This window comes from Doryrhamphus excisus, linkage group LG4, assembly GCF_037039965.1.
Source record: "Doryrhamphus excisus strain RoL-2023G ecotype Guam linkage group LG4, RoL_Dexc_Guam_v1.1, whole genome shotgun sequence".
NCBI lineage: Eukaryota > Metazoa > Chordata > Actinopteri > Syngnathiformes > Syngnathidae > Doryrhamphus > Doryrhamphus excisus.
In genome coordinates, this window is record NC_136360.1 from 13,079,429 (window position 1) to 13,140,376 (window position 60,948).

At 42.7% G+C, this 60,948-nt stretch overlaps 2 protein-coding genes across 7 annotated transcripts; one reads left to right on the top strand and one right to left on the bottom strand.

The window, feature by feature from the left end:
• Window positions 1-7,169: 7,169 nt before the first annotated feature.
• On the bottom strand, window positions 7,170-23,294 carry hdlbpa (high density lipoprotein binding protein a). Of its 4 annotated transcripts, none has more exons than XM_058072807.2 (28): window positions 23,131-23,294; window positions 19,906-19,977; window positions 18,212-18,327; window positions 17,970-18,136; window positions 16,878-17,093; window positions 16,582-16,788; window positions 16,273-16,488; window positions 14,417-14,623; window positions 14,234-14,341; window positions 14,056-14,160; window positions 13,865-13,943; window positions 13,037-13,176; window positions 12,858-12,962; window positions 12,672-12,785; window positions 12,492-12,578; window positions 12,279-12,410; window positions 11,988-12,206; window positions 11,646-11,867; window positions 11,353-11,571; window positions 11,125-11,263; window positions 9,935-10,068; window positions 9,767-9,871; window positions 9,502-9,636; window positions 9,271-9,414; window positions 9,014-9,193; window positions 8,546-8,662; window positions 8,339-8,476; window positions 7,170-8,258 (listed from the first exon to the last, which is right to left on the bottom strand). In XM_058072807.2, exons 3-28 carry the CDS (start codon window positions 18,285-18,287, stop codon window positions 8,169-8,171), a joined length of 3,801 nt encoding a protein of 1,266 aa, XP_057928790.2. In that variant the 5' UTR covers window positions 18,288-18,327; window positions 19,906-19,977; window positions 23,131-23,294; the 3' UTR covers window positions 7,170-8,168. The 4 variants fall into 4 exon arrangements, with proteins under 4 accessions (XP_057928790.2, XP_057928787.2, XP_057928789.2 ...); XM_058072804.2 differs by having other exon boundaries at window positions 9,935-10,074; XM_058072806.2 differs by lacking the exon at window positions 23,131-23,294 and adding an exon at window positions 23,029-23,084 and having other exon boundaries at window positions 9,935-10,074.
• A 4,165-nt stretch (window positions 23,295-27,459) lies between these two features.
• On the top strand, window positions 27,460-60,570 carry farp2 (FERM, RhoGEF and pleckstrin domain protein 2). 3 transcript variants are annotated; one of them, XM_078790222.1, is made up of 29 exons: window positions 27,460-27,607; window positions 28,033-28,251; window positions 38,356-38,460; window positions 39,007-39,049; window positions 39,148-39,226; window positions 39,720-39,817; window positions 40,348-40,462; window positions 41,627-41,774; window positions 41,852-41,947; window positions 42,023-42,186; window positions 42,270-42,338; window positions 43,502-43,559; window positions 43,706-43,961; window positions 49,661-49,845; window positions 52,953-53,042; window positions 53,909-54,042; window positions 54,109-54,190; window positions 54,256-54,493; window positions 55,034-55,164; window positions 55,234-55,302; window positions 55,384-55,473; window positions 56,218-56,238; window positions 56,498-56,580; window positions 56,675-56,793; window positions 57,062-57,250; window positions 58,435-58,574; window positions 58,810-58,917; window positions 59,638-59,789; window positions 59,868-60,570. In XM_078790222.1, the coding sequence occupies exons 2-29, from the start codon at window positions 28,051-28,053 to the stop codon at window positions 59,959-59,961; spliced, it is 3,357 nt and encodes a 1,118-aa protein (XP_078646348.1). In that variant the 5' UTR covers window positions 27,460-27,607; window positions 28,033-28,050; the 3' UTR covers window positions 59,962-60,570. The 3 variants fall into 3 exon arrangements, with proteins under 3 accessions (XP_078646348.1, XP_078646347.1, XP_057928791.2); XM_078790221.1 differs by lacking the exon at window positions 58,435-58,574 and having other exon boundaries at window positions 57,062-57,225; XM_058072808.2 differs by lacking the exons at window positions 56,218-56,238; window positions 58,435-58,574 and having other exon boundaries at window positions 57,062-57,225.
• Window positions 60,571-60,948: the final 378 nt, after the last annotated feature.

The window sequence follows — 60,948 nt, forward strand, 5'->3', positions numbered from 1 at the left end:
TTGGAATGTGGGAGGAAACCGGAGTACCCGGAGAAAACCCACGCATGCACGGGGAGAACATGCAAACTCCACACAGAGGTGCCCGAGGGTGGACTCAAACCCTGGTCTCCTAGCTGCGCCCTAACCACTCGACCACCGTGCCGCCCATGCAAAAAAAACAGATTGAAGTAAGTATTGAAAGGTTGCATTTCTTTTCAATTGTAGCAAGCGACACTGTCTGTAAGCATGCACCATTTTGCGCTGTTTTATTTTCTTTTCACTTTGCCAAACGCCTCAGAAAGTGTTGACCTTCGGGATGGTCGGGACCACCAGGCTATGGCATTCGGCCTTCATTCATATTCGCGTTTACTTGCGAACCGCTAGCACTGTGTCTGCGTAGCCACTCACCAGTAGCCCCCAGTTCATACTGGGAGACAAACAGGTTGACAGGGCTCACTCTCTCCGTTCAGTCCACTATAGAACCAATATGCAGAGTGAACCCTTGTCATCCATCCTGTGTGATACAGAGACCAGGAAAACAAACCGCCATATCTGCATATGTCAATTTATCAAGGCGGCAAAATTATCGACTTTAATCGTTTGATGAATCGATTTATCAATTATCGTGACTGGCCTACTCATGACCAATGGTGCAAATTAGCTCAACTTCAGTCCTGTGGAGAAACACTGGTATGAATCAGATTTTGTGTTAACTCCAGTAACCAGTCAAACTTGCTATCCAAATCTTTGAATTCAAACTTTTTTTTTCCATCTGTCAATTGACGCTCCTTTGTGGTCACACAATGAATTGAGCAGCCATAGATTGGGCTTTGTGTGATGGAAAATAAGGCGTTCTTCACAAAAGAATACAGTCATGCTTCTCATTCCAAATTCTAGATGCCTTTTCTTTGAATAAATCATCCACGTCTATTGAATCCTTTTCATTTCACAGAGTGTGAATGACTTGAAGCTGCAGAGTTAGCTGCCATTGAAGTGAATTAAGGACCATTTGCCAATATTGTGGATCAGGCACGATGAGAAGAAAAGCAGCATTCTTGTGTTACCTGGCCAGGGAATAACATCACAATGGACTTCAAACAAGGAGTGCCGCACAATTCACCGATTGATTTTTACTTGAGGGACCTTGCAGTGTTGATGACAACAACATATTGCAGCAATGACACGCATAAAAGGGATACGTTTGAATAGTGCTTGTATTAGCCTCTCAGCCTTTGCGGGGAACAATACCAGCTGTTCTTTGCACATCAATGCCTGACCTCAATCACATTATTCCTCATTGTGGTGCCGCTAAGTTAAAAGATCAAACATGTTCACTGAAGTTTTTTGCTGGTCAGACTTTGCGAGCTCCCACCTGACAGCGACGCGCCTGTCTCCATCACTGATGGGACGCCAGCAAGGACAAACATTATAGGAATATGTGACTCCCGCTACAGTCCAATAAAATGTCCACCAAAGTCAGAGTTGTCGGCTGTCAAGTGCATCCCAAAGCAACAGGTTGCACCTTACTGTAAAGCCATAACAGCTTGTTTATTGATTATTACTAATAGTATAATTTTCTTACTTTCATATCACATTTTTCATTAAAAAAACGGGAGGGGGGTGGGTGCAAACATAATTGCCATAAAAATAAAATATAAATACAAGTATTCCCTCATTTATTGCGGTTAACGCTGATAAGTGAATTTCCTTGAAGTAGGAATCCTTATTTCTAGATGGAATATTTTCATACTAAGAGCATTAAAAACAACATCTTTATACAGCAATTACCCAATATAGTACACATACAGTAAGACAAAATAAGACATATTCGCCATAATACAGACCCACACATTAGCATTGGGAGAGTTCCGTGCTGCTTCAGAGATTTAAACCTACATAGACATTTAGGGTTTTCATGTTAGGTGTTTGCATACTAACAGTTAGCATGTTAGCATCATTACCATGCTAAAGTTAGGAGTTAGCAATTTTCTTAGCTTTAAGCTTATGTGGAAATTTAATGCTATTATGCTAGGTGTTAGCGAGCTAACTTTTAAAATGTTAGTAATTAGTATTTTTAGCATGCTAATACTATTATGTTAACATTATACCCATTTTGGAGACAGAAACGTACACACTTCAGCAGGACTTACGTGTTATGCAATTTGGGGGAAATTTGTTGGTCATGGCCAGCACGTAGAGGAAGTAGGGTAGTCAGAGGGGTTGCATAGATATGGGGAAAGTGATTTTCGCCCTCCGTCGAAAATCGGTACTTTTGGATCGTGACCACGGCGTGCGTGTGCATGTAAGGCTGTTGCCAGTGTTGTGCAAGTTCATAGTTTTCCTACACTCGTTCAAAGTTCAGTTCACACATTATAAATATGAATAGCTCACATTCATAGTTCACCATTTAAGTTTTTAGGTGAGAAGTGAGAATGAAAGACTGACCGTAAAAGATAACTACGACATCCATCACCACCTAAAACTGTGGACGAATATTGAATATAAAGTGGTTTTCGTAAATTATGCTTTTCAGCTTATGCATTTTCATGTCTTCACACACTGCAAACAAAATAAACAAATCATCGTGTTGTTTCATCCGTATCCTTGGGAGCGCTTGGGAGTGTGACCAATCACAGTGGAGTGGGCGTACCTAAACAAGGGCCGGGAGTGGAGTAAATTCAACAGACCATTTGGGTCGGAAGCAGGAAGTCCACGGAAATACTGCAGAAAGAGGTGCAGATTCTGGAAGTTCTAGAAAGCTTTCTGTGCAGGTTATCGTGTGGATCTGCTCTATAGGAGTCCACAACTCAATACAAAGCGCCAAAAATGAGCAACATAGGTCCTCTTTGAATTGCTGGCTTGTTGCGCTAGTGTGCGCAATGCTTTGTGGGTAATGCAGTGTGAAGCAAATTGAGTACTGCATGTGTAGTGGCGCCCACTGGGCAGTGACAATAACATAATGCTGCAGCAAGAGTGCAAATATCTCACAGTGGCACTGATTCTCAACATAATCATAATCAACTCTACTAGAAAATTCACATGCAAAGTCTACTGACATTGCATCATCTCATTATTTAAAGGCATTTTTGTATTTCCTAATATACTGTATCTGCATATCATTTACTTAACATATTGAGGTAGGCATCTATGAAGGAAGGGATGAACATTTTTTCAATGACTATTAATCAATATCAAACACCAGCATTGCACGAACTGTGGTGATAGTTAGCATGTTAACTGTGGTGGTGTTGGCATGGCTCAGTAGGTGCTGCTGTTTTGGTTAGCGAAGGACAAGTTAACGAAGGTCAAGTTCGACATAAGCAGGTTCCACTATATTTGGACATCAGACGATAGCTGATGCTTGTGTATCACATGGGATATAACATGATATTATAATATTATATTTTGTCCCGCACTGGTAGCCATGTCCTGAATTATGAAGTGTACATAAAGCAAATGGGCCACAAGTGAATGTCTAGTGTGCATGTGTGTGTGTGTGTATGTGTGATGTGTACGCGAGTAAGGTGCCCACACTCTCACCTGAGTGACACTCACTTGAGCTGTGCTCCACTCTCCTCCTCCAACAGCAGATAAGACGCTTATCGCCGCCCACAGTGAAGATTTGGCCTCAATCCTGCAGAAGCGACGGAGCAGGAAAACCACTGTCTAGATTCTCGGGCTGAACTAAAAGTGACAATGCTCCGTCTGACAGCAAATACTAAAGGGCTGTCGGCCCGGGCGAGGAGGCTGGAGTTCGCACAATGTCGCCATGGAAGCGCCTCGCAAATCCCTGCTTGCTGCTGTCAGGGCTGCGCACCGTCCGCCATGATGCCAGCCTGCCAGCATCCACAGCACTCTGTCAATAATCTTTCTATTCATAAAGCTCTAATAGATACTTAAAAGTGTCCATACAGCAAGGTTTATCATATATTTTGTATATTTACTCAGAAACTGCATGCGTAGGTATGTTAGCTAGCTATACTAGCTTACAGCAAGGCAAGGCTTGGTAGGGTGGCAGGGTCTGTGCTCATTAACAAGTTTTCTACATTAACCTCATTATTAAACATTTTAAAAGTCAACCAAAACAACCCCCTTAGCAGCAAAGAGAAACATACTCTATCTAGATTTGAATCGATCTATTTTCTATCTTTATTCCCTGTCAATTCGTAGGACCCGTCTTCCGGTGTTGTCTACGCCCCGCCCCCAAAAGCATCCGATTGGCTAAGAGTATACAACCAACACTTGGCACCCAGATGTCGATTGACACCCGCTCGAGCCAATACGCTGAAGAAAAAGACTACATTCAAGGACTACTTAAGCGTATGAAAATTCATAGTCGATTTTACAGGTGATGTTTACAAGAATATTTTTTGTGAAAATTAATGGCAGTAATGTAACAAGTAAACAAACTTTTAGGGTACTCCAAAGTATATTATTTGGTGTCATGATGAGCCACAACAGTCGCCACATTTTCACTTGTTTTTCAATATGAATGCATGATTGTAGGCCATCCTTTTTGTAGTTGAACCTCTAAGGTCAAATACAATCTGTTCCAGGATACAGGTTACCTCAATTTATTTCTTTTTTTTAAGAATTTGTTCTCATTTTAATTACATTTATCTCACAGAATGATTGAATTAACCTATTAGGGGAATGCTACACACGTCATCACTGCTTGATGCTCGCTGATCTGAGGTCTGGCATGACCTCATGCACTGCAGCGCTTCCAACTGCGACTTCATACAAACGCTGACTGAATTAACTTCATTTTTTTAAACCATAAATGAATGTGGTTGCTGGATTTCAACTTGCATGCAGGACAAATCAGGAAGAAAATTGGATGTTTTTTTTTAAGGGAAGGCTGAAAGTTTTGTAACATTTCAACTAGCAAAGCCTTTTATGTGTGTGTATGTGTGTGTGTGTGTGTAGGCACATTGTGGTCATGTGAATGTGCTGCATCTCATCACATGATTGAGTCTTGACAGTCTCGTGGCGTAGGATTCCACAGTCTGGCAGCCTCCTCAAATCCAAATTGACCTACACACACACACACACACACACAGAATGGAATATGAAAATGCAATCCAAAAGAAACCCTTTTTCTGTGTCAAAAAATGAAGCAACTCAGTCAAACTCATGGATGAGACATCAAGTATAACTACTGCAGCACACTATTATATCTGCCTGATAAAGTGTATTTAATGGCAGTATAAATATATGATAAATATATATTGAGAGAGAAATATATACATTAATTTTGACCAAACATTTCACCTTTCAGTGGTCTGTTCTCTGCTTTTGACTTACATTTTTTTCAAATAGGTTTCTCAAGTGCCTCTTACAATGACAGAGCACGCATTGAATGTATTCATAGTGACACCCAGTGGTAAAAAGTAGAACTGCAGTAACATGACGTCACACGACGCTGTACGTAATCTTTTAATGAATGTTCAGTATATCGTGTTTTTTTCGGGTTAGCTTCATTTATGGCCGTTTTTTTTTAAATAATATCCAAATATTGTGTTGTTTTTGGAAAATATCCCAATGTCTGCATTTATCATTTAAAAAAGAAGTCTCTGTATTTGGGTTAAGTAAGTAAGAAGTCTTTTTCGTAATAATTCGTAAAGTAATAATCTTTTTCGACTCTCCCGTACATGTTTAGTACATATGCTGTATTGTGTGTTAGAAGGCGGTCATTGGACACGGATAACACACAGAATGGCCGCCAACAACATGCAACGCCTCAGAAGGATGACAAAAAAGCGCCCTAAGACACAAGCGCACCTCTTAAGTGTTGCTTTCATTTTGTAAAGTGTGAAAGTACTGTGGCGGCACCTGTAGGACCGCCCCTGGATGCTTCTCCAAAGACTAGCTGGCGGAAGCAGAGACAATTTAACTGCAATCACCTGTTATCTTCATCTGACAGACACACTCCATTACAAGGCGGAAAAATTGCTTTTCTCGCCACCAGCCATCACTGTTAAATTATCTTAATTGTGTCATGATTATGCCTCACAGCTCTGGTGAGAGCTTAATGCTGGAACACACACACACAGCCTATGAAGTGCACTTGTGCAGCGTTCAAGAGGAAGCCGGACATTTACAACATCAGCTACACAATCTAATGCAGGATTGTCACTGGTACCAATGTAGTAGTTAGCACTCATTGACAGCATTTCTAATACTGTGATCCTTTTCTTTCACCCAAAGGCCTTTGTTATAGTATTCTGTAGTATTTTTAAATGGGTCTCAAAAGTGTATTGTTCTAAATCTAGCTTTAATGCTAACACACTGTTTTGGTGTGTGTAGCTTTAATGCTAATGGGCAGTGTTTCTCTCCAAGAAGCGATTAGTCAGATTATAAACACTTCAACTTATACTAAAATACACTCCAACATGATAATGGCATATAATTTAACAAAGGGTGGGTCAGGAAAGTGCTAATGTTACACTTAGATTTGAACATCATGCTAGATTAGCATATACACTGAATAGAAACTTGATCAAACTTACAAGTCCCTTATGTGTAGCTGATGGATATATAGTTGGAACAGCTCAATTTATAAGATGTGCAGTGAAGCCTGTTTTTTTTTTTTTTAAACACACTAAAATGCTCACATTACACTCACATTTAACAGCATCGTCATGCTTAGTTAGCCTGTTCAATGTTGACTGCTTCCACGTCTGGAACTGACTGACTGACAGTTAGAAAAGCTACATTTTTAAGATTAGTGAAACCTGTTTTTTTTTTTTAAGCTAGTGTAAGTAAAAAATCCTGTAAAATAAAACTCCCCCCCCCAAAAAAAATAATATAAAATATACAAATATAAATAAGCACAGTGCTTATGTCAGTTCCAAAAAAATATTTTTATCCACTGAAACTTTTTTGCACAGATCCACGAGCGGTTAAGCAATTGTGTAAGAAATCTTGTTCAGGTTCAGCGATGAAAGAGCAAACGCATATCTTCAAATCAAAAAACGATCGGTCTGAACCAGAAACTACTAAAGTGTCATTGTCAACATGAACACCCCAAATCTGATAGTTTGAAGAGCTCAGTTTAAGATGTATAGCGAAACCTGTAGAGAAAAGAACGCTGCAGACGAGGGAGTTGTAAGTTAACGGCATCTTCAGCATCAGCATCTTCCCTGACCTCAAGCGGTGAGCATCACTCCCAAAAAGACACAGGTTGGTACACAAAGATTTTCCATTTTTATTGACATTTTTGGACGATTTCTTTTCCAGTGTCATCCTTAGTAACCGTTCACCGCAGTTGCATATCGTTGGATGAAAGCTAGGAGGATGTAAACAGCGGGGCCGGGCAGAAGCGCGACACGAGAGTGAGCATCTCGCCAAGCTAAATCTGCACGACTTTACTCTGCAGAGCAAGTAAAGACACCTTCCAGTTGTCCGTTTAAACGGCACCACCGCGTCACCTTGGCCTGATTTACATCCTCCTTGTTGTAAGGCTGATATTTCGAAACAAAAAAGGGGGGGTAGGGTCATTGCTATTCAAATAGAAAATGTGCCTACCAACTGGAAGACAAAGGGACTGGACACTGACCCCAAAGAGGATGAAGGACACCAGGCTTCAAGAGACGAGTTGGCACATGTCGTTTAAGCTCACATTTTCTTTTGTAACGTATTTCATTGTAAAAAAAAAAATTAACTTAGTGTGAGGTTTGAAGAGGTCTGGGACTAGTGTTTTTTGTCTTTATTTTTTTTTTTTGCATGATCTCCAAGCATCTGGCAGTTTCAGCGGGTGCTTGAAAGAACCTCCTTCCTAGTGATAACAATTATAAGGCGACAAGGTGAGCAGACCAAACCGCACTCCAGCAGCTACAAGCACTGTGCTTGACACGTGAAAGCACAATTTCCACTTTAAAAAGCAAGTGATGGGGCAGCAGGGTACTAATAGAGCGGCCCCTCCCCCCACCCCAAAGATTTCATAAGAAGGGCAGCTCTACAAAACACATGCTAACATTTAAATGCTTGTTCCTTTGAGCATTTAGATGTTTGTTTTTTTTAATGCCACTGACACTTTGAGGAAAAAAGGCATTTTCAAGTTGATGGATGAGTGACACTGAGAATTTTTAGGGTCAGTGGTCAGTCCGTAGGGAAGTGGGGGTGTCAAGAGGGGGCAAGGATGGGGAAGATTGTGTCGAGTTGAAGATGAAATGGAGCGCCGTCACTTAGAACCGCTTAGGTCCCCAAGGAGAGGCCTTGGCCGCCACCGGAGCCCCGAAGCTGGGGAAGTCCTCAGAGCTACTCATGTCCGGTGCCTGGCAGGGACATTTACAAACATGTTCACACCCAAGTGGGGAGGATGCTAAATGTTCAGTCCTGGATGGGGCGGTCTCACCTTCTCATTGCCCGTGGCCCAGGGAGCCTCCCTCACTACGAAGCCTTTGGATGGTCCACGCTGTTCATCCATGGATGAAGCACTGCCGCCGGAAGACCTCATGTATGCCTTTGCCTCGTTCTCCACAATGTCTGCCATCTAACAAGGGCAGCACGTTATCACACTTTTTTTTTTTTAAAGACCTGGTCTTACAAAAACAAAGCTTACGTATTCTTCTTCGAGGTTAAGCAGGTGGTCGATGGCTTCGTCCACAAGCTCAGGACGGCCCGTCACAGTCACAAGGTCAGGGTTTGCGGCTCCTGTCTGAGGAAACCTGAGATCAACCTGCAAACAAGACTGACTTTCAGCCATGTCTAAAAATGTCCGGTAAACTGAAAGCACAGTGAATGTAGAGGCTAAAAAAAGTCCATCAACATTGGCTGCATTCTGGTTCCAAGCAACTCAAAGGCCACGACCATCATGTAGGATAAGGATGGTATCCTTGAACATGTGAAAGGATCGGCTGTTATGAATGAGACAGTGATAAATAAACCGGTCGCTTCCTCCTCCCAATAAGGCTGGCTCTCCCACCCTTGCAACACCACTTCCAGTATGCCAGACAACCACAGGAATGTTAGAAAGTTGCACCCAAAACATTTTTTTGCATGCCCCCCTTCCTTAAACACCCACACATACCTTGAACTCATCCATGATCTTGCGGATGCCCTTGCCCTTAGCACCGATGATGCGCGCATGGACTCTGCTGTTCAAAGTGATGTCCTCGGAGATCATATCCTCCAGCTCGTCCACAAAGGCCTTGATGGCGTCACGTGCAGCTATGGCTTTGTGCTCATACCCTGTAATGGTAATCTGATCCTGTGGTGAGGGGAAAAAAAATCAATGCTAATCAACATTCCACAATAAGTGACACTGAGGAGAACAATGTATAATACCTGGTTTTCATCGTTCTTCTCTGGGAACTGGATGTTCACATCATGCTTGGTGCGGATGCCTGTAATAGTGGCGCCCTTGCGGCCGATGATTTTTGGGTGATATTTTGGGTCCACAGTGATGGTCAGTTTGAAGCTCCTGAGTGCCTGCAGAAGGGGAACCAGGCCACGCGGGGTTAAGATGTTTCTCACAGGCTTTGAGACCACCAACAATGAGCGTGTGGCGATACCAACCCTATCCTCCTGCTCGACCTGCAGCTCTTTGACGCGCTCCATCAGTCCTTCTCTGGCGCGCTCCAGATGATTGGCCAAGCCGGTGATGGCGATTTTATCAGACTGCTGCTCAGGAGCAGGCACTTGAATATTTACCTGGTGGAAAGGATGTCACAGATCAGTAGGCTTTAGAGGAGGAGGACTTTGTATTGTAAATTAAAAAACAAAAAAGGGGGTAAAAAAGTATATTTTCCCAATCCACAAGCAAACCTGCTGAGCAACATACCTCAAATTCATCCATCATCTTGCGAATTCCACTTCCTTTTTGTCCGATGATGTAACGATGAAGCTCAAAAGGCACTTCCACCTCTATAGTGACTGGAACCAAAGCCTGAGAAGGAGAGACTAAATTAGTGAAACTCAAAACACACACAAAGAGATTTTGGATTCAAACCTTCAGTGCTTCTGCAGCAGCCTCGCATCGCTCTTGGCGGCCAGAAATCACAATCACATCACACTTTTTCGGCGCGTTCGGATCAACGGCCTCCTTCACTTCACCGTTGGCTTCTCCGTTCTCCTGGATGACCTCTGCAGCTTCAAGAAGAAAGCAGAAAAAAAGCATCACATTTAAGCTCAATAGGCATCAATAGTCCAGTAGAACCTGCTTAGGTTCACATAGCTTATGTTGGCAACTTAAGTCCTAGTCCTGAAAAGTGCCAGCTTAAAGCCTAGGTCACAACTGGTTCTACAGGCTCCTACGGCCAGTCCACTTGCAAAAAAATGCATAGAGTATGTGAAGTGTTGATTTTCAAGCTGTAGAGGGTCTGCAGAGTGTCTTTGTCATGTCAAACTCAGGTGCTTACATTTTTTCAGATTGCAAGACAACGTTACGCCCTCTTAGTCTTTGTGCGTCGTCCATACAGCCAATGTGTGTCTTACAAAAATGTTAATTTCCCAGAATTCATGGTTCTGTATTTATCACAGCAAGTCTTTCGGGTCCTAAAGCAGCAAAACAGCCCAAGACCACCACCATATTTAACTGCTCCAAAAGGTCTTATGGATCATCAAGGTGTTTTCAGGCAAAATTGAGACAAGCCTTAAGGTTCTTTTTGTTCAGCAGTGGTTTTCCTCTTGCAACTCTGCCATGCAGATCTTTGCATGGCGTTTTGCCCAGTGTCTGTCTTTAGTGGAGTCATGAACACCGACCTGAACTGAGGCAAGTGAGGCCTGCAGTTCTTTAGATGGATCATTTTGTTTCGTTGGGCACTCCAGGGAAGGTTCACCACTGTTGCATGTTTTGGCCATTCTTGGAGTCGCTGGTGTCCCAAAGCTTTAGAAATGGCCTTATAACCTTTTCTTGACTAGTCATTTATTTATTTTTAAAGCTGCTAGACAAATTGAACTCTGGTGTGATAAAGCACTTTGACTAATATTTAAATTTGTTTGATGGTCTCAGCCATTTAAGTGTGACCAACATGCAAAAAAAGTAAGAAATCAGAAAGGAGGCAAATGCTTTCACACCACTGTACATGTACACTTCGTGAAAAATATGCATCTCTGCTTCATGATAGAGGTGAAAAAGCCTATTATGATGAACTGTGGTGAACAGTTTCAAGTCTTGTGAGCTCAAGCCAAGTCTTTTACCTTGAGGGTCCTCACGCTCTGGGAACTTTATATGTACATTGTGATCTCGGGTGATCTGCTGAATTTGCGAACCCTTGGGCCCCATGATGGAACGATGGAACTTCTGAGGAATTGTACACTCGATGGTCACTTGAGCATCCTAGAAAAACAAATACAGATGGAATTCTTTTAGCAATGTCTCAGGGAGGGGGAAGCACATTCCAAACCTACATGTGTGTATGCACTCACCAAGTCCTCAACAATCTCCTGCATGCGCTTCTTGGCTGCCTCCACACATTCTTTGGCTCCTTTGAGTGTGACCTTGTCGCTCTGCGTGCCCGTGCGAGGGAAGCTCACCATCACACCGGCGTACTCGTCTGCCAGGTCCCGCAGGACTTGGCCACGGCGAGCCACAAAGTGCCGATGGTGCTTGGGGTCCACGCTCATCGTGTCCTCGATGACGTTGTCCTGCAGGCGGGGAACAAACGTTAAACATCCGTACACAACACTTTTGTGTTGCCATGGCACGTGTGGACCCGTACCAAGCTCTTGATGAGCTCCTCCAGCTCCTTCTGAGCATCACGCACGGCCTCCTCGGTGCCGATGACAGTGATGAGCTCCTGATCTTTGTCCTCTGCCGTGGGGAAAATGATTCTGGCTCCAGTGCTGTCACGCACTTTACGGATGTTGCCGCCGCCTTTACCGATGAGGAACTTGTGATACTCTGGCTTGGCACGCAGCTCGGCTGTGTGGCTCTTAGTTTGCTAAGGAAATAATAAAAGGGATTTTAATAAAAATACAGCAGAACCCGTTTGAAGCGCCTGGAAAAATCGTGTCATATTGCAGGGGTCCACATTGTGGGGAATTTGAATCTGCATACAAACCTTCTCCTCTGCCAGGGCCAGAAGCTGCTGCTTGGCTTTCTCCACCTCCTCAACGGGGCCTCTTATAGTAACCTTATCGATTCCTGAGCCTTCGCTGGGGAAGTGGATGTGCACACCACCGCACTCCTCCATGATGGAGCGCACAAAGCGACCCTTTGACCCAATCAAGGAGTTGTGCAGCTTGGAAGGAATGGATACATCCAATTCTGTGATGTTTGCCTAAATACAAGAGATTCAACAAATAATGTTGGCGAGTGAGGCAATGATTGTGTGTGCACGCAAGAATCTTACCAGTTCTTTCTGGATCGCCAAAATTCTCACTCTTGCAGCCTCACAGTTTGCCTTCTTGCCTGTGATGATAATCATCTCAGAGTTGCTGTTCTCAGCAGGCAGGTCAATTTTAGTGTTGGTTTCCTCACGAATCTGCAAAGTTGTCAAAAGTGAGCATCGGTCCAAGCTGAATTTCAGTGCTTACATGTGGTTGATGTTTGCAGAATACACAACCTTCTTGATGTTTGAGCCACCTTTCCCAATGATGTTCCTGTGGAACTGCTTGAAGATGGGGACTGAGACGGAGTAGCTGTTCTCCACCTTTGCGGGGACACTCCAGGTTAGCGTGGCAACATGGAATCAGGACTAGTTTTTCCAATATGAGAGAGTGAACGTTGAGCTTGCAAGAGTTACCATCTCAGCCACAATCTTCTGCATGAACTTTGAACACTTTTCCACCTCAGTTCGCGGTCCCCTCAGCTGAACAATGTCACTCTTCTGAGCGGGGTCGGGGAAGTTAATGATGACCTAATAATACATATTTATAAAAGTGAGGAAAATGTACAAAGCAGAATTTTTTAATACGAGTGTCCAACTCACCTCTGGGAATTTGTCGCGTACTTCTTTAATCTTCTCCCCTTTTTGGCCAATGATGGCTCTATGAAAACGATGTTCGATGATCAGGTCCTTTGTACGCTCGTTCTCCTGCGAGGCGGTGTACATTAGAGTTACAGTCACGTTAGGGTCTTGTCAGGCAAAAAAATGGGATGTGCGCGAACCATGCGTGACGCAAGCTCAAGCAGCTCCTTCTTGGCCTCTTGGACGCCCTGGGGGTCCCCTTCGATGCGGATCAAGTTGCTCTTCTCGTGGTCAGGGGGGATGCGAACAGTCACCTTGTGCAGCTCCTTAATGCGGTTGACTAAACACCAAAATCAAATGACATGAATTAATATGAGTGAATTCCCAAAGTGGGATTCCTTATTTATAAATGCGAGATTTTCAGAGTCGGGGCATAGAAAACCTGTTCACGATCTTCTAAATGGGTATTTTCAACATTAGAACTCCCTAGATATGACATAACACCCCGTAGTCACCCTTACACTTGTTTTACCTAACATCGTAGGCACAATAAGTGAAAATTAAGATCTAAATAAGATTTGTGCTTGTGCACGTGGCTGAAATGTGTACCAGTGCCAAGTGACGTCGGTGGTTCAGAGAGTTTAACTTGCTCTGGGCTACGGCTAAAACAGTAGTTTGCGTTTATTGTGCCTGTTGTGAGATCATTCAAACACACGCTCTAACAGGCTGTGCTGGCGATCAAGTCTGGTGCTTGTGTGTCTCACCCAACATTAACATTACTGGCACCGGCACTGGTATTTGTGTTTTATTTATTTAATTTTGGCACTTTTATGATTGAAAAGGCTTCAATTAGGCAAACGTCACATTTGCTTAAAATATGCAAGTGTTTACCAATAGGCCGTATTCACCTTTGAAACCCTGATTTAATTACTGTATTTTTGAATGAGCATGATAGAGTAAAGCCACAAAATTGGAAGCATGAGGTGGTTAGGGATGAATGTATTTGCAGTGGACAGTAGAATACTTACTGTTAGCACCTGCCTTTCCTATCAGATGTCTGTGGAATTTGGGATCCACGCTGATCTCAGTGTAGTCCATGCGATTCGCCTGTTACGGCAAAGCAATATAAATACTGTCAATATAACTATTAGGTATAACTATAAATATAGAGCTGAGGTTCCACACTACTTTGGGGAACACGACTGACGGGTTTACTCACTAAATCTGTAACAATGGCTTCAATCTGACTGTGCACCATCTGCACATCTTTGGTGGGACCCTCCAGGGCGATTTTATCTTCTCCCTCTGTGAACTCAATGTGCACCTGGATACCAAACATATGACTTAACACAAAAATGTAAACACTTCTTCAAACCAGCATCCACTATTCAGCCTACCTTGGGCATTTGTTGTGTAATTTTGGCCAAGTTCTGCCCCTTCTTGCCAATGATGAATCGATGGAGCCAAGAAGGAGCTGTTACCGAGGAAACAGTGTAACTGTTTGCCTGCAAATACAAAACGTGCCTTTTGAGGAAAGAAAGAGAGTGACACACAAACACAAATTAGTCATGATTCGTTACCTTGGCATAAACTTCAGTGAGGGCCTGACCAAGGCGGTCAGGCTCCCCACGAAGGATGACAGTTTCTGAGCTGCTGTCAGAAGGTGGGATCTCAACTGAGACGCCAGTTCTATCCAGGATCTCCTGCAGGGTGTTTCCCTTGGGGCCAATCACATACTTATGCTGAGATTTCTTCACCTCCACGGCAATGGTGGTGGCGTTCTTCTTCTGCAAAGCACAAATAAAGCTGATCAGATGCTTTGCGCCACATCTGCACACATCCATGGGTAAGACTAGTGCCATAACATCTGCACACATTTGTGTGTAACAACAGCAGCAGGTTGTGCCAGTATTGTACCTGTAGTACTTTAAAACCTCTGTCCAAACGTTTACCATACTCCTGGAAAAATCAAGGGATGACGAACCACATGGATTTTACCAAAGATGTCAATTCAAGGGTTTTGTCATAACCTTACAATGTGTTCTACTAATTCCCAGCCTAATGTTCCTAAATTTGCAACTTCATTGTTTTGTTTCTCATAATTTAGAAAATAATAATAATAGTATTCATTAGTCTTAAAATTGAGGTTTTCCTAATATGACTTCATTCTCTTAAATTTATGACTAAAATGGCAATATTATGAATTCATTGTCCAAATACTTTGACCGTCATAAAATTTCAAATTTTTCTTAGTATTTACATTTTTTGCTTCTAAAAATTATGTTTTTCCCTAATACAATGATGTTCTTTGTTAAAATTATGCCCTCCACTGTACCATCCATCCATACATCCATCCCTCCACTGTACAATTACAACTTTTGCTGGAAAATTCTGACTATTATTGTAAAATTACTGCTGTTTTTTTCCCATTTTTGCTGGGGTATTTTTTTTTCTTTTCTCTTTCTCCTCTCTTTTTTTTCTTTAAAAACATTCAAGATTTATAGCCTGTCAGTACAAGTGTAGGCTAATAACACGGATCAGTGAAATCAGAACTTAAAGGTTTGTCTTACGTTGCAGATACATTTTTGAGCCAGTAGAACAATAGTCTTGTTGCCAGATGAAGGGCATTTCAACCACAAAACAAGCAATCATGAATCAGTCACTGGATGACATGTTCTCATCTATACACAATCATGCTTATTAACTAATGTACTTTATTGTAAGGTTAGAGTACATCACTGACATTAGGATATGTATACTGAAATGTTTTTTTTTTTTACACAGCCTCTGATATATGTGCATTGTAAGCTCAAAAGGTCTTTAAGATGACATCTCCGATGAGTGAACAGAATTAATGGTAGTACAGTAAAAATGCGGTTTGGTGTTTGTGACCCCTGTCTGCTTTAAATTGCATATGATTATTTTTAAAATGGTAGCTTAAATAGAAGCGGCTGCAGCTATAAAACCAGCAGAGGGGGCTGTGTCACAGATTCTCTTAATTTTCCCCCTTTCCTGACCTATAAATGTAGTTAGAATGTTGTTTTCTCATGTTAAACGATGCCAAAGTTTCAGATAATGAAGTTTGCGTATTTGGAAGTGAGCACTGAAAGAAGTTTGGGATGGCTCAAAACGCTCGGTTTTAGAAGGCGTGGTAAAACTGCCCTTTTGTGATGTCACAGAGGGCCTGGGGTGTATTTGTTGAATTGTATTTTTAGAATGTGCCAAAAAAAAAAAACAACAATATTGGACATAAAGCCTGCAAGCACTGCGTCGACCCAACCCATGTTTGTTGTTTTTAATTATGTACTTAATTACAAATATTATTGTTACGGTAATTAATTCGGGGACTAAAGATGGATATTAGCCACTCTTGTATACTGAACAAATCTACATCTTTAGTGGCGGCACACCAAAAATAAAAAATACAAATTCATACCTTGTCTTCGTAAACCTTCTTGATCATAGCCATAGCAAGGGCCACCTGCTCCTTCTCCCCAGTGATCACGATCTCGGTCTTGTTCACGCTTGGAGGGGGGATGTTAATGCGAGCGCCGGTCTCCTGCATCATCTCCCCAACTATTTTGTTGTAGGCACCGGTGATGAACGGGTGGTACACCTTGTCAATGTTCACCCTCTCAACGGCTCGCTTATCCTAAAATTAAAAAAATGTGCTCAATAATCTTGTCTGTGCAATAAAATAAACATAATACCTCTACTTCCTTGGAGATACTAGTATTCCAAGTACCTGCTCGGCAGAGATCAACAGGATCTCATGCTTTGCCTTCTCCAAGCCTTCCTTGGTTCCAGAGATCTTGATCTGGTTGCTGGGGTCATCGGGTCGGGGGATCTGGATTTTGGTGGCGGTCTTCAGCTCAAGCTCCTGCAGCTTCTCCCCATTTTTTCCTATGACAAAGCGATGGTGCTCCTTGGGGATGCCAACAGTAGCCGAGGCCTGGCAAGATATAAATATACATTAAAAAAATATATATTTGTTATCCACTGTAAAGACTGGAAATAGCTATTTCACAAATAGCTATTCACCTGAGTCTGCAGTCGGGACACAATCTCCTTGCGAGCCTTCATCACAGCGTCCAGCTTTCCAGACACCATGATGGAGAGGCCCTGATCTTTTGCCAAGGAGAGCTCCAGGTGGGCTCCGGTCTTGTGCATGATGTCCACACAAACCTTCGCTTGATCTCCTTCCCCAAACTGGTTGATGTCCTTGTACTTGCGCTCTTCCAGAGGAACATGGAAAACCTAGTTCCACAGGGAAGGAATTCCAGTTATAGAATATGATGACCACACAGGCTCTTTCATCATGTTGCCTAACTCCAAGTGCAACAGGGGCGGAGTCGGTCAAAATAAGTGAAAACATCTGCACAGGCGGACGTAGTGTTTCTTACGCAATCCTACCTACACTTGGTGGTCCCTGACGAGTGAGACGCCCATCCCCACATCAGATTTCAAAAACTGCCACAGTCCAAGCAGTCTAATCAGAAGCTGTAGTAATTCTAACCTTGATTAAATTTACTTGAGCTTTGTCAGATCAAAACACAATTACGGCAGAAGACCTTAAAATGTGATATTAGCTTCCACTTCACTACATCCTGAATCTGTACTCGAAGCATCATAGGAGGTGTACTTCTTCCAGCCAATAATAATCTGCAGGGTTCAAAGAGTGTATCGTCTTCAATATATTACTTAAAATCGTTTAAGTTTAAAAACACTTCTCATTTTTATAAAAAGGTGTGGTGGCTTTTATTGGAGTAATGCACCGCCACCATCAGTTACATGTAGCATAAACCCTGGTTTTATAATCCAGAAGTCACCATAATTTCAACTGTTTTCCTCTTTAAAGAAAGCACTTTTGAAATTTGGCAACGCTTAAATTCAAACAATGCCTCTTCACTGAGTCACTGCAATGTGCATGGCAGGCCTGTAGTTGGCGATGTCACTGTGTACCGTTTCGACATGTGCAAGTCATGCCACTCAGTAGCATGAACTTGTGTCTCAGAATTTACAGGCGCCGATTTTCTGTTTATACAGAAACAATAATACAGTTCCACTTTAAACCAGTTTTCCAAGGTTTCTGTTTTGGGACACAAATGGTAAATAGTCAAAAGGCGCTCATACCTGGGTGATGACAGAAGACTTCAGAGGACGAATTTTGGAAGCCCAGGCGCTAGCAGTCTCCTGGGTGCCTTCACTTGTGGCCGCCTTCTCAGGTAGAGGTGGGAAGGCATCCTTGTAGGTGGGAAGGGCATCCTCCTCCTCTCCTGCACTGGCTCCAGTCCCAGCAGCTGATTAAAAGACAAGGCAGGGCTCGGCCTAGTTCTTCAGTTTTGACATCACCTTTCCAAAAAACAAGTACTCACCACCACCCTGCTCGGGCAAGAGCCCAATGCGGTGCTCATTGAAGCTTTCCTGCGTAAGTACAGCGACTGAGCTCATGGTCAAAATCCCACGCTAAACACAGAGTCCGAGTGTGCCACTGAAAGGAAAACATGCATACAAACGCATTACCTGATTTGGCATGACTACTGCTATAAATTAGCGTTAGTCAAAGAGAGTGGGTGTTAAAGGGAACCGTGTTGTCCTTCACATGTCGAGCGTAGCAAAGACATATCGAGATTGGACTTTGTGATTTTTTTCCCTCCATTATCTAATCTGGCTTTATCAAATGTCACAAGGGACTCACAGCTCGGGAGTCGAAGGTTTCACGACCTTCGTGTTCACAATGTTAAAACACTGAGGATCCTTCACCTTCTTGGCATGCGTACACAATCACGTAATCACCGACACGCACACCAGCTGGTTGTACCGTTATCGCTACTCCAAACTAGTTACAGTTCAAACTTTCACAACAGCCAGCAATTGAAAGACTACCAAATATTCCACCAAGTTAAATAAAGACGTGCCATGCTTGTAAAATTACTGCAAATTTTTGGTGTTGATTTCTTTCCTTTAATGAAAAAACAGCCGTGGGCCACAAATGCCCCCCCAGGTCCCACTTTAGACACCACTGGTTTAATAAATGAAGAAGGTCCTTAACTTAGTTCTGTTGTGATTTGGCACTATATAAATACAAACCAAATGAACTTGACCTTCAGGGTGTGGGGGTGTGGATGGTTTTCTTCACCAGTGAAGCTCCAGTCTTTTGGGGGGATCTTTTTTGGTAAAGGAATTCAAACAGGAGCGAAGAAAGATGGTTTTAACCCCCAACAATTCTCCAAAAAGCATAGAAAGACTCCAAACCGGAATGTCATGAAGAACTGGTTGGTCAGAGACGTTTGCCTACTTCAGCTTTCAGTCATGGGTACATACGACTAATCACACCCACAATCCTAACCCCCGTATATATTTTAGAAACCCCTTTGGATGGCCTGTTCCACTCCATGAACAAAGGCGCTAGCCAACACTCATGACTTGAGTACAACCGACAGCACGTTTCATGAACTTAGCACATGTACGAAGATATGTTTGGATGTCATAAAGGACACACTAGAGGTAATCTCGATGTATATAGTCTTTGGATGTTTATACAAAACAGCATGGAAAGCTATGACGGCTCCAGTCCATGTCTGGCTTGACATTTTTGTGGTGACAGAAAGTGCAAAACATGTAGAAGAACCAGAAGAACAATTAGGTCATCATTATTTACTTCTAATGGGATGTCTGCCAGAGAATAAAATGTCATAGGAAGGATCACCGTTGCCAACTTAGCCGCTACAGATACTTCAGATTCAACATTTTTGAAAGCCTTATATTTGTATTTTGGTTCATTTAGCCATTTTTGTGCTTGGAAATGCTTAATTTAAGCAGGAAATGTGTAAAATTCACTTAATATGCATATCTTTGGCCAATAATAGGCCATATTCAACCACAATACAGCATGATTTATCAGATATTTCTGAAGAACTGAGTGAAGCCGCAAAATTTGAAGCACAAAGTAGTGAGGGATTACTGTAATGAAGGACAATGAAGGCAGGGAAAAAATCTATTTCTATACTTGGTCATGCAAGTGTAAAAACAAGTTAACCAATGGTAATAGTAAGTGGTAAAAACTCACCAGCTAAATGGTCAGTTACCAGATAATCCGTCCTGTAAAGTTGCAAGTTCCCGTCAGCCTGCCAGCTTTTGCCTTTGGAGCAAAGACAACAAGAGCAAACAGATTAGGATTGTCTACAAAGAGATTCAAGTCTGAAAAGTACTAATAAATCCATCAAAAAGTTAAAGGGGACCCATTTGTGCTCATTTTTTACCCTTTATCAAAAAATGTGATTTACTCAATTGTAACATGATGCATATTCAAATGAAATTAAACCATTGCCATTTGTATCAAGTTGTGGACTCCTGTAGAGCAACTACATGCAATAACCCGCACAGAAAACTTTCTAGATCTTCCAAAACCTGCACCTATTCCAGCTGTAAATCCTTGGATTTGTGCTTCCTGCCAAAACGGTCCGTTTTAATTTAATTCACCCATGGCCCACCTCCGGACACACCCACTCAACTGTGATTGGTCACACGGCAAAAAGTGCTTCCGAACTATGAACAAACCCCACTTTCTAATAGGGGGATAGGAGCTGATAAATTAATAAAGTCTTTGGAGAGCTAATTGAAAAGTGTTTAGGAGCTACTGGTAGCTTCTGATCTACTGGCTGGAGACCCCTGGCTGACCGTGTATAAACTCAGAGTGGTAACAGAGCACTGCTGGTGTGGCAGAGCTCAGGCAAAGCGGAGCGTATGGCAACCACGCCTGCCCGAACGATAGCACTCATTGTCGGACACACTTTGTCAGAGGCACTGTTGGTGCTGTGGAGCTCAAAAGCCGGACGTGAGGGCGCCACGTGGACGTACAGCATGTCAGACATTAATGCACCTTTCCCAGGGAGAGCGGGCTGCTTCTCGCTCCAACAACAGTTTGTCACGTTCATGTTCACAAAAACAGTCCTGTGTCAAATGCCGTTAACAGATTAAAATGTTTCTCTTGCTGGGAATCACCAAATACAAATTCTGCCTGAGCTTGTTTTGTAGCAGAGCAGCAGAGCTTGGGGAAGGGGGGGAAGAAGAGCTTAGGGGAGGGCAGATAGTTCATTCGGCTTACAGTCACGCTCATATAAGGAAATCCGCCCCTCTGTGACATCACAAAGGAGAAGTTTTACCACAAATGGTGAGAACATGAACAGTATTGACCCTTCCCAGGAGTGGCTGGCCTACCAAAATGATCAAGAGCGCAGCGCCGACTCATCCAATAGGTCACAAAAGACCTGCATCCAAAAGAATTACAGGCCTCGCTTGCCTCAGGTCAGTGTTCATGACTCCACCATAAGAAAGACACTGGGAATAAAATGGCCTGCATGGCAGGGTTCCAAGACCAAAACCATTGCTAAAGAAAAACATTAAGACCTTTGTGAATACTTGAACTTTTTGAAAGGTGTGTGTCCCATTACATCTGGTGTAAAAGTAACGCGGTTCAGAAAAAAGATCATATGAACAGTAAAATACGGTGGTGGTGGTGGTGTGATGGTCTGGGGCTGTTTTGCTGCTTCAAGACCTTGCTGTGATAAATGGAACCATGAATATTGCAGTCTACCAAAAAATCCTCAAGGAGAATGTCCGGCAATCTGTTGGTGACCTCATACTGAAACTAACTTGGGTTCTGAAGCAGGACAGTGATCCAAAACACACCAGGTCCACCTCTGAACAGCTGAAGAACAACAAAATGAAAACTTTGGAGTGGTCTAGTCCTATTAGATGCTGTGGCAAGAGCTTAAAAAGGTGCTTAACTGAAAAAACCTCCAATGTGGCTGAATGACAATAATTTTGCAAAGATGAGTGTGTCAAAATTCCTCCACAGCACTGTAAGAGACTCATTGCAAGTTATCACAAACGCTTGATTGCAGTTGCTGCTAAGGGTGGCCCAAGCAGTTATTAGCTTTAGGGGGCAATCACTTTTTCCTACCATTATTTTATAGGACTTAAAAATTATAGTTTTGATTGATCTTTGTTCTCTTTCCAATAAAGATATTTCAAAATAGTACATTATAGAACTGTAGTTATAATACTGTGAAACCATTATATTTTTGCCCAAAGTTATCCTACCATCAGTATCTCATGCCAGCCCATGCCTGGGTGGAATGTTGCGAGAATAATATGTATTATATGCGTTATACACAAAAAAAATTGTCATATTGCAAGGAAAAACATTGTATAATCAAGACAGGAAAAGTGCATCATGTTGAGAGAACAGCATAATTATTCCATCATTATGAATAGGGTATAATCGGAAACAAGTGTGTGCAATTACATCTTTATTCAAGTCTTTTTCCCCTTTATTGTCGTATTACAACACTATGAATATTACTGTAACATTTGTGTGGGGTTAAAGACAATAAATATGCAGCAGTATTTTATTTTGAGACATGACGTTGGTACCAAAAAAGTTTAGATTTTGAGTTGTGCTGGTAAGGGTTTGCTTAAAAAAAAAAGCTTGATGGTTTAGCCCCTCAACATGTATGGTTTGGTTAGCTGCACCGCGACTGCCTTTAGGATACAACACTATAAAGATTACTATAAAAGATCCTAATCCCAGATTAGGGATTTAAATAGACAGTCAGTGTGGACGCTAGCTAAAACTGACAGCTTCAATCCACACTCAATGCTAGTTAGCTAGCTAACAACGAGCTAGACACATCGTGACAAAACTACATACACGATTCTACTCACTAATGGGGACGTTGATATGTCAGCAGCTAACCATCAATTACTTAAAAGTGTGATTATATGATACGACCTTGGACGTCTTGTTCGCAAATCCGGTTAGCTCGTTAGCAAAGTTGCTACAAACTTTGTCTTGAGGAGCTCTGGAGTGACACGTAGCTGACTCGGCTAAAGCTAGCTCAGCCGCTGCGACACAACTTCAGAGAACATTAAAGACGCGGCATGACAACAGCCAGAAAATATGTCGTCATGTGAAATGTCAAAATAACTTCGTAGCATTTTATCAAACGAGGTTCATATTTTAAAAGTCTTACAAACGAGCCGCCTAGGTTGCCACGGTTGTTAAAAAAGTATAAGTTAACTTAGCATTAGCTCGTTAGCCGCTAGCTGGCTAAGTCCACGTAGGCATACATTTCCGTGCGGTACAGACACCAAGTCAGGCCAGAACACACGCCGACAAAAGTGTCACCTCAACACGTAACATTCCAGCCTGAATGCGTGACCTCAGCAAATGTCCAAAGACTGCCATGTTGTCACGACGCCAAAGAAACATATGTGCAACACGACTTACTTCTGTTTTATGTTCTCGTCTGCCCAGAAGGTGCAGAAGCAACGATGAAATTCCACTGGCGAGAAGGTGGGAGTGACGCCTGACGCGTATATACCAGCACCGTCCTCCAATCCTCGCCGCCGACGTCACGCCAGAGTCCGGTTACACGCCAGTCATCCTTCCAGCTCCTGGCTCCACTCTCCAGTCAAAAGTCCTGCTAACATTGCAAAAAAACACACACTAAATCCAAATTTAAAGTTCAAAACGTGTGCGGATGAAGAGGAGCAAAAATCAGCAAGGTTACGGCAGGTTTTGTTTCATATTTACATAAATACCTCAAAACTCAACATGGTTCATATCATTTTTGTAAGTACTTGAATCATTCATTCATTCAGTTTCTCCCGCTTATCCCCACGAGGGGGGTGCTGGAGCCTATCCCAGCTCTCTTCGGGCAAGAGGCAGGGTACACCCTGGACTGGTTGCCAGCCAATCACAGGTACTTGAATCATTCATTGCTTATTTTATTTTCTAATTATTTTTGCAAGGTGAATTAATGTTTAGAAATTAACTTAATATGAACAAGTACAGTATTACAGCCACAAAAGTAACCATTATGTTACATTAATACCTCCAAACTGAACATTATTATTGTAATTTTTGCAAGTTCTTGATTATTTTAAGACTTATTGTGTGTTAATCACAAGAATTGTATTACTTTATTTTCATTCACATTATACCCAGTGAATTTTTAACAAATACACATACTACAGTCCCTATCATAAACATTAATGACTAATACCATTAATTCCGCCAATGCCTCCAAACTGAACAGTATTGGAATCATTTATTACTTATTGTGTCTTTGTTTATTTTTTGTTCATTTGTATTTATATTTGATTCAGATACCATAACAAGGTAAATTATTTTTTTATTCATTTATTTTTAACTTTTTAGCTCCATAATATGAAATCCCGTAAACGCCAGCTTGAGAGACTGTACAAGAAATCTGGCCTAACTGTCCATCTCCAAGCTTACACAGACTTTCTACAGCAATATAAAGATGTCTTAAACACTGCCCGGTCACAATACTACTCCAATCTCATTACATCTAGTTCCAACAACCTTAAATCCCTTTTTTCAACAATCAACACACTGCTAAAGCCAAATGACAACTCTTCCTCATCCTTCACTGCCACCAAATGGAACAACTTCTTAACCTACTTCCAGTCCAAAATTACCAAAATATACAGCTCCCTAAATCCCATCTCGGCTCACTCGCTGCCCCCCGACCCTCCGCTATCTGGCTCCACCCAACGACTCTCCAAATTCACACCTATCTCACCCGTGCAACTCACTGAAATACTAACCGGTATAAAGACTCCAACATGCTCCCTGGATCCTATACCTTCTTCATTCATTAAACCCTGTCTCCACATCATCTCCCCGCTGATCACAAGTACCATTAACTCCTCCCTTATCACTGGATCCGTCCCACAGTCTCTCAAGCTGGCGGCAATCACCCCCACACTCAAAAAGTCTGGTCTCGATCCCAATAACCTCTCCAATTTCCGTCCCATATCCAACCTTCCCTTTCTGTCCAAAATCCTTGAACGTGTCATAGCTGCTCAACTTCAAACTCACCTCAACTTCAACAGCCTGTTTGAATCCTTCCAGTCCGGTTTCCGTCCCAAACACAGTACTGAAACAGCTCTTCTTAAAATCACCAATGATCTTCTTCTCTCCTCCGACTCCGGCCATCTTACCATCCTGATCCTCCTAGACCTCACCGCAGCCTTTGACACCATTAGCCATTCTATCCTCCTGTCCCGCCTCAAAATCAGCCTCAATATCACTGATTCTGCTCTGTCCTGGCTCCAATCATACCTCACCAATCGTCAACAGTTTGTGCACATAAATAGCTGCTCCTCCTCCATAGCCCCTTTACCTCAAGGTGTTCCCCAAGGTTTGGTGCTTGGTCCTCTTCTCTTCATCCTCTACATCCTTCCACTTGGCAATATCATCCGTCAACATGGCCTCAATTTCCACAGCTACGCCGATGATATTCAACTATACATTTTTACTACCTCCATCAACTCCAACATCTACTCCACCCTCACCAACTGCTAAGCTGATATCAAAACTTGAATGGAACAAAATTTTCTTAAACTTAATAGTGACAAAACAGATATTATCATCATCGGTCCCAAAATCATCACAACACCCACCCATAACTTCTATCTTCAATTTGACAGCGCCACCCTCACTCCAGCCCCGCTCATCCGCAACTTTGGTATCCTCCTGGACTCCACCCTTTCATTTGAACCCCAAATCAACAAATTAACCCAGACTGCATTCTTCCACCTTAAGAACATAGCCCGACTCTGTCCATCACTTACATTTTCTGCCGCTGAATCCCTGATCCATGCATTCATAACAACCAGAATTGACTACTGCAACAGTATTCTCTACGGTACACCTTCCAAAACCCTCAACAAACTACAATATATTCAGAACTCCACTGCCCGCCTCCTTACCTCCACCCGCTCCCATGAACACATTACCCCTGTCCTCCAAAACCTCCACTGGCTTCCCGTTCCCCAACGCATTCACTTCAAATTTTTTCTCATAACCTCCAAAGCCCTCCACAATCTGACCCCCCCCCCATATCTCACAGACCTCCTCCACACAATCCCCCGCGTCCCCTTTGTTCCTCAGACTCCAACCTCCTGGCACTCCCCTGTAAGACCAAGCTCCGAACCTGGTGAGATAGAGGCTTCTCCATCTCTGCCCCCACCCTCTGGAACTGTTTGCCCCATTCACTCCGTGCTTGCCCTGACCTTCCCAGTTTCAAAAAACAACTAAAAACCCACCTCTTTAAATCTGTTTTTAATGTCTAACTTTTTATATCTGACTGTTGTGCCCCGCTTTTACTCATGTTTTAACTGTGTATTTAACGAATGAATGTTGTATTTTGGTGTGTCTTCTACCGTTTACTTGCTTTTATTCAACTCCTCTTCTGTAAATTGTCTTTGAGTATTTTGAAAAGCGCTATACAAATAAAATGTATTATTATTATTATTAAAATATGCCAAAAAATAAAATAAAATATGCCATAGACATAACGTATTGTCATACAGGTCATACAGAGTAATGATGCGCATCACATTTACTTATTCAACCAGTGTTTTGTTTTACATTTTTGTGGAAAGTACCTCAAATATTTTAGCATGCTTTTCTTGTCTCCCAGACTGCAGGCGTCCTCTTTCTGACTCGCAGAGGGCAGCGGGAAGAGGCTGGCGGAGAGGGAAAAAAAGGTGAGATGCCTAAACCTCTGCCAAAAAGAATGCAGTAAAGGTCACAGAGTGTACTGTGAATGTACAACTTGGCTGTGTAAAGAGTAAGTGTGCCTATTTTAAATCACTGTGGAGAAAGCGTTGCTAATGTTATGGCTTAAATGATGCCATAGTAGTCATCTGATGCATCACCGCAAATAACATCTTTTTCACATTTACAAAAAACATGTCATTTTTTTCTGTTTTCCTTGTGTTCCATGTTGTTTTATTTTAAGAATATGCCGATAATAAACCAGCTCCTGGGGCAGACTTTGGACACCCCTGACCCATAGATAACGTCATCACTTACACATGAAGGCCTCATTAAGTATATAACTATAGTATCTATCTATATTGTTGCCTGTATAAATAGCTCACAAATAAATTCTGATTATAATAAATACATGAATAAACAAATTTAAAAATTAAGGGAAACGCAGTCAATGATCTCAGTGATATTTATTTAACTAATAAACGTATTTTATTTACTTGGATTAGAGCATTTGTCCACCCTCAGTTCATATAGTACATTCAACACCACTAGGGGGCGTTGCTTTACAAGGAGTGATCTTTTTCACGCTTGTCTTGAGCAGTTTAACTGCAGACTGAACTGTCATTTAGGTGCAGCATAATAACTGTGCGTATTCTAAAATTAAACTGGACGGGAGCCATAAAGCGTTAAAACAGAAGTTGTTTTCTGGGAATCGTGTCTAAATATGTCCTCGCGTGGTTACGGTAAAACCTGTTGCATGGCACCGGAGGGGGTCGAACTTTAACCCAGATTTTAACCCAGATAAATTAATAACGACATGACCGGTTTGTTTGCAGTGTCCAATCCAGGCGACCATGAATGTTTGACAAAAAAGTAAATTCCACCGTGTTAATAGTGAGCCACATGGTTTGGAAGGACAGCAACATGTAATCCTGTCATCATCCATCAGGGCTAATTTGAGCCGAGTGGGAGCTCAATTTTAGCTAGCCAGAGCTGCAACACGACGCCACATATGCAGCCAATCAGAAGCTGGCTTGGCGCGAAGCAGCCAATGAGAAAGCAGCGTCTATGCGCACTACTTTGGACGACTGCACGGCGGCCATGGACGGGACGAGTGGTGTTCTCTCTCATGTCCCAAACTTTTAGCAGTTTACCTTCGACACCAGCTTGAACGGTAAGTCTTTACTCTCTTCACCTTTGTTTTTGTTTTATTGTAAAACGTATTCGATAGTTTTGCAGGATTCATCGCCAAAGTTAGCAAAACTCGCCACGAGCGCAGTGAACGAAAAAACAACGCCACGTTAAAAGTTTTTCCGCTCCTTAATGACGTTTTGCTGTTGATAAAAATGACGAATGCAACAGTGACGTAATTGTGAGACATCTACGTCTCCCGAAACATGTTTCTATTTATGCACCATCTGGCTGACACTATCAAAGTTTCTCATTGAGCTTTGTCGTCTTAAACTATGAATACTGAACATTAGTGATGCCATACATACAGAGACCACAGTAACCCAAGAACATTACGGCATTTTCACTGGTATGTCACAAAAACATGTATTTCATATGTGTGTCATTTTGTGTTCCTTCTTTTCTAAGGAGCTGCTCTGAGTAGTCATGGGGGAAATAGCGGGGTCATACCGGGTCCTGCAGACCCCAGGCACGAGGCTGGGAGCCCAGTTCAATGCAGGTATCAGCACGTTGGAGCCGGGTCAGAGCCTCAGCGGCAACATGATCAGTGGGACCAATGGCCAGGGTCGAGGGCTCCAAGTCCGTGTACAGGGGCTGGACGAATCCCAGGAGTTCTTTGACTTGGATGTAAGTGTTTCCTCTATGTTCTGTTGCTCACACTGTGATAAGTCTGTTGTTGGTCACACAGCAGGCTACTTTTGACCCGGTTTGCGTGTTTCTGCCTGGCTCGGTGACAGCTGCAACATGGCTTTGGTGCTGAAATCCCTTCCTCTGTCTTATGGCGTCTTATTTGGCCAAGCAAGTGTAGATCACACCCTCACACTTTTAGGTTTCTGCTCTGTGAATTCTTCTGTAGGCCCGAGGAGGCCATGCTTGAAGGTGTTTACACTTCTAGATAAGACGGATGTCTTCACTGAGGACATCAACCCTATGAATGGGCATTGTCCCAATCTGAGGTGATGATTAAAAACCAGTAACTTAAAGGAGGTGGAGGGTTGCTTTCATGGATTTTACCTTGCAATGATTAGCTTAATCAGAGCGGACTCACATTACAACACAGTGTTCACTCGGATTGTGAGACTTACTGTTATTTACTTTTTGTTACAACAATCCAATTTAACTATTTGGATGAGATCATGCACGATGGCGAGAGGTATTGTTTTGATTGTTGTTGTTTTGGACGCATAATTAGTTTGTTAGTAGGGCTGTGCAGAAAGGTCTATATCAGGAGTTTTCAAGGGGAAGAAGTCATAATTTTTACGAGAATAACTAGAATATGAGGAAAAATGAGCAGAAAAATGCCTTTTCACCAGTATGACAAAGCTGAGATGCAGTTTTTTTTTCTTGAAATTTAAATAACATCTTAGCATATCTCAATGTTGCTTTACCAAATATCAAAGTGGCCCTTGCATCCTTTCATTTTTTTTACTATGTAGCCCTAGAATGAGGCTGCCACAAGTATTCACTTTTGTGCCATTTTGACCCCAGTTGGGACAGCAGAAAGTAGGGATATAAATGTAGTAGACGATTCGATGCGCATCTAGACCGGTTAAGGTTAAGAGAGGATTCAAAAACTATGTATTTTAATAACAGAAGAATTTTGATACCATTCAATACAGTACAAACGACATGATTTGTTGATGTAGACACAAGTTTTAGTAATAAAACTAAGTAGACAATTGTATAAAAGTGTGATTCTTACTGATTTTCAAATGTGTAATAGACCACACCCTATCCCCCCGTCCTGTAAGGCAGGGGTCCCCAAACAGGGGTCTTTTTCTGGTAGGGAATCAGGAACTCCAACCACTTCTGCCTGATGTTTGCCTCTTTTTGAATTGTAGACAAATTAGGTTTTAGCTTACACCTGAAGAAACACTTCCTGGGAAACATTGCTAACACAAAGAAGCACAACTTGCACAACAGAGAGCCAACTTTCTGAAACCGAGCGTTCAGGGCCATCCCAAACATGGCTCACTTCCAAATTTATAGGTTAGAAAAGAGGTCCCCTAAAATGTCCCCTAAATGTTTGTGTAGAAAAGCCTACTTATGAACATTCAAACGTGTATTAAATATTTGCCACAATGCACCATTCCTTAATGTTCAAATTAAAATACCTCAAAGGCAAACCTAGAACGCATCTTCTAACGTTGTCCCATGCACAGATGGACTACTATACTGCATTTTGCCCTTATTCTTTCCTCATATTTGGTGCCAAATGGCGATACTGTGTGGGATGCATAAAGGTAAGATTTGATGACCTTATTGAGTGCTAATGTGCATATTTGTTCGGTACACAACCTTTGGACCTAAGGATGGTGGCTCTGTATTCATTTAATTTCGTGCTTTTAATTTGATACTGTTCCTGTCATAGTTTTACACAATACATAATTGGATAAATCAGCCCTAATGTACTTGCGTTTGACTGAGGCGTTAAGTCATTCCCTAGCTAGTGCGATGCTAATGCTCGCACTAGCAAAGCCAATGCTTACTTACAGCCATTCTCAATTTCAGCCACGGTCGTCACATGGCTTGTATGTAAAAAAAAAACCAATTCGCCAATTAACCTGGGAGGAAACCAAAGAAAACCCACGCATGCACGGGGAGAACATGCAAACTCCACACAGAGAAGCCCGAGGGGGATTGAGCTCGGGTCTCCTAGCTGTGAGGCCTGCGTGCTAACCACTCGACTACCGTGCAGCTGTTCATTAATATATAAAAAAAACATGAGTGAATATTTAGAATGTGGATCCTCTCTATGTCCTTTGTACATTTTCATCACTTTCAAAAAAACAGGACAGGGCATGATAGCCTAACTTTTTTTTTGTAGCTCTATAAAAAAAATGACGTATCATGGCTAATTTTGTAAATGAATAGACCCCTCCCTCACTGTGGCCCACCCTCAGAAATTGCAGTCCTGTGTGAAATACTGCTGCAGTTGCATGCTTGCACCCGAACATAGCATAAAATGCTTTCAACAGTGGAACCTTGGTGCATTTTGGTTGTCGTTGATAGTGCTTATGTTGGATCTTATTACACTTTATTACCGTGAATCTTCATGAAACCCGACCTCCTTTTCAACTATTAACATCCCAAACTGTAGCATGTATTTTGCAAGCAGAGTTCTGCACTCACGGTCTTCACCTTCAAATTGTAAACTATCATTTTGCACAACGGAATCTATCCATAGACAAGACTGAAGGAAGTTGCTTTTCCTCCCTTTTCATTATAGCGACCGTAGAGGAAAGTTGCAGCAGTCAGTTTGCGTGTGCTGATGCGCTTTCCTGTCGGCGCCGTCTGGCCAACTTGCTGCAGGAGTCATTCAAAAGCCGCATAGGAAGCAATAAGGAAGTCGCTATAGAAGAGCAGGCTTCCTGTCAGGAATGGCGACGTCTCCACTATGAAAGAGCTTAATTGATGAGGCTTTAGCTTGAATAAGTAATGATTGTGTCAGGGTGGGCTATCAAGACTAACTGCTGTGCCCGAGTAAATCCTCAAGTAGCCACAACAATAAGTCTTGTGGCAGACACAGCCATGGCGCACTGCTGAGACCAACATTTCATAATCTAGCGTACCATATGTTGTCTCAAACTCTTGAGACCAACGCAAGGTGACAGTCGCGTGTTTAATTTGTGCGGAAGTGGCTTCATGGGGTGCTCAGTGTGAACAAAAACAACTTTCAAGATATTTTGGAGGGGAGGGGTGGCTTGAGGCAGATTTAAGATGGGGACGCCCGATACTGAACTTGAGCTGTGGGTTCTAAAAGTAAGTAGTAGGCATGGAAAAGAGAATGTACGGGAATGTATGCAGCTATGGCTGTGATCCTGCTGGCTTGTCTTTTGCCAAGAACAAAATGGGCCTCTGAGTGCCTTCCCTTCATTCAGTCCAAGGCATAGTGGGCCGGTTAGAGAACAGCATCTTTTTCTTTTGTACAGAAGCACTGTTGAGCGAATAACGTCAGCGTGTTTGACTTTATGACCAGCAGAACTTGTGCAAAATGGGGCAGTCTGAAGGAGGGCTGCATCATGATGAAAAAAAAAAAGTGTCAATCTGTGCAATATGATCAGGTCAGTGGCCACCATGTTTTTCAATATATTTTCAATTTGTCAAAAGCTTCATGTGTGTATGTTATTACAGTAATTCCTAATTTTTCATGGTGAATTAGTTCCAAACCCGACTTTGGTAAGTGTATTAAGTAGGATTCCTGCTTTATAAGTTGAATATTATATCATAGTTATGGCCTGTTTTATGATCTTATAAATACGGGTTTTAACATCTCTAGAAATGAAATAACACCCATGTAGTCACTTTTACACTCCTATACTTCAAGCTACTGCCTAATAACGCTACTGATACTGTGTTGCTAGTTTGTAAAAGTAAACGCTAGGTTATAAATTATGCCTCGCATGTGTATTGTTGAAGTTTGTGGCAATAAGCCGAATAGTTGGTCAACTTTGAGATTCCACACGCTACCAACAAAGCAACAGGACAAACTGAAGGATACCAGCGCTTAGCTTGCAACTGACAACATTGCTACAAAGACTCCGCAAGATGCTCGTTTGTTCTGAGAGTTTTTTATTTTTAAAACTGAGGGTTATTTATAACTTACCAGCTCAACATAGAGCACGTCTTTTGTGCTGAAAGACAAATCTTTTACTTTGTTGACAGAAGTAGAAAGATGGGTCGTTTTACCTTGTTGACAGAAAGAAGTAGTGATGAAGTGATGCCAGCGACAATGCAAGTGAAATGGCAGTTTTTGTGATGCAGCACTTGAAGTAACATTTGGATCACATTTTATGTGAATCGATGACAGTTTTTGTGTGTGTGTGTGCGAAGACAACTGGAGTGAAGCAGCTGCAGTACTTTTTTTTTTCCGAGCTGTGTCCTTTCTTTGCCGACTGCATACAGGAATAGACACCAAATTGCAGTGGTGAATGTTTGAAATGGTTGTGGCCTTCCAGTGACCAAATGCTCTCTCGTGCTCGGGCAGCTCAGCGACTGCACAAATGTTGCCGCTTTTTGGCACGCAATTCATGGGAACCAATGAACACTTGCTGCAGTAAAAGTAGCGCAGCGTTGTCTGTCGTGTGAATGCCGGGGAGTCACCGCGTTCACACTGTTGCCAAGATCATCGGGAAGTTGGGAATTTCGGTGTCAACTGCCAATGCAAAGTAAACACGCAGTTAACAACTATGGTGGCAAGATTATAACGTAACCTCTATTGCTTGTACTGTTGTTTGTGTGGTAGTACGCAGCTCAGATTAGAACATTACACACAACAAAAACTGGAAAAATGTCTTGCAGCTTTGAATATCATCCAATATTGATTAAATCATACATATTTTGGACTATTTGTGGAGTATTAGAAAAGGCTTGATCAAGTGATATCCCTCAGAACAATTTACTTATTTATGCATCTTATAGGTTTACGGACATTGTACTGGCAGCTAGGGATAATATAGTGGGGTTCCAGGTGCTGAATTAAGCTTTTAAGCTCGATAAAAGCTGCCTGTTACCTATTATCGTAATGATTTCCCATGGGAGTTTCCCATGTGATGCTGCTTCAAGTACATGATGAGAATGTTGGTATTAAACGTCAGTGGTTTTGTGCCGCCACGGGACAGACACGGACTTAAAACTCTCTGTTGTTGGGTTCTATTCGACTGCCGTAGATAGATGTGCTGGGGCTGAGTATGGAATCACCTGCATTTCTATAGGAGTGCCAATTATCAGTGATTTTCAATGCAGGCACGCAAATATTGCACACAACTAACAAAAGGATAACGTAACCCTGGTTTCATTTTTATACCAGTCTTAAATCCTGTGAACTGTTGCATACGAGAACATCACAAGATTCCATGAGGTCTTGTGAGTTTCCGATGTCACAACTTTAGGAAGTCCATGTGTTTTGTAAGAATTGTTTATCTAGAAGCAAGGTAGCAAAGGGCAGATATTGTTTTTCATGGGGAACCTATGACCTACCTAAGGGTCACTGCTCCCCTGTTCTCACTACTTCTCAGACAGCACTTTTGCGAATAAAGCACAGTTTGACACCTTCATCCAGTGATGTCCAATTCTTATTTACTATATGCTATTAGCCATTAGCCCGTAGCTGCTTAACAGCGGCGTTTTCAGCAGCTGTTTTCATATTGTAAAGGGGCTTTGCGAACACAGCGTCTTCTGCATGGGAATCGGTGTGTTGCTGGAGCGTTTTCTCTGTATGAAGTTATGAAAAAGTGATTGAGGCAACCAGAAAAAGCTCACATATTATTGCAGTCAGCCATCTTTTCAAGGCAGGTTTTTTGATACTGTAGCATTGGACATCCATATATTGTACACGTAATGAGGTAGCTGGTGCCTGCTCATGGTTCTGGTTGCACGTCTTGAGCAAACAAATCAAATTAGTGCTTGGTGCTTTTGTTTTGTACCTGTCATGGTCCTCGTCATCATCACAGTCACCAACAGCAGTAGACATTTGCTTACATGGATCTTGTCCTCAGGCCCCTCCCACTTCCAGCACAGGAGAAAGCTCAGCCTTGTATTTTTGGGACAAGGAGGCAGGGTCAGCGAAACACAGGCTTCTTTGATGCCGCTCAGCCTGCCCCTTAGCTGGCCTTCACTCGCTAAAAAGGCCAAGAGCGACCATGTGGACCCTCGCTGCGTAAAAGATGGCGGTGCAGTCAGTCAGGGGCATTCATGGGTGATGCAAGGGGTCTTAGATGTGGACAGGTTTTGCTTTTGCTGTTGGCAAACAAGCACATAAATACCAAGGTTGAAAACCGCAAGGGATGCAGGAAGGGTGGTGTCCCTTCAGGGGGAGCTAGTACGCACTTGGAGCTGACCAGTGGGGGAGGGGACCGACTTGGGAAGAGAAGCCCCGCTAAAGTTTGGGCCAGGAATTTCAACCACAGTGAAGAGAGCATTACGCAGTCCCGCCAGGATTTTACTGGCCTTTTTTGGGGTGGCTGCAGCCTTAAATGCCTGATTTTATGCAAAAATAGTTTTTTAACTTAATTGTCTGTGATAAAATGGTGACTAAACAGTGCAAATACGCTCAAGGGTCATTGCACTTACAAACATTACATAAATACTACTTTCTATACAAGCTGCACACTGACTACTCTAAATATAGCCAAGTTTAATTTCGAATTCTCCCCTGAAAAGAAGGGTTGGGATACAGTATATGCTGTTATGACTATTATCGTCGTATTTGAAAAAATTCAGGAACAAACCACCCACAGGACTGCAAACTATCTCTGATGGTCCAGTTCTATTAGTGGTAGGCTGCCACAAAAAAATAAATGAATGTATAGGAACTGTGTATTTTCCTCCAAAACTCACTTATAGTGTGTTTCATCTGGTGGCATTTTTACACATGGTGAATAATCCACACAAATGAGTGGTGTCATCACACGCCTACATTGTTCTCAATGTAAACAAGGAAGTGGGGTCGTGGGTGGGCCACACAGGGACATATTTGATTAACTTGGACAGTTTGAGCGCTACTCTGGGACAAATGCGATTGGTTGGCTAAAATGTGGAGGGACTTTGTAGGCATGTGATAAAGTTGTACGGTCACGCATTATTAGTTGAAGTTGCTGGTGGAGTGGATGATCAAACTGGTTTAACATGATCATGGCACACAGCCTGGGGTTTTAATTTGTCAGAGGAAGAAATTGGTGACACTGCCTCGGTTTTTGTACTTTTGGTATTTGTACCGTTCTGTTTTTGTTGGACCTTTTTTAATTCACTGGAACAAATGAATGACATCTCACCTCGCTCAGGCTGGTCCTGATCCAGTAGGCACAGGTGCACTGAGCAGACTGACATTTGATCCAGATTCCTGCTCTTTATCGGCCAACTGTTCTGGCGCATGTCCCAAATCGAGATGTTGTCAAGAAATCAGCAATCATCTGAATTACATAAACAAATCATGTTGAAATATGCTTTGCTGCGTGGAGTCAAAACCTGTTTGACGGTTGTAATATGCATGCTAGTCCAGTAGTTGGCGATACCATTTTGTTGCTGACACGACCGACATGATTATTCATCTGTTAGTTCTAAGCAGCGTGGTGTAAACGTCCCCTTTAAACGGAATTCTGACAGAGACTTTTCCGGAAGCCTAAACTATGCACTCAGCAGAATATACGAACCCTTAACACCCCACCCCCATTGCCAGTGAGCGGTTCCTCCAGAGTTCACGGCTACAGTATGATGTTGACGGAAGGTCCACCCTGGATTGAAGATATCTTCTGACGTGGCTTCTCGCAGCCAAACATCTGTTTGTTATAATCCTTGCAGCTTTCTGAACTTGATTGGGTGACCCACTGACCTTCCAGCCTTGGCACTTCTACACATTATACACACACACACACACACGGTCAGGGTGTGAGCTCGCTGTCACGTCACAGCATCACTGATTTGCCTGAAATTAAAAATGCCATATGTTCTTTTTAGCTTGTGACCCACACATTCAGGAGCATTTCAGCTTACATCATGATGTGTTTGCCACTATGCATGGTATTTTAGTCAAGGACGTCTACAAAAAAAAAAAAATATATATATATATATATATATATATATATATATATATATATATAGTATTTGAGTCCTCCCAGTATTTGAGGATAACGTACGCACAACAGGAGCCTGGTTAGCGGTGCTAGCAGTAAGTCGAGCCTGTTCCCGGTGAATGCTGGCCTCTTCCAAAGTTGTCAGTCTGTTTATAGTTTTTAGAGACATAATTTCTAGGCAGCAGTGAAAGCGAGAGGGTCCAGTTTGGGGGCCTTTGACTCATCTCTGCTACCTGTGGTCCTGATGTCCTCATCAGGATCTGTGGGGCGGTTTGCAGTAGTGTGTAGCTTCTGGGATGAGGCTCAGCACCTCTAAATCTTGAGACCATGGTTCTCAGCCGGAAAAGGGTGGCTGGAACCCTTCAGCTCGGGAGTTCAAGTTCTTGGGGTCTCGATACAGCGCCTGCGGTAATGCGATCGCTCTACCGAACAGCCGTGGTGAAGACAGAGCTGAGCTTCCTCAATTTACTGGTCAATCTATGTTCCGACCCTCACTTATGATCATGAGCTTTGGGTCATGATCAAAAGAACGAGATTGCGGTGTCCGAAATTAATTTCCTTCATAGGGTGGCTGGACTCAACCTAAGAGATTCTTGGAGTACAACCGTTGTTCCGTCACATAGAGAGGAGCCAGCCGAGGTGGTTGAAACATCTAGTGTGGATGCCTCCCTGGTGAGGTCTTCCAGGCATGACCAGCCAGAGGAGGCCCCTGGGGCAGAACTAGGACACGCTGGAAGGATCATGTGTCATAGCTGGCCTGGAAACGCCTCAGTGCCGGGAGTAGGGTTCTGATTGCATGTGTCAAAAAAATAAAAGTGAAGTGATCATGATTGGTCCATGCCTTGTACCGTTTGACTGTTGTTGCTGTCATGAAGGGTAAAGATGGTATCTTTGAACCTGAAACTATCTGCTTCGATGCAATAGACTAATAATAATGATAATAATAATAATTAAGTATTGCAGTGATCGTAGGTGTTCATTTAAGTTCAGACTTGCACTGAAACTTGATTTACATAGTCGGAGTGGAAGTCGTGCGTCGCTCGAGGACCTCCTGCAATCAGATTAAAAGTTGGCTTGATCTGGCAGGAAGTACTAGACTTTTTTGTTAGTTTTGGTTGAATTGGTGTTCGTAAAAGTGCGCCAGAATGTGGTGATTTCCAGTAAGTGATGACATGACTTTGCCCCTGGAACGGCAGTCATTGAACCCTGCAGAATGTTGTAAAGTGAGACAAGACACCTCAAAATGTTCCTCCAGTTAGCCGTCTGGATTGTGAGTTGAAACAGAGTCCAAGACGACCCGTGGAAAGTATTTAATAGCAGATTTTGTTCTCTGGTTTGGGGCTCACTGAAATCCAACCCTGTAGAATCATGGGGAAAATGAGTATTTCACTGCAGATTGTTACGTTATTAGCTTATGGTTTGTCTGCATGTATAGGTTGTATTTTATTTATGTGTTTATGGTTGTATTTTTTCAATGATCAAAGTAGTGGAGAGACAAGCTACAGTGCATCCCTCGTCACTCCATGGCTTGGAATACTTTCACTAATGCAGGCCAGTTCTTTTTATATGGCCTTTTTAAAAATACTATTTTACATTACAACCAGATGTTTGAGGCTGTAATTTTCCCCAAAAAGTTGTGCTGCAATTCCAAACCTCAAGTGACGTGTGCGCTTAGCAAGTAGTAATTAGTTCTTCGTTTAGTGAAAATAATCTCCTGAGAGCTGCAGGGAGCCAAACCTGGCCACATTTCCTGCTGGCGTTAAAGCAAGTGGGACATATTTGTTGTCATTTGCTGGAGTGGAGATGAAGACTCTGAGAACATTTTTCAGATGCAGCAAACTTCCGGACATGGCACCTATACACTACTCCCAAGAAGTTTGATGCTGGATGCTCCAATAAGCACGTAACTGTTTGGGGGGGGTATCTCTATGCAGCTCTGAGTGGGGGCGCAGGCTGACCAATCACAGCAGAGGATGTGTGAATGCAGAAAGTACCATGTACACAACTTGTGATTTATGGAGTATTTGATTAAAAGAAACATACTTTGTTGCTGTCGTCTGTCGGTTTGTATATTATGAACGCTTGATTAAAGTTCTCCCTCCCCCTTCACTCTTCTAATATTTAATCTAATTTAAGCGGTCTCCCTCTTTTTTCCTTGCAGACAAAAGCATTGGGACAGACGCTCCTCTCTGAGGTCTTTCTGCGAGGCAACCTCATCGAGAGCGATTACTTTGGTCTGGAGTTTCATAACGCACAGATGAACTGGGTACGTTCACACACACATGAAGTCACACATGTCTGCGATAAACAAAGGCAAGCAGCGCAAAGGCTTGAAGTTAACGGTTTGGTGACAACACCACTGGAGTTCTCGCTCAGCGCTTCTGGTTGTGCTTCAGCACTTGATATTCTTGGACCGGTTTTAATCCATCTGGCAGCAGGCCTGCACGGTAATTGCAGGCTTTCAATTGTTGACTCTTCAGAAAAACCCAACTTGGACCCTTAGACCTCCAAGAAGGTTTTTGTCAAAGCAGGAGAGAAGAAATATGATGCATTTGTGAAGTATGTAACAGTAAAAACATTTAAAAAGAGCTATTCTATTGGCATTGGCCATGGGAGACAACTCATCACATGTTTTCTTTATTTTTCACTACCATTATAGGTATGGGGTGTCCAAAGCACGGCCTGGATGCCGGTGGCTTGTTGTAAAAATAAATTAAACCCCACCAATAAACAGCAAAAATTGAAAAAATTGGGATATGTGACATTATTTTTGTCTCCATAATGTATGCCCCAACTGTTTGTGTCTTTGCAGCTCTGGCTGGAGCCCACGAAACTCATTGTGAAACAAGTCAAAAGTATGTTGAACACATAACACAGTTTGTCCCATTCCCAAACTGGCAAAGGCGGATAGAATGTAAACAGTTTTTGTGTGTGTGTGTGTGTGTGTTTTCAGGACCAGCAAACACCCTGTTTAGACTCTCTGTAAAATTCTTCCCTCCAGACCCTGGTCAGCTGCAGGAAGAGTACACAAGGTCAGCCGTTGTAATTTCCGTCTGGATATTACATTCATCGTCTTTCTTTGCCTTTGAAGACCAACCATTTTCTCTCCAAGAAGCTAAAGCTGATTTGTTGTTGAGAGAATATGGACTGTCCTTGTGTTGCGATGGTTTGTAGTTGCGTACGCACTCCTGTAAGATATTGATACTGCATAAAAAGGAAAGAGAACTAGAGAACTGGACAGTGATAACTTGGCGGTGTTCCTCTCCCTCCCTTGCAGCGCCCCTCCCAGGGATGCAAGACAACCACAGGGATTTAATTCTTGTATTTATTTATTTTATTGCTGTATTTGATCTGTCCTTCATGTGTTCTGTTTACAGTGCGAGTTGTATCTATAGAAACGGAACTTAATTTCCTGTATTCACATGCTCTCAGGAGACATTTTTATGAAAATGGAATGGTGCTTATTTCAATGACATTATCAGATAGAAACTAAAGCCCATGTTTTTTGTGTTTCTTTGTTTTTAGGTACTTATTCTCCCTGCAGATGAAAAGAGATCTGATGGAGGGACGCTTGATCTGCACAGAAAACACCGGAGCCCTTCTGGCCTCTCACCTTGTCCAATGTATGCTTCATCATGATCAAACCTGCTACCCATTTATCAGCGGTTTTAACATTGGGCTTCTTAAAGTAGTGCAGTTTGTTGCATTATGAAATGAAGCGCATACAGATTTGACTCTTGGACATGTTAGTTCCACATCCAAAACTGAATATTTGTAGCCTTTATCTGGCAAGAAACCATTTAGTGTAACTCAATATGCTCACTGTGAGCGAGTAGAGCCTTGTGATTTACCCCAGCCAATAAGCAAAGAAAAATATTGACTATAATGAAAGAGATTATGGAAAGCATGCATCTCCAAATATTGTGAGTTTTTTTTTCTTTCCACCTCAAACGCGAAAATAAATTGGATTACGATTTTTTTTTAATGAAAATAAAACAATGTGGATGTGCATGCTTTTCACTGGACATTCATCACGATAAGAGTCGTTTTATTTAATTGTGATGAAAGAGTTTAAAGGGTTGAAATCACAGGTGTGGTAAGCAGAAGGCTTTTGTCTTTACCTCACCAAATACTCACCAAAATTTGTCCCTAGCTGAGATCGGAGACTACGACGAGGCGGCGGACAGAGACTTCCTGAGGAACAACACGCTGTTGCCTTACCAAGAGAAGGTGCAAGAAGCCATCATCGACTTCCACCGCCGACATCTGTAAGTTGAATTTGTGGTGCAGCTCTTTTGCTTTTGCGGATGTACCGTAACATTTTGCACATTAGCCACATTCTGCGATTGTAATTGTTGGTCTTTATACACCGTGGCATGTCTTATTTGCTGCCCCTCCTGTTTTCCCCACACATAACTCCCCTTCTCGTAAGGGCCGCTCTGTTGTGAGGCCAACACTGTGCACTAGTTGGCTCTGAAGATCTTTGCTAATCTCTTCCCTCGATTGCCAGCATGGGAGCACAAGCGGCGAGTTCCTCCCTGACTAATCCCCCCCCCCCCCCCCCCCCCCCCCCCCACTCTAGCTGCTCTATTAGCCTTAAGGCCAGTGGGGCAGGGGAGGGCCCTAAGGAGATTTCACTTCTTAACGGATCAACAAAATTAGAATGTGGGGATGATTGGATGGATATGCCTTTCTAACATGCTGTTTGCCTGTAATCACTTGTTTTTTTATGATCTAGCTCAAATCCAGGAAGTTAAAAGGTTTGCTATACCTGACATAAAGATCAGAACAGGCTTGTTGAAGAATTCAGTATTTTAAGCAAAGGTCACAACTGGTTGTATGGGCTCCAGCAGCCGGTCTCCATGCAAAACGCACTTGCACTTCTTACATTACATTTTTTCAGGTTACAAGATAAACTAGCACACTTTGTACGTCATCCATACGTCCAACGTGTATTTCATAAGTTTTGCTGGTGTCAGATTTGGGCAAAATGTCAATTTTAAAAATGCGTATGTGCTAGTGGCCTCACCTACAGAGAGACCGTATGACTGACAAAAGGGTTTCCTCCATTCATGCCATTGTTCTATTGAATAAATGCAAGGAGTGAACGCTCTTGATGGCAATACATTAAAGCCGGCAAAATTATCAAATTCATTTTAATTTATTGTGTGATTAATTAATTTATTATTGTCTCAGGCCTAGTGCCCACGAGACTTCGTGACAAGAAATCTCATCATGTTTTTAACTGGTGAGATGTTGTGACACTTCCTTAAATAAAATGTAAGGGTTGAAAACAGTCTGTTCAGAATTTCCCTGTAGGAAATGGTAAGAGGAATAGTCCATTTGACACAGTTTCCACTCAAATTCCTCAAGGGTTGATCCATTTTTGTGAGAATGAACTGAAAATGTTCACATGGTTGTGTCTGCTCCAGGGGCCAGACGCCCGCTGAATCCGATTTTCAAATCCTGGAGATCGCCCGCAAACTGGAGATGTACGGCGTTCGCTTCCACCCAGCAGCCGACAGGGAGGGCACCAAGATCAACCTGGCTGTGGCTCATTTGGGCCTGCAGGTGTTTCAGGTGAGCTGGCGCCCTGTGACGAAGCGCCCGCCTAGCATGAACATGGCACTTTTTAGAGCAGTTGTTTACCCTCACAGGGCCACACAAAGATCAACACCTTCAACTGGTCCAAGATCCGCAAGCTGAGCTTTAAGAGGAAACGCTTCCTGATTAAGCTCCACCCAGAAGTCCATGTACGTAACACCAGGGATACATCTACTGCTGCTGTCTTTTTTTTTTTTTAGTAAAACAAGTCTCTTTGGATTCAGGGCCCCCATCAGGACACCCTTGAGTTCATGATGGGAAGCCGGGACCAGTGTAAAGTCTTCTGGAAGATCTGTGTGGAATATCACTCCTTTTTCCGTCTCTTTGACCAGCCTCAACCCAAACCCAAAACGATACTTTTCACCAGAGGCTCTTCCTTCCGATACAGGTACCCACTATGATTTCCCACAATGTAATTATTCCTTTCACATCGACACACAAACTGTACTGATGCTGACCCCTTTCTGTCAGTGGGCGGACCCAGAAGCAGCTTGTGGAGTATGTTAGGGAAAATGGTGCAAAGAGAACCCCGTATCAGAGGTACATGTGTTTCATTATTATTATGTGTATTATATTTTATTATATAATGTAATTTACTGGTATATTACATTTTAATGTGCAATATATTATAATCAGTATATTTATAATTTATGTATCCAGTTGTGCCTCGCCACCGTGGTTTGAGCATTGCTCCCACACATCACGTTTTTTTAAAAAATGTTTGACTAAAAGATAACCATTTAGTGGTTGAATATAGCCTATTGGTAGTAATAAAATATTGACGTACAGGTCATAGGTAGTATTCTACACTGGTCACTATGCGTCTGTAATGCCACATTGATAAGACATTACTAGGGATGTCCATAATTATTGGCACGATATCAGTATAAAAATGCGACATTGGTTGATATCAGCATTTGATTTTTTTTCCCCGATCATGAAAACCGATGCTGTATACAACACATGGATCTTTGTCATGTTACATGTATGGACTGATAGCAGTATCAGAAATTGAGAGTTGGACAATATCGACACATTGTTTTTTCAGCATAAAAGCCTACATAGCCTACGGACATCACTGTATATTACCTTGCATAACATTACACTATGTGGGGAAAAAGATCTCCTCATTCCGTGTGGAAGCGGTATGTTTTTGACCTCTTTACTTTGTTTCAAACCCTTTAAGTTTAGAATAAACAAATTAGAGGCTACCTTGGTAGCTTGCAATGCTTAAAAGAGATCCCAGAGCCTGCACGGAAGAGTTGCGCAATGTGGTGTAAACAAAAATAGCAGCAGTGTCTGTTATTTGTGTGCGTGCATGCAAGATGCATGTCAGACTGGCTGCCCCTTATAGAGTCATGTGACCCATGTCCAACAAGGAACTTTCCCTAAGCTAAGATGTTATGTCTTATCACTTATTATGTCTACTATATTGGCAAATAGGAGTGTAAAGATACTATAACTGTGGGGACTTATGTCATGTCTAGAGGGCTCTAATAAACATTAAAAAGCATTCTTAGAACATCAAACTGTGCTCTAGCTATGAGAATATTAACAGTAATATTGAATCATAATTTGCAGAAATTCTCATCAGTCGGGTCTGCTTTTAACTGCTATAAACGAGGGACGACTGCATATTTATATTTTTATATAGTATATTTTTCTCATTAACAATACCAATGATAATTCTGGTGGTTTGGCAGGAGGAACAGTAAAATACAAACATCGTCTCGCTCCCTCACCATCGATGTGCCTAAACAGGTGAGTGACGCCATATTAGTCCAACCATATTTTATTATTGTGGTATAGGACTGCTCTTGTATTGGGTCTCATGAGTGTGTCTAATGGATAAGTGTCATTCTCTTCTTCTTCTCTCTTCTCCCGTATGTGTTACATTGTCGTTCCAGAGCTTGTCATTCAGTGACCGTATCAGGACGGTGGGCTCCCCTCCCGCTTCCTCCATGTCCTTCCACTCACCGCACATCTCCAACATCAGCCCGCGAAAAGAACGGCAAGCTCAGCAGCAGCCTTCGCCCACCAAGGCACCCTCTTCACCATCTCCCCAGCAGCCGCATTCGCCACTCCAAAGCGCCAGACCCCCCAGCCCCCCAAAGGAAGAACCGGTCAACGATGCCACTCCCCCGTCTCACTTCGCTTTTCAAGGTGCCCCCGCCAGTCAGGCCGCAGGACACTGCAGCCCTGTGTTTGTGTGTGTAGAAAGCGGCACCCCGCAGTTGCAAGCATACAAAAATGATGATAGTAAGAAGGGTGGGAGGAGGGGGGGCGGTTGCCACAGGATGGGGGTCCTTTCACCTGAGGCCTTTGAGGCGGAGCTCTTGCGTACGAAACAAAAGGCCAATTTCTCGCTGTTCAGCTCGCCACTCCGTGTCACAGAGGAGTTCATAGATGACGATCCCACCCAAATGTCCTTCTTTGGCGGGGGGGTGGAGGCCTACCCTTACGAGCAGGACGAGAAAGTCGAGGAGTTTGATTACGTGGAGGAGTGTGACTTCCCTAAGAACCAGCTCTTTAGCGTAGGCATGGAGGACCTCAATGGGAGCATCAATCCCTTCCCCGACAGCATCGTCGGTCACTCTGAGACCAGCTCCTTGCTGAATAACCGCTCAGAGTGCAGCTCCCTGGACAACCTGGGGCTCAGCTCCGCCGGCGAGTCCATGTCAGTTGGCTTCACTGCCCCTGACTCCTCCTCCTCGCTGCGTCTGCCGGGCTCCGACATCCAGTCGGAGGCCAGCTCCATGGTGAACTTCCCGGCGTGCTCAGTGCGCTCGGAAGGCAGCTCAGCCGTGCAGTTCAGTGATCTGGTGGAGCAGCTGGAGCAGCTCAGCTACCCGCCCACCGCCACGGAGGGCTCCGGAAACGGCACCTCCGATTCCGAGTCCGACTGGGGCTCTGACTGCGTCCTGCCCCCTGAGCAGAACCTCTTTTACAGTAACCCGCTTAATGGGAGTGCTGGGATTGAGGGCTTTCTCCTCCAGTGCCATAACCTGCAGGCCCTGGCCTTAGCGGACCCCCCTGCACCTGCTCAGTTTTAGGGCCTTTTAGTTGAAAACGATGTCAGTTTGGCGGTTTTGGAGCCCGAAAATTCAAACGAAACTATTTTTGTGTTTACACAAAATTGTGTGCGTACATCAAATAATTAAGTCACATTTGCATAGATATTGAAAAAGATGTGCATGCACATCATGTTTCTTAGTACATTACCATGCCAACTACTGGCCTGACATGCACATTTACAGTATGTCACAGTTGGCCTTGTGCTCCTATAAATGTAGCTTGAACTGCACTCGAGGGTTTTAACCTGAACTTAACCATAACATACACAACAGCACTTCTTCTAGTTAAAGATTTGATGATGTAAGCCATAGAAAGACTTAAAGATGGTTGCAGATTGATGTAGCGGTGCTATCCAACTCACCGGCGCTCCCCTTGTCTGTGGTGCTTAACATAAAAAAAAGGAATGCTGTCTATTCGCATAGGAATTCTGTCCTTGCTATCAGTAGGGTTCGGCTACGGCCATATGAACACGGTTATTGTCAAATGCGCATCTCCCCCTTAGACGTCCATCTTACACTCATTATTTACCAGCTGTCATGGGCAGCTTGTCTAAACAGAAGCCTGAAAAAGGCAACCATAACTGACATCACAGTTAAAACTTTGCTCCCTCCTATAAACATTTTTTTCCCCAAATTAATAAATGATCGCTTTTTCGTGATTGGCTATGGCCTATTATTTGGTCAAACAATATGCATATTTAGGCAAATTGTTCTTGTTTTGCCCAAATTAAGCACTTCCTGTCCTCCACCCATTCTGCTCCACTACTAGGTCAACTGAAATTATTTTCTCTGATTATATCTTTTGGGTAATATGAGTGGAATGGTGACTAAATTGTATTTTAAACTCCTAAATCGGTTTTCTATGCCATAACTGAAAATATTCCATTTATGAAAAAGCAATGCTACTTCTATTACTTATTCACTTATCTTGGTTGGGTCTGGAACCAGCTAACCTCAATAAGCGAGGGATGAGATGTACAAGGATGTGTACATTATCTTTAGGCACATGCACACGCCACTGTTTTCTGCTCGTGCAGCTGACGCTGAAACACAGTTAATAATTTTATGTTATATTTTCAACCTCCTTTTAAAAACAGGAGAGAATGTCGGACATTTTGTATGACACAACCCAAAAAACTGTTTTACTCATACACACACAGGCTGAAGCAAAAGCTCAGTTAGCATTTTTCAAAACATCTGTATTCGTATGCACATGGCCTTTATTGTAGTTATTGCTATCATGTGAGGAGTAGTTGCACTTGAAGGTTTGTTTTTATTTTTATGGTGCAGCATATGTCCATGGCTCAAATACAATGTAGCAAAGTATAGGATTAGGTTTTGTGTTGTCGCTGGTAGTTTTCAAATTGCCGCAGGTTTGAGAGACTTGTCTTTATAGACGGTACTTCCTTGTCTCTGGTGCTAGCTCTCCTCTAGCGAGTGGCTGCCTTTCCTATTCTCTCAGGGCGAAGTGGGAAGTAGGTCCAGCGTTCCATTTGCTTTTGTGTGTCTGCAGAGACACCACTCTTATTTTCACTTCACTGACCTCTGCTGGTTGCAGCAGGTGTCTTCTGTGAATCCTCACCCCAGTCGTCGCCAAACGCCTCACGTGGCGCTGTATTGAAGTATGTAGGCCATGCGCTGATGAGCCACTTTGTCCTCACTGAATGTATCCGCGTTTGACATAAGCATATAGGAGACACGACCACGCTTCGTTGTAGACTTTCCCGAAAAAAAAGGCTGCATGTCCATCGTGTTAGACTTGTCCTACCACTAGTGCCTCACAGGATGTGGTGTTCAGCGTGCTTTGCTATTGTTTCCATTCAGGATGCCGCCATTTTTATTCTGTTTTACAATTTGCACATTTACTTGGACTTTTTCTGTAAATACTGTATGCCGTGCTTTGAGCTGATGAAAACCTTCCCCCGAATAGACACCTCCTTTGTTCTTCCTCAGGAAAAATGATCAGGAGCTAGCTGGAGTTACCTTTTTGTTGCCACATTTACACCAAGTGGTACAGTTTGACTCGGTATGCTATAACCTTATTTGGTAATTAAATAGCATGGCATCATTCAGAAAGGAGATCTCTTCTTTTGACTAACTCGTGAGGCTTTTTTTTGAAAAAGAAGTAAAGGGATTAATAAAATGTACAATAAACAAACTTCAATTGATGTGTAGCTCTCTAGAGGTGGGCGATACAAGTTCTGGGCATTTTTTCTCTATCTTCTTAGCATATCAAAAAATAGCAAAGTGGCCCTTCCAGCTTTTAATTTTTCACTATGTGGCCCTTGATGAAAAAAGTTTGGACACCCCTAATATAAGACAATGTAGCCATATGTAAGCATTTAGTCCCCTATTACGCGAAATTGTTTTGCGCAAAATAAAGTCAATTGTGTAAAATAAGTAAACAAAAGCAAAAACAACTATACAGTGGAACTTCAGTCATTAATTTCCTACAGAGACAAAAAACAATGCGTACAAAAATAGAGGCCATTTTTTTCCCTATGGGAGATAAACTCAAATGGTCTGTTCCAGACACTCAAAACCAAAATGCTTATGGACAATAATTTAACATTTTTTTACCATTCTAGTTTTAAATTTACACAACAAAACACAGAAATATTTGTGAAAATAATCATAGAAGAGAACAAAAAATATCCATCTCGTCACTCTAGTATTGATCCGGTACTGATGCTACCCTGATATCGAAAATATCCATTTGGATCGATCCTCCCACCTCCTATAGCTCATAGCTTTGATCCGTCCATTATCTTTGCCGCTGGAGCCCACCCCAGCTGACTTAGGCCGAGAGGCGGGGTATCACATTCATACCTATGGACAATTTGGAGTCTCCAATGAACCTAGCATGCGTGTTCCCAATCTCCTGACTGTGTGGCCAACAGTGTGCAAAAGTTCAAGAGCACACTTTACTACTTTATTGAACACCAAAGACTCCTCTTCAAATAAGTGCCAATGCTGCCAGCCATCGTTTTAGGAACTTTTTTTTTGTTTTTTAAACCTGCAGTGTTGCTACTTGTGATTCCGTTGTATAATGTGGCATACAGACACAGAACTAACCGGTAGAGGTGATATTACCTCACTGGTGTTGTGTTCTTCTTGGAATAGTCTATTTTGAATGTCCCCTCTAACGCTAGCGTATTTTCTACTACCTGAAGGTTAAGGTTTGGTGTCTCTGCACTTGTTGCAAAATCTGCAGCACTTGCGCTTCAGTGCCTCTTAAAGCACTTGGCCACGCATTGTCTCGGATGTACGTTTCTTAAGAGTACATCCCAGGGTATTTGCCAAAACAGACTAGTTGTGTGTCACTTTGAAGGAGTGCATTCAGCCACCGGTGTTCCATAGGAGCATTGTTTACTTGCCATTTCCTTAGTTTTTTTTTTTTTTCATTAGCACATTGACTTTACTTATGTAAGGATAGAAAGCGAGACCACAATACATCCTTTCAAAATGGAACAAGCTGACATATAACCTGTACGATTTCTATAATCTGTAATCAGACGGCATATTCTAAATATAATTATTTTCTGGCGGACCTGGTGCGTACGAGTGAGTGTATACCACCGCCTATTGTACGGGGTTGTGACGACAAGTTACATTTACAGACAGTCCCATTATACTGTGTTTATGTGCCAGGCTGAACGGGCAGCACCAAACCTAGTTGTGGCAGGCCGTATGGGGAAACAATCATATTTTTGGACTGTACAGGTTATAGGGCCACATTTATTTTAAGTTTTGAAATGATTTATTGTGCTCTTTTTTATTTTTATTAGCTGTATCTTAATGATGGGGCTGAGACAGCTAAAGCTAACTGCACTTAGACATCCATTAATCAACGTGTATGTTTACTACATCCAAGTAAGTAAAGCTGTACCTATTGTTTGTATGTTCTACTCTGAAAAATAAAGTAATTACTTTTGGGTACCACACATGTCAGACTTTTTAACATTCTTGTGGAGATGCAGGATGGAATTTTTTTCTGCTTCAAAAGCCCAGAATACGACAGATTGATTTCTCTGGCCTCAGAAAGCGCTTTTAGTCCTGAAAGTTACATCACACATGGAGGAAAGTTGCGGTTATGTTCCGTGTATGTGTCACGTGTTCTTGTGGAGGTCTAGGACTTTTATGATCCCAAACTGCTACAAGTAACTACATTCGGAAGGGCAGCAGCAAACATGCACAGTAGTTTTCTTTTCTTGCAAAGCCAACCATGTTCCAGCTGTGTGTGTGTTGTTTGGACAGGCGTGGAGCCAAAGTCATTCCAAAGAAACCGCCCCCACCCCCATCTATGGTGGCTCCTCTGGTGTAGCCGCCTGCAGGCCGCTTGAGATAAACTATAAACAACTCCACGCCCTCTAGACGGACCACATTCCTGATTAGTTGCGAGCAATTATTTCCGGGTCACAGAGAGACTTTTTTTTTCCTTCCCTGTCGGCTTTTCTCCACTCCCACTTTTTTTCCCTTTTCCTTTTGTTTTATTTAGATAAGTGGAAGAGCAGCTGTGTTGACCTGTGAGGAGCATTTAGGACCCGTGCAGTTTAAAAAAATATTAAAAAAGAAAAAAGCTGGATATGTACTTTGGCTGCCATGTTGTCTCAGGCATGAATCATTGGTAGTCCATGCTTCTCCAAACAATCGCAGGGGAAGCAAATATGGCAACCATTAACTAGTCTGGCTCATTTCTGCCCCATGTGTCAAGCAAGACTGACGTTCTCAAATGTGCCCGTAACATTTTCGTCTCCCATATCCTAATTGTTGTTTCCTTCTCCGCAGACACGGCGGTGGACAGCCCGCAGCTCTCGCCCTTCGACGCCAAGGGCCCCCTCTGCCTGTCACCCTCCTTCCAGATGTCTACTCTCAGCCTGCCGAGCCAAGCCTCCTCGCCCCTGCAAAGCCCCATCCTGAGTGAGGTGGGCAGCAATGCCAGGCTAGACGAGGAGGAGGAGGGCAGGAGGAAGGTACACCACTTATATGCAATCCATCTTCAGCATTGGAAGAGATGCAGGAATTCACGTAAACGGTTAAAATGCTTTTAGGAAGCTCCAACTGGAGTGGTCAACAACCTTTTTGAACCAGAGGAAAGATCTACCCCCACACATATATTTTTATATACAGTCATCCCTCTTATCGCGGTTAATTGGATTAACTGCAAAGGGAGGAAAAAAGGCTTTTTGTGAAAAGATTAAGTATAACTTTCACTTTGACACAAATTTTAACCATATATTCATTCATTCATTTTCTACCGCTTATCCTCCGGATCCTATAACAGCTGTCTTCAGGCAAGAGGCGGGGTGCACCATGGACTGGTCGCCAGCCAATCACAGGGCACATATAGACAAACAACCATTCACACTCACATTCATACGACAGCTTGTGTACAGTGCATCCGGAAAGTATTCACAGCGCTTCACTTTTTCTACATTTTGTCATGTACAGCCTCATTCCAAATTGTATTAAATTAATCTCTTACCTCAAAATACTCCATTATGACAATGTGAAAGTTATTTTTTTGACTTTTTTTTAATTTATTAAAAATAGAAAACAAAAAAATCACATTTACATAAGTATTCACAGCCTTTGCCATGAAGCTCAAAATTGAGCTCAGGTGCATCTTTTTTTCCACTGATCATCCTTGAGATCTTTCTACAGCTTAATTGGAGTCCACCTGCAGTAAATTCAGTTGATTGGACAGTTGACTGTGCATGTCAGAGCACAAACACCAAGCATGAAGTCAAAAGAACTGTCTGTAGACCTGCGAGACAGGATTGTCTTGAGGCACAATTCTGGGGAAGGATACAGAAAAATTTCTGCTGCTTTGAAGGTCCCAATGAGCACAGTGGCCTCCATTATTCGTAAATGGAAGACGTTTGGAACCACCAGGACTCTTCCTAGAGCTGGCCGGCCTTCTAAACTGAGCGATCAGGGAAGAAGGGCCTTAGTCAGGGAGGTGACCAAGGCCCCGATGGTCACTCTGTATGGTAGAGTGGCCAGACGAAAGCCATCAGACCAGAGAATTTTGTTTCTCATGGTCTGAGAGTCATTCAGGTGCTTTTTGGCAAATTCCAGACGGGCTGCCATGTTCCTTTTACTAAGGAGTGGCTTTCGTCTGGCCACTCTACCATACAGGCCTGATTGGTGGATTGCTGCAGAGATGGTTGTCCTTCTGGAAGGCTCTCCTCTCTCCACAGAGGAACGCTGGAGCTCTGACAGAGTGACCATCGGGGCCTTGGTCACCTCCCTGACTAAGGCCCTTCTTCCCCGATCGCTCAGTATAGAAGGCCGGCCAGCTCTAGGAAGAGTCCTGGTGGTTCCAAACGTCTTCCATTTACGAATAATGGAGGCCACTGTGCTCATTGGGACCTTCAAAGCAGCAGAAATTTTTCTGTATCCTTCCCCAGATGTGTATTGTGCCTCAAGACAATCCTGTCTCGCAGGTCTACAGACAGTTCTTTTGACTTCATGCTTGGTGTTTGTGCTCTGACATGCACAGTCAACTGTGGGACCTTATATAGACAGTTATTATATTTCCAAATCATGTCCAATCAACTGAATTTACTGCAGGTGGACTCCAATTAAGCTGTAGAAAGATCTCAAGGATGATCAGTGTAAAAAAGATGCACCTGAGCTCAATTTTGAGCTTCATGGCAAAGGCTGTGAATACTTATGTAAATGTGATTTTTTTTGTTTTCTATTTTTAATAAATTCAAAACATGTCAAAAAACCTTTTTTCACATTGTCATAATGGAGTATTTTGTGTAGAATTTTGAGGTAAGAGATTAATTTAATTCAGTTTGGAATGAGGCTGTAACATGACAAAATGTAGAAAAAGTGAAGCGCTGTGAATACTTTCCGGATGCACTGTAGCTTCAATGCTAATGAGCTGTGTGTTTTTTGTGACTCCAATAAGCGATATTGTATACTTTATCCACTTTTTACATATCCAGCAATCCCTTGTTTATTGCAGTTAATTGGTTCCAAACCCAACCGTGATGAGGGAATTTCCGCAAAGTAGGATTCCTTATTAATAAATCAATATTTTCAGAGTTGGAGCTTAAAAAGTACATGTTTACAAGCTTCTGAATAAAATTAACATTAGACTCCTCATGAAACATGAAACACATCCCTATAGTCACCTTTACAGTCCAGTATAGTAAATATAATATGAGCAAATAAGCCATTTAAGACATAAATAAGACTCTTGTGTGTTGGAAGTGACATTAGGAGTTGAGTTTTAGTGTGCTGCCACAATAGTAACCCATTGGGGATTACTGTACCTGTTGCCGCAGGACATTACCGTAACATTACTGACACCTGGAGACCAGTGTACAATACTACATGTCACATCTTTGTATGCATTTTATTTGTATTTCACTTCATTTAGCCATTTTCATGCTGGAAAATTTAATTTTAGGCAAAAAATACATACAATTGACTGAAATCTGTATATTTTTAGAGTAATAACAATACATTTTGGAAAACCGTGCTAGAGAAGCTACAAAATTCAAAGCGAGAAGTGACAAGGGATGAGTATACATTAGCTCTGCACATACTGTATATCGCATGCAACGTTAGCAACACTAGCATCGCGATGTGAGCGCTAGTATTACACTCACATTTTAACAGCAACATCATGCTAGGTTAGCCTATTCGCTGAAGGAAAACAGAATGATGAAACTTTCAGCTCCCATGTCTGGATAGTTAGCAGAAATCCATTTTGAAGATGTGGAGCGCCGCCTTTGTTGTGAAGGAAACTGAGGGCGATAATAGATTTCTTTTCACATTTTGTGTTCATAAACAGGCTCTAGGAGTCACATTTGCACAAAAGGGGACCTTTCCATACAATCAGGTCTCCCAAGGGAAATAGTATGAATAGAAATAATCAGTTTTAGGGTCATAACTGGCCATCATCAAACATTGAAGTAGCATCGACACGTGTAAAATGAAGTGAAGCAATGCTAATAGCATTAATACATGCTATTAGCAGAGAACGGGCTTTAGTTACTTTGTGGGGTGCAATCTTTGCACGCCTCATCTCAACTTTGAAAGTTTCTTCTTTCCTCCTCAGAGATATCCCGCCGACAAGGCCTACTTTATTGCCAAAGAGATTTTGACCACAGAAAGGACCTACCTGAAAGACCTGGAAGTCATCACGGTGGTATGCTTCCTTTTTGACCCCCTTATGAAATTTCAGAGCCATGTTTGAATAATGGCGTGCGTGTATGTTGATGGGGGGCACACATGGGCTTCTTGATGGGTTTACAATACTCTGCTATGCTGTCCCAGCGAGGGACACATGGTGTAAAATGAAAGGATGCAAGGGCCACTTGGATATTGTGTGAAGAAACACACAGCTATGCTAAAAAAATCATATAATATTGTCTTTGTAAGACATAAAAAATAAGGTATTTTTCTTTTATTTCAAGTCTTGTACTACAAATTTTTGTCGTCATATCATGATTTTATTACATAAAGAATACATTTTTCTTTTAGTGACTTTATTCTCATAACGTTAACTTTTCCCCAACCTAATTTTTCCAAAATTACAAATTTATTTTTTTTAACATTGTAACTTTAACCTTAAAATTTAAAATTATTTTTTTCCCTCTTAGGTTAATTTTGTAAACATACTGCTGATTTTAGCAAGTGTTATTGTTCTTTTTGTTAAAATATTTTTTTCAAATGTGCCATAAAACAGCAGCAGGCCCCAAATGGCCCTTGAGCCTTACTTATGACACCTGAATTAGCCAAAAGAACTATTTCATGCAGTATCTTTGCAAGGCTGAACATACTGCAACAATAGAATGAAATAAACCAAAGCTTTTTGCCATTCATTAAAAAAAACAACTACTTATATGCTAAGTGGATATACTTATGATGTCTTTTTTTTGTAATAACATCACATAAAAACATGGAGATTGTCTCCTTCTGTGGCTTGTTTTGATGAAAGTGCAGCAAAAACCAAAGACATATGATTAATACACAGCAACAACTTGAGTAGTGTTGTCCCTCTGCTGCCCCCAGTGGTTCCGCAGTGCAGTGATCAAGGAGAACGCCATGCCTGAGGGTCTAATGACGCTCCTGTTCTCCAACATCGACCCCATCTACGAGTTCCACCGAGGCTTCCTCAAGGAGCTGGACCAGCGCCTGGCTCTCTGGTGGGTGCCCTCTAGTGGTGGGGTGGTGTAGTTTCAGTTAAAAAAGACAGCTGCCTTTATCCACAGGGAGGGGCGTTCCAACGCTCATGTCAAAGGGGACTACCAGAGGATTGGTGACGTGATGCTGAAGAACATGTGTGCTCTCAAGGTGAGATGCCCTCCTCCTCCTTACCGCGTTCATCCCCCCCATACCGACTGGCTGTCTTCCTGCAGGAGTTTACTAGCTACCTGCAGAAGCATGATGAAGTGCTGACGGAGCTGGAGAAGGCCAGCAAGAGGCTGAAGAAACTGGAGATGGTCTACAAGGAGTTTGAGCTGCAGAAGGTCTGCTACCTGCCCCTCAACACCTTCCTGCTCAAACCCATCCAGCGCCTCATGCACTACAAGCTCATCCTGGAGAGGCTCAGCAAGCACTACTCGCCCACGCACCGCGACCATGCCGACTGCAAGGGTAACCCATGTTTAGTATACATCCGTATGTCCGTGGAGGTTTACCTTCCGGGAAAATGCCTACTTTTGCCACTCTGCTAGCTTGATGGTCGATGTTCTCCAATGATTTTGGGTAAACATGTGCAATAAGTGGTTGTAATAATTCCACCCATCCATTCTCTGGGCCACTTGTCCTCACTCAAGTCCCAGGTATATGCTGGAGTCTATCCCATCTGTCTTTTGGGAGAGAGGCAGGGTACACCCTGGACTGGTTGCCAGCCAATCACACACCACGCAGTTACAGAAGCCTACTCTTCCCATTTCAATTCACATAATCGAACACTTTCACAGTATAAAATGTATAGTAGCTACTCATCACCAAGGAATCGTTCAAGGAACTCGAATCTCAACAATTGACGAAAAAATGATCGGTGAAGCATAAAGACTTAACGTGTAAAAATTGGATTTCTGAAAAACGGCCACAATGTATGGATGGAAGCTTTGTTTACTGTGTGCACAATGATTAGATGAGCATGAAGCATGGGTTTGTTTTTGTGTGCAGAGGCTTTAAAGGAGGTGGCAGACATAGCAACGCAGTTGCAGAGCAGCCTCATCCGACTGGAGAACTTCCAGAAGCTCACCGAGCTGCAGCGAGACCTGATCGGAATAGAGAATTTAACAGCACCGGGGAGGGTGAGGGCAGCGTCTTTAAAGAGAGCAGGTTATGGAACATTCCGTGTCTAACTGACTTGTCTTGGGTAGGAGTTCATACGCGAGGGCTGTCTATACAAACTGACAAAGAAGGGGCTGCAGCAGAGAATGTTCTTCCTGGTGAGTGTAATTTTAAAATGAGCTCTTCCAAGAAATCCTCAGCCATTAGCTCCATTCAATGTTGTTGCTGTCATCTCTCAGTTCTCCGACATGCTCCTCTACACAAGTAAAGGCGTGACAGCGACCAATCAGTTCAAAGTGCACGGACAGCTGCCCCTTCACGGCATGATTGTGAGTAATCCACTGTCGCTGAGTTATGTTACCTGCGTGCATGATCTCAGGTGTATTGTTGTAACGTTGGCAGGACCGACGTTGTTAAAGGTCCCTATTGGCCATTTTTGCACTGCACGGTGCCTACTAGACATGCTCAACTATGCATTGATGCTTTTCCGTTAGAACATTCTAACATTGGCTATGTTTACATGCAGTCAAATAACCCTATCATAAGCAATTACACTGGTTGAGCACGGATATATAAACACCAAATAACCCTTTTGGGAAAAACCTGAATATGCTCATATTCAATTACAAAAACCAGATTACTCCATTTCTAACCTGAATAATAATAATAATAATACATTTTATTTAAAAGCGCCTTTCAGGACACCCAAGGTCGCTGTACAGAGGTCGCGTAGACGATTAATGGAGCGCAGATGGAAGTAAGCTTCCCAAGAATATTGGTTCATGTATACGCCTATCGGGATATCCCCATCAAAAGGAATATTGGTTTGTGTTCCATTCAAAAGGAATCATGGTTTTTTGACAGGAAGTATTGAATTTTAAAACATGCCTACACACAAAAAAAACGTTTTCACAGTATTGGTACCATTTTGTGTGTGCAGTGGATAACAGTGGTAAGTAGAGGTGGTACCGTGCAGTGGAAAAGTGGGCATACAGCAACAGAGGCGGTTAATTTGAAGAAAAGGGTGGGGCTCTGCTAACACTGCATGTCTCTGCTCCACTTCCTGGCCGCAGCTTATAATTCTGGATGCACCGGTAAGTCGGCTGAGCTGGACCAGCTCAGCCACTCGTAGCCCCCCTCCTCCTCCTCCATTGTTGCTTGGTAGCACACCCAGCAGATGTTCCTGAAAGTCCAAAAACAACTCTGCAAAGTCATGAAATGTGCTGCTTGGTGTGTTTTTGCTCTGCGTACTGATGAAATTGAAGCGTATCAGCATTGTTGTTGTTCTTGAAAAACAAGTCATTGCTTTAACTGGAGGAGGCACAGCTAATCTGACTGACTTTGTGTTTGTAGGTGGAGGAGAGCGAGAACGAGTGGTCAGTGCCGCACTGCTTCACCATCTACTCTGCACAGAGGACCATTGTGGTGGCTGCAAGGTGAGGGCATTTCCATGAATGATCAGCAGAGGGCGTCATGGCGCTTCAAATTCAATAATTTCACAACAATATATTTTTATTGTTGCACGTCCAGCTCCAAAGTGGAGATGAGCAAGTGGATTGAGGACCTCAACATGGCCATTGACTTGGCCAAGAAGTCGCAGGAGAAATCCAGCATCTTCCTGGATGGCAGCATCACAGATCACTCCAACCGTAAGAACGTAGTCATGTGATCTGTTTCTACCCTCCCGTTTCTACTCAGTCCCTGGACACTTTATTAGGCACACCTGTATAATCTAACACAATCAAATTCTGTACTGTCAATGAAAAGCCAGTATTATCCTTGTAAAGGTAGATTTTTTCTATTGGATTCCATTTCATGGTGTACCTAATGAACTGACCAGCGATTGTGTTAGATTCCTGTCCTGCCTTACCCCTTCCCTCCTCCTCTTCCACCCCCTGCAACCCTTCCCCTTTCCAGGGTCATCAGATGAGGTTTCAGTGGAGCAGGAGTCGGAGGACGACATGAACTCGTCGCGCACGTCACTGGACAAGCAGACGCATCACCGCGCCAACACTACCATGCACGTGTGCTGGCACCGCAACACCAGCGTGTCAATGTCCGATCACAGCTTGGCTGTGGAGGTACTACCTTCCTCCGCCTCGCCTCGTCCTGCGTCAACGAACACACGCACATGCTTTTAAAAAAAACACGTAACTACATCTTGGAGAAGACGCATCCACCACCAACCCCTGTTGCTCGTCATCAAAACTTTTACGCTGACCTTGAACGTACACATGCTGCCTTCAAATGTCAGCGTTTGGATTCATGTTCTAACACTTCTCCTCAGTTTTGTGCGCCTGTTCTCCCTTTCTAGAGTAGCATTCTAACTCTCCAGTGTTGGAATCTAACACTTCTCTTTCTCCTCTGGAACACAATCATGGTCTTCAGAGCCACACTTGGATTTTTTCTTTTTGCAGTCTCACACTCTCACACATTTTCTTTTCCAGAGTAGCATGCTAACTCACCACTGTTGCATGCTAACACTCCTCCCTTTCTAGTGGAACACACTCACTTTCTTGTCTAGCATGCTAACGTTTCTCCTCTTGACCAGTGTAACGTATTAATATTTCTTCCTGCTGAGTGTCGGTTCATAAAATCCTCTCCAGTGTGACAAGCAAGAAAACATTTCCTCTTTCTGTCCAATGCTAACCCGTCCTGTCCATTGTAACTCACTAACACTTCCCAATCCTGCCATATGCTAATACTATAACACTTTTCTTTTTCCTGTCCAGCCTACCACGCTAACACTTTTGCTTCCAGTCCAGTCTTAACATGCTAACCCTCTCTGCCCACTCCAAGATACAAACACGTCCTGTAAAAACTCTTTAGTGTAACATGCTAACACATGCTTCTCTGTCCAGTTTTGTCCAGTATAACAAGCTAACACCTCCACTTCCTGCTTCTTCTTGTCCGTTGTGAGGCGCTAACACTTATTCTCCAGTGTAACATGCTAACACTTTTGCTTCTTGTCCAGTATAACAAGCTAACACCTCCACTTCCTGCTTCTTCTTCTTGACCATTGTCAGGCGCTAACGCTTATTGTCCCCTGTGTTGTGCTAACACTTCCTGCCCAGTGCCGACTTCCTACTTCTTCTTCCTGTCCAGTGTAACACGCTAACACTTATGCTTCCTGTCCAGTGTAACATGCTAACACCTCCACTTCTTTCTTCTTCCTGTCTCATGTAACAAGCTAACACTTCTTCTTCCTGTCCAGTGTGACACACTAACACTTGGATATCTTCTGCTTCTGTCGCCTCTCTGTCCTGCTTTTTCACTACCTCCCCGTTTAGTCTTCGGCTCTCCAGCGGTTTCGCCGGAGCTGCCTCCTCGCTATCTGCTTGGCCAGGGTCAAAGACCAAACACCATCACACATGTTTGCTGGTACCGAAACCAGAACCTCTCTCTCATTGATTACCTGCGCATGAACCAGGTACAAGAAGCATAGCGTAGTCGTGTAGCAGTTCTACGATAAAGCAGAGCTTTTTATTCTAGATGTAGAAACTTTAATAATAATAATCATCATAATAAATGCCTTTCTAGAAACCCAGGGTTGCTTAGTCATGCATCTTAAGCCAGCAGCTCCTCACACAGCGCCTTAGACACTTTTCCATGATGATGGTGTCACACTCTCCCACCTCACCGCCTGCGTGTGTCGTTTCCTGCAGAATCAGCTGTCGGGTTACCTCCTGAGGAAGTTTAAGAACAGCAACGGCTGGCAGAAGCTTTGGGTGGTTTTCACCAACTTCTGCTTGTTCTTCTACAAGACACACCAGGTGAGCACACACACAAGAAAAGGATGAAAAATGAATGAAATGAAATGATGAAAGGATGAAATGATCTGTTCCACCTGCACACTGTGGCCATCATGAACCTTTATTAAGGGTACGTGTTGTAAATCATGTATTGTTTTCAAGTGTCATACAAGTGTAAAAAGGAGTGAAGCAGTATTAATAGTATGAAATGTTAACTTTATTCGGATGCACATTGTGGCGTCTCGCACCCCTTGATGAAATTATTAAATTCAAATAAGAAATATATACATTTAACAAATACATTAAAAATAAAAAATACATCCTCAAACATTTTTACATTTAATAAATTAAAAAACTAAAATAAAATTTAATGAATTAAAAATGTTAAGAAACCCAGGGTTTGAATTTTCCAAAAATAAGGAGATAAAATGAATTGCAAACAATTGAAACACCCCTTGTTGAAATGTTTACATTGAAAATAAACCTAATAACTAAATACAATTTCATTAAAAAACACCCATTGTTAAAACATTTAGATAAAATTTAAAAAAAAATATAGGAAATCACCAAACACATCTTGTTAAAATGATATAAAATAATGTTGAAATAATGAGAAAAATAACACCCCCGTTTTAATTTAAGAAAATAAACAAATTAAGCACCCCTTCTTGAAATGTTTAAATCAACTCTTCCAATTCTGAATTGTACGCGTTCAGAGCTGTTCAACCTGTTTTTGTACAGGACGACTTCCCGCTTGCCAGCCTGCCACTGCTGGGTTACACGGTCAGCACGCCCGAGGAGGCGGACGCCATCCACAAGGATTATGTCTTCAAGCTGCAGTTCAAGTCGCACGTCTACTTCTTCCGGGCCGAGAGCGAATACACCTTTGAGAGGTCTGCCTCTCCCTGACGTCCTTTTATTTTTGGCTTCTTTGCTCCCCCGCTAAGCACTCTGTCATCTTCTGCTGGCAGGTGGATGGAGGTGATCAAGAGCGCCGCCAGCACAACGGGCAGGATGAGCCTGCTCATTCCCAAAGGAGGCCCGCTGGAGATGAACGGAAACTGACAGCCCACCTGCGTCTGGAGGCAGGGCCTCCGGGACGCTAATGGCGCAATAACACACATACTTCTCACCTTTTTAACTGTATTAATTTGTGGGCGTGGCCAAAGCAAGCATGAACTTTTATGGGACCAACTTAAAGCAAAGGAACCGTATGTGGAACATGAAGGTGCAGAGGCGTGGTTGATGAAGAAGCTGAGGAAGGTTCTAGAAGGTTGGAAGGAGACGCATTTCCACTTTGAAGATTCGGCGCCGCCCTCAGGACTTTTCTAATCAGTATTAACGAAGGCCGCTCCGTCTATGGCGGTCGTTGGCGTATACTACTTCTCCTGTTAATCGTTACCCCCACACCCTCTGCCCGTGTTGCGTGGCATAACGGGGGGAAGCCATCTTTGTGAGGTCACACGATGGTGATGCGTATAATATGACTGATGTCTGGAATGGAAGTCATGTGACCTTGCGGCTGTCGCAGTATGTTCTAGTGCTCTATTTATTGCGTAGTGTGTGGGTGGTGGGGCCGCGCTCCCCCCTCCTGGCCTCATTTATTGTAGTCTTAATGTTTGTTATGACCATTTCCTTTGAAACGCCATCAAATAAAAACATCATTTCACACGACTGCTGTGGCTGTGTGATGTTTTCATGTTTTTAAAGGCGCCAGCCACATCACTCTTTCCAGAACCACAAAATTCATCCTGGTGACTGGAAAAATTCAACTCATTTTTCCATTATCATGGTATTAATATGAGATAATGTAGCGAAATAGGTATGTTTCCTGGAATACTAGCACAAAAAGGCAACATTCAAGTTCAGATGAAACATCTTCCAATAAAAATCATGCATATCAACAATGTGTGTTTCTACAAATAAGGACTACTAAAGTATCAATCATGTCAATCACATCTACTGTATTAGAAAGGTGCTGTTGGCTTGGCAGCTAACATGCAGGAGCTAAAACCAAACCATCACCTTAAACATGTCAGTGCTGAGACATGA

Excerpts from the sequence above, each read along its gene's own strand:
- hdlbpa (XM_058072804.2), bottom strand. The coding sequence starts at position 18,287 with ATGAGCTCAGTCGCTGTACTTACGCAGGAAAGCTTCAATGAGCACCGC. Across the intron at positions 14,161-14,233 it reads TTACACAACAAATGCCCAAG|GTGCACATTGAGTTCACAGA; the intron begins GTAGGCTGAATA and ends TTTGGTATCCAG. Across the intron at positions 11,572-11,645 it reads AGGAGCTCATCAAGAGCTTG|GACAACGTCATCGAGGACAC; the intron begins GTACGGGTCCAC and ends CCCCGCCTGCAG.
- farp2 (XM_078790222.1), top strand. The coding sequence starts at position 28,051 with ATGGGGGAAATAGCGGGGTCATACCGGGTCCTGCAGACCCCAGGCACG. Across the intron at positions 56,581-56,674 it reads ACCATTGTGGTGGCTGCAAG|CTCCAAAGTGGAGATGAGCA; the intron begins GTGAGGGCATTT and ends TTGCACGTCCAG. Across the intron at positions 59,790-59,867 it reads AGCGAATACACCTTTGAGAG|GTGGATGGAGGTGATCAAGA; the intron begins GTCTGCCTCTCC and ends TTCTGCTGGCAG.